This window comes from Lactuca virosa, chromosome 2 (assembly GCF_052849685.1).
Source record: "Lactuca virosa cultivar CGN04683 chromosome 2, Lactuca_virosa_CGN04683_v6, whole genome shotgun sequence".
NCBI classification, from domain to species: Eukaryota; Viridiplantae; Streptophyta; class Magnoliopsida; order Asterales; family Asteraceae; genus Lactuca; species Lactuca virosa.
In genome coordinates, this window is record NC_136427.1 from 193,788,870 (window position 1) to 193,860,958 (window position 72,089).

The 72,089-nt window shown below is 35.2% G+C and overlaps 1 pseudogene; it reads right to left on the minus strand.

The window, feature by feature from the left end:
• Positions 1-784: 784 nt before the first annotated feature.
• On the minus strand, positions 785-54,878 carry LOC145158094 (potassium channel SKOR-like; annotated as a pseudogene).
• Between the last annotated feature and the right edge of the window lie 17,211 nt (positions 54,879-72,089).

Below are 72,089 nucleotides of genomic sequence, written 5' to 3' on the forward strand. Positions count from 1 at the left end.
CCTAATCTATTATGCTATAACATAGAATTATCAAGATTAGATGCAGAAGTCATAAAGTAGATTGGACATGTGATGCAAAACAACTTATAACATTTAACTTAAAAACACGGTCACAATAATAACCAAATCCCACAAATATTCCACATTTAGACAACACATACTTGTTCGACTCGATAACTTGTTTATAACCCATACAATTCAACAAACTACTAGACACAAGGTTCTTTCGAACCTTTGGAACATATAAAACATCAAACAAACTAATTGTTTTTCCAGAAGTAAACGTAATACTAACAACACCAGTTCCTAAAATTGGCTTTGATCCTTCATCCGCCATGTGTAAAACAGAACCTTTATTTATTATGTTCAACTTCATGAACCATCGTTCATCATTACACACGTGATGTGTAGAACAGGTATTAAGCCACCATGAATCTGTATCAGCCCCCTGTACAAAAGAAACTTATGGAGTTAGTAGCATAACATTGAATACTGAACTTACAAGATCAATAGTTAATTGACCTTTGGTTGCAGATTGATCATGAGACCCACTGCCACCACCAACACCCTCTTTTCCACTACCACTAGCACCTTTATTTCCAAGTTTCACCCGACAGTCACGTTTCATATGCCCTTTCAGATGGCATCTCCAACACACAAGTTCCTTGGAATCCTTGTATTTTTTGTTGGACTTTTTGTTGTTACCCTCATACTTACGTTTTTTACCCTTGCCCTTGTGATTAGAATTGTCTTCTTTATCACATTCAACCATATGAACTTGGGGCTATCCAAATTCAGATTTTCCCTTTCCAGTTCCTTTGTCATTCTCTTGATCACGAAGTCCTTCTTCGATTTTCAAATGACTCCCAAGTTGAATCAAACTTATATCTTCCTTTCTATGTTTCAGATGATGTTTGAAATCTTTCCATGAGGGTGAAAGTTTATCAATCACACTTGAAACAGCAAAGGATTCGTCCATGGACATGTTGTGTTGTTTGAATTGACCATAAATTCGTAGGATTTCATTATATTGTTCCATTACAGATCGAGAATCAACCATTTTATAATAGTTGAAATCAGAAACAATGAACTTTTTACTTGAAGCATCTTCTGCAATATATTTTGCTTCAAGTGTGTTCCATAATTCACTTGCAGTTTCAATATTTTGATGAGTGTCAAAGAGGGAATCACACATACCATTCAGAATGTGACCAAGACAGATGTAGTTGTCATTCTCCCATTTGCTCCTCCTTCTGATCTGTTCCAAACTTGCATCTTCAACCTCTTTTGGTTTTGGAGTAGAAAAAACATAGACAACCTTCAAAGTGGTCAACTAGAAGTGCATCTTCTTTTGCCAACGTCTGAAATCCTGGCCCTGAAATTTCTCCATTTTGCCAAAGGAAGTATTCATATCTTTCAGTGAATTGCCAGCCATCTTTTTCTCCAGAAACGAAAATATCAAACAAGATTGTTGGGGAAAATCGAAATAGGGTTATTGGAAATCTGGATCACAAACAGGAATCGTGTAAACACTTTCCTTGTTTGATATTTCGACCCTATATGCCTTGGGTATCACGAAATCCAAACTTGGGATAATTCCTGATGCAGCAATTCCGATTTTAGACACAAAATCAGAATCAATTGAAGAAGATGAAGTGAAAGAACGTTTTGTGTTTTCGTATGTGTTTCAATAGCCGTTTATCACAGACTTATCCAATCAACAGATAAGTCACACAGTAGATTAGGGTTCGGTACTAATAATATTTAGTAAATACAAGTGTGCACTCCCGCACCTCCTAACTTGTATTATAACTAAAACATTATTCTTGAAACACTTGTTAAGTCCATTACACTAAAATATATTTGGTGATAAAATCACCAACATTACCTACATCTTCTGTTATGATACAAGAATTGAGAGAAAGGTCAAACTTCAAACGATCAGCTGATATTTTCATGAGTTCATCAATTAATGGTCTCCGGGGCCCACAATACAACTCCATACTTGTTTTCATCCTTTAATTCCCTTGACTGAAATGCATATACTGTACATTTCTTTCGTGACATTTTATTTGTTCATTCGTGAGAGCATGAAGGAAATTCTGACAAATGATGATCAAAAGATTTGGCTTCTTCTAAAATTTTTGTCAATACCTTGTTTCCAGATAATCTTGCTACATCAAAGTATTACCCCATCTACACATGTGACATGTACATAATTACATTAATCATAAATGTTATAAATATGTTAAATTTTAACAAATTCACAACATTTTCCCCTGCTACAACTAGCAACTTTGCTATTAATACGCAAGATCCTTGTGATGTGGCTACATGAAGTGGAGTTAAGAAGTCATAGTCTTTTGAATTCAGGTCAATATATATACCATTTGACAGAATCCTTCTGATAAAATCTACGTCTCCTCTTGATACATATAAACACAAAGAAACTACCAGCATCTTTATCTTTAGTGAGGTACACGTTTCACTAATAATGAAATAATGTTATCATGCACACTCTTGATCGCTTCAAATAAAGGTGTGTTCCCAAAATTATCTGCCATTTAGCTAAAATAAGGACTAGAATGTAAATTCAAAAAAGTAAAGGACTAAAATGTAAATTCAAAAAGGGAAGTTTATTTACTGAAAACGTTGACTTCTAAGACTTGTTGAATAAGGAAAAGAGTAATGTGTTCTTGTCCTGCAAGATGCTGTACATGCCAAAAAAACTTGTTACCAAGCTTCTTTCTTGTGTATTTTCTAATATATATAGTATATGTTTATTAAATGAACAAACATACCAGTGATGACCTTTCCTTACAATTTTTTCTTTTTAGTTCAGCTCCAGCTCGAATTAAACTTTTTAAGTGACAAAAACTCCACTTCAAAGTTCTGCATCTTGTATTTCAATATGAACTCTGATATCTGTTACCATATTATCCTTCATGTCACTACTAGAGAATCTGATTATACCTATGGCACAATCCGTAGGTATTCCGTAGGTATAGGGCAATACCTACAGAATTGCGACGGAAAATGGGCCGTAGCATAAATGCTCGTGGGTAAATATTTCTGACGGAATAGCTACAGAATATCGACGGAATGAATCTTCGTATAGTGATAAGTGGTGGTGGTGGGTGGTGTTGGTTGGGTGGTGAGTGGTGTTAGTGGGTTTTTTAATTGTTTGTAACTATTTTTTGATTTATATGAATATTATTTTATAATTTTAATTAAAAAAATTGTGTGGTCCAAATTTGTTCTCAAATGTTCTCGCGATAAGAAATGTTCTCGATTGAACGCTCCCTATATATATATATATATATATATATATATATATATATATATATATATATATATATATATATATATATATATATATATATATATATATATATATATATATATATATATATATATATCCTACGTAATGCAACAAATATGTTTATATATCACACGTAAATGTTCTAAAGCGTATTCTTTGATATGTCCGTGAGACCCGAGATTTTAGCCTCCAACATCACCATTCTACCACCACCAGTCTCATTGCCTACTCAGATGCCGATAAGGGGATGTCCTTCCCCACCCCGCTCCACAATGGGTACTACGTATTTCTCGGGAAAACTTAACATATTGGTCTTCTAAACGACAACCCATAGTTTCCTTGGTCAAACATCGAACCCGAGTATAGAGTTGTCGTAAATACAGTTGCTGAAACATGTTGGTTATGTAATATCCTTCGTGAACTCCATTCCCCTCTTGGGAAAGTTGTCATAGTTTATTGTGATAACGTCAATAACATGATGACAGGATCAATTCAACACTAAAAGATGAAAGGATCAATTAAATGAAAGATCATTTGACATGGTTCTTGGTGCTTATTTGATCGATAACATGACAACTTTAATGATGAAATGATCAATTAAACACTAAATTAAAAGATGCATGGATAGAATGACGAGCAAGGGCGGAGCAACCCTAGGACCAGGGTAGGCCCAGGTCCACCCTCAATATATTTTTTTTTAAGAAGTTATTTCAGAAATTATGTTGCCTTACCTCTTTCCCAAACCACTGCAAATTCCATTTCATCACGTTTTTTTTAAGGAATTCATTTCTAAAGTTACATGTTGGCCCCCTCATATTTAGAAGTTAAATTTTTTTAGTAAGTAAAAACTAAATTACTAAAAAAATTTAACTTCTAAATATGAGGGGGCCAACATGTAACTTTAGAAATGAATTCCTTAAAAAAAACGTGATGAAATGGAATTTGCAGTGGTTTGGGAAAGAGGTAAGGCAACATAATTTCTGAAATAACTTCTTAAAAAAAAAATTGAGGGGGGGGCCTGGGCCTACCCTGGTCCTAGGGTTGCTCCGCCCTTGCCCGTCATTCTATCCATGCATCTTTTAATTTAGTGTTTAATTGATCATTGCATCATTAAAGTTGTCATGTTATCGATCAAATAAGCACCAAGAACCATGTCAAATGATCTTTCATTTAATTGATCCTTTCATCTTTTAGTGTTGAATTGATCCTGTCATCATGTTATTGACGTTATCACAATAAACTATGACAACTTTCCCAAGAGGGGAATGGAGTTCACGAAGGATATTACATAACCAACATGTTTCAGCAACTGTATTTACGACAACTCTATACTCGGGTTCGATGTTTGACCAAGGAAACTGTGGGTTGTCGTTTAGAAGACCAAGATGTTAAGTTTTCCCGAGAAATACGTAGTACCCATTGTGGAGCGGGGTGGGGAAGGACATCCCCTTATCGGCATCTGAGTAGGCAATGAGACTGGTGGTGGTAGAATGGTGATGTTGGAGGCTAAAATCTCGGGTCTCACGGACATATCAAAGAATACGCTTTAGAACATTTACGTGTGATATATAAACATATTTGTTGCATTACGTAGGATATATATATATATATATATATATATATATATATATATATATATATATATATATATATATGGAGCGTTCAATCGAGAACATTTCTTATCGCGAGAACATTTGAGAACAAATTTGGACCACACAATTTTTTTAATTAAAATTATAAAATAATATTCATATAAATCAAAAAATAGTTACAAACAATTAAAAAACCCACTAACACCACTCACCACCCAACCAACACCACCCGCCACCACCACCTATCACTAACTATCACCACCAACCACCACCCACCACCCACCACCCATCACTACCCACTACCACCACCACCACCAACCGCCACCATCACCACCCACCACCATCATCGCCCAACCACCACCACCAGCCACCACCACCCACCTCCACCACCCATCACCACCGCCTGCCACCACCACCCACAACCACTACCTACCACCCATCACCACCAACCGCCACCACCACCCACCCATCACTACCCACCACCACCACCACCACCCGCCACCACCACCCATCACTAACCACCCACCACCCACCACCCATCATTACCCACCACTACCATCACCACCAACAACAACCACCACCACCACCCACCACCATCACCACCCAACCACCACCACCCGCCGCCATGACGAACGGTCGTTGTCGCGTCAAAAATAAAACCTTATTTCCACTAATCTAGCGAGTGGTAAGTAAGGGTCGGATCCAAAGGAGCTTATGGTTAATAGTTTAGTTACTATTTTGATTTAACGATAAAGAAATGATGATTAATTTGAGATTTATAAATATGATGACAAACAAAAAAAATATTATTTTAATTCAATTAAAAAAAATGATCGCTTCCGGTTTCAGAATTAATAATTATATGAATTAGAAATGAGTGTTATTAATTTTTCATAGCCGATTCAATTAAAGTCTAAGTCAAAAATAGAAAATAAGTGTAACCGCACCCTCCGTCCTACACACCGCTATTGGATGATTTTGCACGGTGAGGAGATCACTTAAAATTGTTTTAAACTTGGGACAATTAATTGATAAATGAATAAAATAAGTGTAACGATTTTATAATGTTAAAAACATAAAAAAAAATCCACAAATAATATTCAACAAATTCAAATGTTCACACCCAAAAATAATACAATAAGTAAGAATTAAAACCTACTCCCGGTTGCGATCACGAGAGGATTTAGCCGCACATTGTAGACTTATACAAACTCATATTTGTATTCTTGAATTCTTGATATCTTGATCTTGAATCTTGAAAAGTCTTGAATCTTTGATGGCTTGAATTCTTTGGAAAAAGAAAAGAATTTGGGACTAAAATTCTTCCAAAAAAATATAGAAATTTCCTAAAGAAAGTGGTGGTATGAAAATAGGTTGGTATAAGAGGTATATGAAGTATGTAAGAGTGTATGAGTGTGTAAGAGGGTGTGTAAGAATGTAAGAGGTGTGTAAGAATGTAAGAGGTGTGTTTGAAATGGTGATTTTGAGGTGGTATTTATAGTGAATTTTTGGAAAATTAAATACCAAAAAGAATGAAATAAAGCTAGGAATATTAAGCTTTTAGATTGGATCTAAGATCCAATCTAAATCTTATGAAAAAGAATTCAAAAGAATTAAAAGATGGAATTATTTGGATCTAGGAATATTAAGCTTTTAGATTGGCTCGGCTGGCTCCGGCTGAGCTCGGCTTCGGCTTGGCTTGGCTTGGCTGGGGCCTTTTCTTTTCTTTTTCATTTTTTTTAAATTAATTTAAATTAAATAAATTCAATTTAATTACTATAAATTAATTAGAAAATAATTAATTATTTCCCACTAATTTATTTTAATTAAACCTCATTAATTAATTTAAATTCTTTTTATTTTTATTTTTAAAAACATGATTTTTATATATTATTTTTATTTTGATTTTATTAAAAATACATTTAATTAAATTAAGTTATTTAGAAAATAATAAAATTATTATTTCCTAAATAAATCATTTTAATTAAATTATAATTATTTTAAAAATACAATTTTTCATTTTTTTATTTTGTTTTCTCGTCTTTCCAAACCCGAACATCTTCAATTCTTTTGTTTTCAATCTTGATTTCTCTTCGTGTAATTCCTTGAACTTCTTTTTGCATCTTTTTGTACCATTTTCATCATATTTACCACCTACAAACATAATTCAAATACATGTCAAAGTAGCACCATTCTTAGATAAAATCGGTTATTTTACATAAATTATAGTATATTAAGCGTGATGTAAAATATACCGATCAAACCTCCCCAACTTATCTCTTTCTCGTCCCGAGAAAGATCCAAATGTAATTGATTAGCATGCTAGAAAACTTCTTTGATGTTTTTGAAAACTAAAGATATGAATTATAAACTAGTTTTCACATGGAACCATAACAGAATTAAATAACACCAATCAATACCACCTGATCAAGATATAGCAACAAGTGTTAGGATGAGGTCATATTTCTTTCTTTGAAGTGGGGACGTGTTTACACTCAAGGTCGATTTAAAGATATCGCTTTACCATAGGCTTGATCTACCTCTACTTAGTGACTACTTAAATATCAATCAAAAGGACTTTCAGGTTGTAATGTTCGGCTAAGGTAGGGTAGGGATGTTTTTGGATTGGTGACTTGGGTCTTTTAGACTTTAAGAGCACAACAAAGATAATTATTACAACTCGATAAATACAATACAACTATATACAAACATTAATAACATCTACAACTTATCTAACATGACTCAAAACGTTTAGATAAGACAAAAATCTTTTTGGATTATGTTCAACTTAAAAATCATGACATTATTTGAATATGTCATTTCAAATTAAAATTGTATTATTAACAAAAACACAAAAGTTATTCAAACTAAAATGCTTGGTTCTGGTTTTCTTTTCTTTCTTTCTTTTTTTTTTTTCAATCTTTTTTTTTCAATCTTTTTTTGCACAGCAAAACCCCAAAGTATATATATATGGACTCAACTTGAAACAAAAATTGCAAACGTTTACAAACATATAAAATATTTCTAACTAACCTTCACTAACGCTATACTTTTATTTTTAACATTTTTTTTTTAACACAACAGATATATATCAAAATATGGAAGCTCAAACTTTATATTTGTTTCTAAACTTTGATTTTCTAAAAATAACAAATAACACATAAAAAATCTCATATCATACAACTTTAAACTTAGGCTTAGATTTTCTAAAAATGTCGAAAATTTGTGTAAAATGTTTCGAACAACGTTAATTTCTTGATATCTAACCTTAAGTTTATAAAACTATAAATACTTACATAAACAAAAAGAGAACATTCAAATAAAGGGGTAGCTGTCTTCTTTTTCAATATATATATATATATATATATATATATATATATATATATATATATATATATATATATATATATATATATATATAAACCAATTTTTTAGAACCAAGCAAGAGAAATTTTCTGAAATTTCACAATTTATTTGACTCGCTAAAATATGAACAATATATATAACAAATACATACACGGAAATGATAAAACTTTGCTTATAAAGTCGAAAGACATGGTAGGAAAGTGTTTGGGATATGGCTTAAATCTGCTTAAGAAACGAACAGGCTAAGGCTCAAAGTGGTTAACAACAGGGATTTTAAATACAAATGGGTAGGCTTAAGGCTTAATTGGCTAAAAATAAAAATAAATGAATTGCCTTTATCATTTTGATATTCAGTATTCTTAAAATAGAGTTAAAACAAGTTCTAGAAAGCTGATCTACTGCATGAAATGTATCAGTCTGTTACGGTCCACTTTCTCACTGTTATGCATCCTATTGTTTGTTTCTATATCCATACAAGTAATACTAATTGGTGCTTCAAAATGTTTTTTTTTTATGTTTCCTGCTATAATTTGGTAAAAGCACACTAACATACTAACACAATTACATTCTTTCCTTTTTGGGATAATTTCTTATTTATATTAAAAAAAATCACACAAAACAAACAAAAAATCGAGATCACCTGATAGTTCTTGGTAGAGGAGGCTTTTATATCTTCAAAAATAGGAGAAAAATGTTGAATTTTTTTTTTTGGGCTCGATCAAAACCAAAAATTGCAGCATATTTGGTTTGTCGCCTTTTTCTCATTTAAGTATACCTCCCCAACTTTAAACTTTGCATCGTCCTCGATGTAAAACACAAAAGAAAACCATAAAACAATAAAATGAAATAAACCACAAACACACCAAATAAAATAAATCCATCATTTTCGCTGAGGATCGCGATTGCACTTGGCATGTGCAACAAGCCTTTTAAACCCCTAGGTTACCCTAGTGGACGAGTGAAGTCTCGTGAGGGTTTGCAGTGAACATACCCACAAAGTTCTCGGGTTGCCTCCCGAAGTAGCGCTAAGTTTAACGTCTTCAGCCAGACGTGTTACCTCGAAGCAAAAACTAGATGACGTAAGTGGGTTGTTCTTGTAAAAAGTCAACCCGTTCTACTTGTACCTCATGTCGTGTGGCGGATGAAATATAGGGCTTGAGACGATGCCCGTTTACTTTGAATGACTCACCGCCTTTTTCATCTTTGATCTCAATCGCTCCGTGAGGTGTGACATCAACTACTTCATATGGTCCTGACCATTTGCTTTTCAATTTCCCGGGAAAAAACTTTAATCGTGAATTAAATAGCCACACTTTTTGTCCTTTTTCAAAAGTTTTGATCTTTAATTTTGCATCGTGGAATGCTTTCATCTTGGACTTATATGTGACAGCATTATTGTATGCCTCATCCCGGAGTTCTTCCAGTTCACTCAATTGTAGTTTTCGTTCCTTTCCTGCTTGATCATACTCCAAATTTACTTCTTTGATGGCCCACAATGCTCGATGTGCTAACTCAACCGGTAAGTGACATCCTTTTCCATAAACAAGTCTATAAGGGGTTGTGCCAATCGGTGTTTTGAAAGCAGTCCGATAGGCCCAAATCGCATCGTCTAGTCGAAGTGACCAGTCTTTGCGGTCAGGTCTAACGGTTTTTTGTAAAATTTCTTTGATCTGTCGATTAGACACTTCCACTTGACCACTTGTTTGAGGGTGGTAAGGTGTGGCAATTCTATGATTCACACCATATTGTTTGAGTAGTTTTCCAAATTTAAAGTTTTTAAAATATGACCCCCCATCACTGATGATCACACGAGGGATACCATGTCTCACAAAAATATTTTTCTTGACAAACTTACAAACAACATGGTGATCATTTGTTTTGGTGGCCTCGGCTTCAATCCACTTTGAGACATAATCGACAGCCACCAAAATATAAATATTGCCGAAAGAAGTTGGAAAAGGACCCATAAAGTCAATTCCCCACACATCAAATATTTCAACAACCAAGATGGGGTTCAATGGCATTTGGTCTCTTTTTGAGATCCCCCCAACTTGTTGGCATTTCAAACAGGATTTAACAAACACATGCGCATCACGAAAAATTGTTGGCCAGAAGAAACCCGTGTCTAGAACTCTGTGACCTGTCTTTTGAGCACTGAAATGTCCTCCACATGCGTATGAGTGACAATGAGCCAATAAAGCTTGAATTTCATGGTCAGGGACACATCTCCGAATTATTTGATCTGGTCCAATCTTGAATAAGTCTGGATTGTCCCAAATAAACCGTTTTGCTTGTGCCATGAAATGTTTCATCTTTTGCTTTGTCCAATACTCTGGTATTTTTCATGTAGCCAAATAATTCACAATATTAGCAAACCAAGGTAATCCATTGATGTTCAATAATTGTTCATCGGGAAAGGTATCCCGAATTTCTTCCTTGAAAGTGCTTGATACATCAATGGGGAGTCTGGACAAGTGATCAGCTACTACATTATCACTTCCTTTCTTATCCTGAATTTCTAAGTCAAATTCTTGTAGTAGCAATATCCATCTAATAAGCGTCGGTTTTGCATCTTTCTTTTGCATGAGATGACGCAAAGCACTATGGTCCGTAAAAACAACGACTTTTGACCCCCAAACATATGAGCGAAATTTGTCTAAAGCAAAGACAACTGCTAACAACTCTTTTTCCGTTGTTGTGTAATTCAATTGTATATCGGAAAAAGTTTTGCTAGCATAAGAGATTACAACGGGCTTTTTATTCACCCGTTGCCCCAATACAGCACCAACCGCATAATCACTTGCGTCACACATGATTTCAAAAGGTTGTGACCAATCAGGTGATCGCAATATTGGTGCTTGGGAAATTTGTCCCTTTAGATTTTGAAAGGATTTCATACACGATTCATCAAAAGAAAATGGTGCGTCTTTAGAGAGCAAATTGCATAAAGGTTTTGAAATCGCACTAAATTTTTTTGATGAATCGTCTATAAAAACCTGCATGTCCAAGAAAAGATCTCACGCCTTTGACATTTGTGGGAGGTGGTAGTAAGGAAATGAGTTGTACTTTGGCATGGTCAACTTCAAATCCTCTTTCAGAAACAACATGCCCAAGTACAACTCCTTCTTTAACCATGAAATGACTTTTCTCCCAACTTAAAACCAAGTTTGTCTCCGTGCAACGTTTCAAAACTTTTACCAATTGTTGGAGACATGTGTCAAATGTTGATCCAAAAATAGAGAAATCATCCATAAAAAATTCCAAGGACTCCCGACCATGTCTGAAAAAATACTAGTCATTAATCTTTGAAAAGTGGCAGGGGCATTACATAATCCGAATGGCATTCGTCGGAATGCGAAAGTACCATAGGGACATGTAAAAGTAGTCTTGGCTTGGTCTTCAGGATGTATAGGTATTTGATTGTATCCAGAATACCCATCCAGAAAACAATAAAACTTTTGACCTGATAATTTCTCTATTATTTGGTCAATGAATGGTAAAGGAAAATGGTCTTTTAAAGTGGCAGTATTTAATTTGCGATAATCAATACAAACCCGCCACCCGGTTACCGGCCGAATGGTTATCTTTTCACCACTTGAAGTTTCTACGATCGTGACGCCAGCTTTCTTTGGAACGGTTTGCGTTGGGCTAACCCATACACTGTCAGAGATTGGGTAGATGATTCCGGCATCTAACCACTTTAACACTTCTTTCTTCACGACTTCCCTCATATTAGGGTTCAATCTTCTTTGCGTCTCTCTTGATGGTTTTGTCGACGGTTCGGTAATGATTCTATGCATGCAAACTGCTGGGCTTATTCCCTTAAGATCGGCAATTGTCCATCCAACTGCGGCTTTGTATGTGTTAAGCACCTTCAGTAATGCTTGTTCTTGTTCCTCTGTCAAATCTGATGCAATGATCACCGGAAGCGTTTGATTTTCTCCCAAAAAGGCATATTTCAAATGCTTCGGTAACAACTTCAATTCCAATGCTGGTGGTTCTTCCAATGATGGCTTTATCTTTGAATCAATTGAATCTGGGAGATCATCAAAATTATTTGACCAAGTTGACGTGCGACCATGGATAGCATTCAGAAACTCTTTTTGATCTTCAATTGATTGAGATCTGTCACTGTCACAAAAAACATCCTCCAAATCATTGGTTATGTCCAGGAGCATATTTGTGGTATGCTCGTGAACACAATCCCCGATGGTATCTATCATAAAGCAATCATTATGATCTGGAGAGTTAGCGTTGGGTCCAAAGGCTTGTAGTCTCAACTTGCGGTTGCCAAAAGTCACGTCAATTGCACCATCTCGACAACTAATTTGAGCATTTATAGTTGCTAAAAAGGGACGACCGAGAATGACATTTTGTTGTTTGTCCTTGAAGTGTTTTTCAGAGTCCATAACTATGAAGTCAACTGGGTAATAAAAATCTTCCACCTTGACTATGACATCAGGCAACATCCCCCGTGGTAATTTAAGTGACAAATCGGCCATGGACACAGTAATGTTAGTTGGTTGCAATGGGCCAAGGTCATATTTATCATATAAACTACCAGGAAGGACATTGATACTTGCTCCAAGATCAAGAAGTGCCTTTTTGATTTTTATGTTTCCAATTTCAATTGTAATTAAGGGTGCTCCAGGATCTTTTAATTTGGGTGGAAGTATTCCTGTCAAAGCGGCACTAACATGTGTTGTACCGTTTGATTTTGTTGGAATTCGGTGACGTCTCTTTTGAGTACATAAATCTTTGAGGAATTTAGCATAAGCCAGAATTTGCTTAATGGCATCGATAAGTGGGATGTTAATTTTGACTTGTCGAAAAGTTTCCCAAATATCATCATTTTTTTTAAAAACTTGTTTTTCTGGGTTTTTCAAAGCTGTTGGGTAAGGGGTGGTATTTGTCTCCACATGTCCTTCCCCAACTTTAGACAGTTCCGACTCATGCAATTTTCCTTTCAATTTATGTTCTGGTTCAATTGGTGTTTTAAGAGTCTTTTCACTTTCATTATCAGAAGATACATAATCCTCCACTAAAACCTCATCAGGATTTTTTAACGAGTTTGGTGTAGGCTTATGCACTTGATTATCATATGATTTACCACTACGCAGAATAGTTACCTCATTTAGATGTGCGTTGTTGTTGGTGTTGGTGGTGGTGGTGTTGCTAGTTGAAGCTCTTGAGTATTGAGGATTTACTTGCGTGGTGCCCGGAAGGTTGCCAGGTGGTCGCCGATTTATTTGCTCTGCTATTTGTCCCAATCGCTTCTCAAGTATTGAAATTGATTTGGAGTTAATTTCATTTTGCTTGAGACTTTCCTTCATCATGTTCATCAATTGTTCCATTTGCTTATCATGGTATGGTTCACTTGTCTTTCCATGATTTGCTTGAGAAGAAACTGGCCCATGATGTTGATTTTGACTGGATTGGCCCGAATTGTTGTTGCTGACCTTGTTGCCTTGCCAGTTTGGGTTGAAGTTGTTGTTGTTGTTCCGCCAATTTGAACTTGAATTGTTGTTGTTCCTCCATCGGTCATTGTTGCTTTGGTTGTTGAATTGATTGTGTTGTTGTTGTGGTCTATAGAAATTTCGCCTTTCTTCATTCAAGTCAGCCTGATCACCGGAAGAATAAAAGACTTCTTCAACTTTATCATTGTCTTGAGCGAACATGTTCCCTTTTCTGCAGTCTTTAGTCTTGTGTGGTCCTTCACATAAAGTGCATACAGTTTGAACATTAGATTGAGGGTTTTGTTTAAGTTGACTGATTTCAGTTATCAGTTTCTGCATTTGGGAAAGGACTTCAGTCAGCACTTCATCGGTTTGATGTACACTCTCAAATCAAAGTTGTTTGTTTTTGTTGCCACGATATTGGACCGAATGAGCGGGATTGCCATTCATTGCCATTTCATCTATGAGTTCATAAGTCTCTTCTGGTGTTTTGTTCCTTATGGAACCTCCGGCAGCTGCATGGAGTGATTGTTGTGTATGAATGTCCAAACTATTGAAGAATGTTTGGACCTGCCTCCACATAGGTAGCTCATGATGTGGGCATCTTTGGAGTAGCTCTCAGTATCTTTCCCATGCTTCGTATAGCGATTCTCCATCTTCAGCTTGAAATGAAAGGATTTCATTGATCATCATGTTTGTCTTTGATGGTGGAAAGTACTTGGTTAGGAATTTGTCAGCCAAGTCTTCCCAAGTGGTGATGGATTCAGTGGGTAATGTTGAGAACCACCTCTTGGCACGACCTCGTAGAGAGAAAGGAAAGAGGCGTAGTCGGATTGCATCTTCAGTTACTCCATCCATCTTGAACATGTCACAAATGTCCAAGAAACTAGTGATGTGTGTATTGGGGTCACTATCGGGTGAGCCATCGAATTGCGCACTATTTTGCACCATTTGGATCATATGCATCTTGATCTCAAAAGTTGTAGCTCCTACTTCAGGTCGTTTAATGCATGATTTGGTCCCGTCAAGTGAGGGTCGTGCAAAATCTCCCATGGTTTTTCGGTCTGTCATCTTGTCGTCGGTTTTGTTGGCTTCTTCAAAAATTAAGGCGCGGTGAGTAACACGATTTCTTCTTGCCGCTCTTTCGATTTCTGAATTAAAAAGCAATGGAGAGGATCGTCTCGAATAACGAGTATGCATGCACAACAAAAACATACAAACGCGTAAAAGGAATTTAACAATTATAAATAAAGACTATAAGAATCAAATAATTTTTTTTTTAATTTTTAAGAAAGACCAAAGAGAAAAAATTCTTAAACTAAAAAAAAAAAAAATAAACCCCTTTTTAAAATGAACAATTTTTTTTTCTATAAATTTTTTTTATAATTTTTTATATATGTGTTTTTTATTTATTTTCGAAAATTAAAAACAAATAAAAAAACTGTGAATTAATTTTTTTATATGTATTTTTTTATATTTTTTTATATATTTTCGAAGTTATAAAAAAAATCAAATAAACAATTTTTTTATTATATTTTTTTATATATATTTTCGAAATTATACTTAAAAATCAAAAAAAAATGTGATTTTTTTTTAATTGTATATATATATTCGAAAATTATACTAAAAATGAAAAAAAAATATCAAATAAACAACTAGAAAGAAAATGTGAAATTTTTATCAATTTTTTTTTAATTTTTTTTTAATTTATTTTAAAATAAAAATCAAAATAAATAACTAAATATTAAGCGCAATAACTCCCCGGCAACGGCGCCAAAATTTGACGAACGGTCGTTGTAGCGTCAAAAATAAAACCTTATTTCCACTAATCTAGCGAGTGGTAAGTAAGGGTCGGATCCAAAGGAGCTTATGGTTAATAGTTTAGTTTACTATTTTGATTTAACGATAAAGAAATGATGATTAATTTGAGATTTATAAATATGATGACAAACAAAAAAAATATTATTTTAATTCAATTAAAAAAAATGATCGCTTCCGGTTTCAGAATTAATAATTATATGAATTAGAAATTAGTGTTATTAATTTTTCATAGCCGATTCAATTAAAGTCTAAGTCAAAAATAGAAAATAAGTGTAACCGCACCCTCCTCCTACACACCGCTATTGGATGATTTGGCACGGTGGGGAGATCACTTAAAATTGTTTTAAACTTGGGACAATTAATTGATAAATGAATAAAATAAGTGTAACGATTTTATAATGTTAAAAACATAAAAAAAAATCCACAAATAATATTCAACGAATTCAAATGTTCACACCCAAAAATAATACAATAAGTAAGAATTAAAACCTACTCCCGGTTGCGATCACGAGAGGATTTTAGCCGCACATTGTAGACTTATACAAACTCATATTTGTATTCTTGAATTCTTGATGTCTTGATCTTGAATCTTGAAAAGTCTTGAATCTTTGATGGCTTGAATTCTTTGGAAAAAGAAAAGAATTTGGAAGACTAAAATTCTTCCAAAAAAATATAGAAATTTCCTAAAGAAAGTGGTGGTATGAAAATAGGTTGGTATAAGAGGTATATGAAGTATGTAAGAGTGTATGAGTGTATAAGAGGGTGTGTAAGAATGTAAGAGGTGTGTTTGAAATGGTGATTTTGAGGTGGTATTTATAGTGAATTTTTGGAAAATTAAATACCAAAAAGAATGAAATAAAGCTAGGAATATTAAGCTTTTAGATTGGATCTAAGATCCAATCTAAATCTTATGAAAAAGAATTCAAAAGAATTAAAAAGATGGAATTATTTGAATCTAGGAATATTAAGCTTTTAGATTGGCTCGGCTGTCTCCGGCTGAGCTCGGCTTCGGCTTGGCTTGGCTTGGCTGGGGCCTTTTCTTTTCTTTTTCATTTTTTTAAATTAATTTAAATTAAATAAATTCAATTTAATTACTATAAATTAATTAGAAAATAATTAATTATTTCCCACTAATTTATTTTAATTAAACCTCATTAATTAATTTAAATTCTTTTTATTTTTATTTTTAAAAACATGATTTTTATATATTATTTTTATTTTTATTTTATTAAAAATACATTTAATTAAATTAAATTATTTAGAAAATAATAAAATTATTATTTCCTAAATAAATCATTTTAATTAAATTATAATTATTTTAAAAATACAATTTTTCATTTTTTTATTTTGTTTTCTCGTCTTTCCAAACCCGAACATCTTCAATTCTTTTGTTTTCAATCTTGATTTCTCTTCGTGTAATTCCTTGAACTTCTTTTTGCATCTTTTTGTACCATTTTCATCATATTTACCACCTACAAACATAATTCAAATACATGTCAAAGTAGCACCATTCTTAGATAAAATCGGTTATTTTACATAAATTATAGTATATTAAGCGTGATGTAAAATATACCGATCACGCCACCACCCACCTCCACCACCCATCGCCACCGCCCGCCACCACCACCAACAACCGTTACCTACCACCCATCACCACCACCCATAACTACCCACCACCCATCATTACCCACCACCCACTCACCACAACCACCACCCATCACCAACCACCACCCACCACCCATCACTGCCCACCACCACCAACCACCACCCACCATCCATCACTACCCACCACCCATCACCACCACCACCCATCACCACCACCACCCACCACAACTACCACCATCATCCGCCACCACCATCACCACCCACCCAGCACCACCCAGCACCACCATCACCACCCACCATCATCACCACCCACCCATCACCACCAGCCACCACCACCCACAGCTACCCACCACCCACCAAAACCACCACTCATCACTATCACCACCACTTGCAACCACCCACCTACCCACCACCACCCATCACCACACACCACCACCACCCCGCCTCCATCACCCGCCGCCACCACCCTCACCCCCACCTACAAATATTTGTTATTGTGTTTTTGATTCATTAGTTTTTCTCGTGTATATAATCACATGTGATTATATGTATCGAGTCACATGTGATTATATGTATCGAATCATATATGATTTATATGTTATAAAATATATCTAATCACATGTGATTAAATACACGTGAAAAACTAGTGAATCGAGAATGCAAAAATGAATATTGTCCACGTAAATCATATGTGATTAGATACATATAATTACACGTGATTTTATGTATATAATAAAATATTATTTACGTGGGCCGTATTTATTTTCGTGTTTTCGATTTAATAATTGGCATCGTGTATTAAATCACATGTGATTATATGTATTTAATCACATATGATTTACATGGACAATATTTGTTTTCACGTGTTGATTCAATAGTTGTTCTTGTGTATTTAATCACATGTGATTATATTTATTTAATCACATATGATTCGTATGGAAAATATTTATTCTTGCGTCGATTCAATAATTGTTCTAATATATTTAATCAATGTGATTATATGTATTTTATCACATATGATTTATGTGGACAATATTCATTATTTCTTTCTCAATTCAATAGTTGTACTCATGTACTTAATCACATGTGATTATATGTATCAAATCACATATGATTTATATTGATAATATTCATGATTCAATATTTTTTCTTATGTATTTAATCATATGTGATTTTATGTATTAATCACATATGATTAATGTGGAAAAAGAAAAACTATTTAATCAAAAAAGCGAAAATGAATCTTGTGTACAAAAATCATATGTGACTAAATGTACAAGAACAACTATTGAACAAGGATGTCAAAATGAATATTGTTCATATAAATCATATCTAATTAGATACATATAATCTCATGTAATTAAGTACACAAGAACAACTACTGAATCGAGAACGCGAAAATAAATATTTTCCACATAAATTCTATGTGATTAGATACATATAATCACATGTGATTATATGCATTTAATCACATATGACATATGTGGACAATATTTATATTTGTGTTCTCGATTCAATAGTTGTTCTTGTATATATAATCATATGTGATTATATGTATCTAATCACATATGATTTATATAGACATCATTATTTTTTGTTCGTATAAATCATATGTGACTAGATACATATAATCACATATGATTATATGTATTTAATCACATATGATTACAGTGGACAAAGAACAATTATTGAATCGAGAATGTGACAATGAATCTCATCCACATAAATCATATATGATTGGATACATATAATCACAAGTGATTATATGTATTTAATCAGATATGATTTATGTAGACAATATTTATTTTTACGGATTCGACTGAATAATTGCTTTTGTGTAATTAATCACATGTGATTATATGTATATAATCACATATGATTTGAGGTGGACAAGATTTTTTTTTCTTTCTCGATTCAATAGTTGTGGTCATGTACTTAATCACATACGATTATACATATAATCACATTTGATAAAGTACATGAGAACAATTATTGAATCGACAAAGCAAAAATGAATTATGTCCACATAAATCATATGTGATTAGATTCATATAATCACATGTGATTATATGTATTTAATCACATATGATTAATTTGGATAAAGATTTGTTTTCGCGTTCTTGGTTCAATATTTGTTATCGTGTATATAATTACATGTGATTGTATTTATCTAATCACATATGATTTAAATAGACAAGATTTGTTCATATAAATTATATATGAGTAGATAAATATAATCACTTATGATTGAATACACGAGACCAACTATTAAATCGAAAATGAATATATATATATATATATATATATATATATATATATATATATATATATATATATCCACATAAGTCATATGTGATTAGACTTATATAATCACATATGATTTATTTTGACAATATTCATTTTTGCTTTTTCGATTCAATAGTTGGTCTTATGTATTTAATCAAATATGATTATATGTATCTAATCGCGTATGATTTATGTGGAAAAATTGTTTTCATGTTTTTGATTCAATAGATGTACTCGTGTATTTAATAACATGCAATTACATTTATTTAATCACATATGATTAATGTGAACTAAGAACAGCTTTTGAATTAAAAACGCAAAAACAAATATTGCATACATAAATTATATGTGGTTAGATATATATAATCATATGTGATTAAATACATAAAAATAACTATTGAATAAAAAAACACAAAACGAATAATGTTCGTATAAATCACATGTGATTAATCTAATTAATATATAGTTATCTTAAACTCAATAGACTATTTTAATTTATGTTAACCAAATATAAATAAAAAAAACATAAAAAAAAACAAATAGTATCATCCCCGTATATAAATGGATATATTTTAAAATTTTATATCTAACATGAGAAAAGAAACCATACGCTCCATTTCTTTTTAATAACCAAAAATATACTATATGACAAAAAATAATAAAGTGGAATCTGACTTAATTCTTGAAAGCAAAAGTTACTTTTTTTTAAAATTATTATTATAATGGTGGTATCCTATTACAATAGTCATTGTTCATTGGATTAGAGAGGTTATGAACGGTCATATCAAACTTTTTCAATTTAATATATTTTATTGCAATTAAAGAGGAATGGAGTGTATGTGTTTTTTAATTGTTTAATTTATGTAATCCAGTTATTATTTTGAACGAATATGTACTATCACCAAAAGCATAGAGAATCTAAGTGCTTAACCTCCTCATCACAATTCACAAGCACTTTCAACGCACACATCTTATTTTTCTTCCGGCGACACCTTCTTCTCCGGTCGCTCACTGCTCCGAAGAATCTTTCCTTTCCGCGCGAAGATGAAGATCCAATCCATGTTGCAGAGCAGCCTGATGTTAGGAAACAACAAATAACAAAGCTGGAGACTCAAACTCTCCACGAACTTCTTTAGCTCGCCAATCTAGTGCATCTGCTTGACCTCCTTCGCACCTCCTCCATACCTACTGTGACACCCCCATTTTCACGGCCAGAAAAGACCGATTTTGTTTATGCTTTGTTTAAAAATCAGAGTAACATTTTAAATAATAGTGTTGCGGAATTTGTTCCCAGAAAAAACATGATAAATGTGTTATCAAAGCATTTCCGAAGAAATGTATTTTTATTCCTTTTAAAACCTTGGGATGTCATTGTCAATACAGAAACATAAGCATAAACAGAACTTACATTCATTTACACTAGTGATCTACATCTCTTTTAAATCTCTCAGTGTAAAGTGGCTTCATATTGACACCTGTGATACAAATAAGCTTGAGTGGGTCAGGTTGGGAAACCTGGTGAGTACATAGGGTTTTCAACCCACAATAATATAATTATTATGTTTAAACATCAAACAATCAGCCCAATTACCCATCCCCATTATATTCCTTACTCTTAAGAATCTACCCTAAGAGTCATCTATCCTGCATTCGTTTATTCCGAAGTCCCTTGCTTCCAGGGTTATAAGACAGGCATTAAGTCCATAGCTGTCAATGCTCATTCGTAAAGCACTAAATCCATAGCTGCTAAAGTTCATTCATCGGGTACTAAATCCATAGCTACCAGTGTTCATCTAATAGGTACTAAGTCCATAGCTACCCACGTTTATCTATCAGGTACTAAGTCCATAGCTACCAACGTTTATCTATCAGGTACTAAATCCATAGCTACCAACATTTATCTAACATGTACTAAGTCCATAGCTACCCACGTTTATTCAATAGGCACTAAGTCCATAGCTGCCGATGTTATTTGTTAGACACTAAGTCTATAGCTGCCAATGTTCACTCATATCATCTTTCATCTCTCATCATTCATCTACCCATGTTTCACCCAACATATTTGTAGATATAAAATACGTATACAGTTTAAATCATTTAAAACATGTATAAAATCATTCATCCAACATAGATAACAAGTATACAGACAATATGCACACATAACACGTAATTTATATAAAATACTTCATATCTATGTGTAAGATAAAAGTAACTATGCACTCACTTGATAATGTGGTGACTCAGTACTCGGACAGCGCTTCGTTTACTTTAAAATAATTTCCTTCGACGATACCTAGTATTATTACCACTAGATTTTAGTCTAATATTTACCGTGACTAATTATTAGTCTTATTATTATTATATATGCGTTTAAACAATATTTTCCAACCACTATGTACAGACAGGGGCCAGACATAAAACACCGGAGGGCAGGATCATTTTGGCATATAACACTTTTGAAATCCAACAACCCAGACGACCCTTCAAACCGGATTCCCCATACCGCGAGTGGTTAAAAAGATATTATAACGACACTTATATAACCCATAATAATAGCTCAAATAATTATTATAAAGTCCTAATAATGTTACTATATTTAAATAAAAGCTATATTAAAAATTAGGTAGGCGTATCTTACCTACGAGGGGGTTTGGCTAGAAGCTGTGCTATGCAGGGGCAGAACTTCCGAGCCGAAAGCTCTTTTTCTCGGAGCCGTCGAGCGCTCCGGGGCTTTCTTCTAGCGTTAGGGGAGTTTTGGGATGTTTAGAGAGAGAGTAGAGAGAGAAGGGTGGAGGTGTGAAGAAATGAGGGTGGAAGGGGTTGTATTTATAAGGTGAAGTATGGCTGAAGTTGGTGTCACATGTCACCATCTAGTGCCAAGCCTTGGGGAGAAAGTAATAGCCAAGATTGTGCCACGTCACCCCTTTTGCAGCAGCACCCTGCCGACTTCTAAACCCCATAACTTTCGCATACGAGCTCCCTTTTCGACGTTCTTTATATCCACGCATAGGTAAAAATAAGATCTACAACTTTCATTTTGACTCTGTCGGCTAATTCTCGGCCGATCTTAAATTTAATAGTACGAGGAGATTATACTATTAAATGTCCGCGTAAAATTCATAGCTTCTACATACGGACTCCGTTTTCGTCTGTCTTTTTACCGTTGAGTTCCTATTAATGAGATCTTCAACTCTCATTTAGGTCGCGTAGGCCAAAAACCGCTCGATCTAAAATTCGAGTTTCGGGTCGTGCACTGTTATGCCAAATCTTAGAAAATTCATAACTTCCTCATACGAAGTCAGATTTGGGCGTTCTTTTTTTGTACGTTCTTGGTTTAACGTATACTATAAATTTTGTTTAGATTTCTAAGGCTAAAAAGTCTTCTGCCGTAAATTCACTATTTACGTCTCCGGGTGCCGTGTCGGTTTTGCCGTAAAACTTCGACGGACCATAACTTCTTCGTCATAACTCGGATTTCAGCGTTCTTTATATGTACGGAACCCTTGTAACATATACTAAAACTTGGTTAAGATTAATCATTCTAAATAATCTTCCATCAAAAACCCATTTTTGATGTTCATCGTCTCTAAATTGACTAGCCCGGATCTGCGGGCGTTACAATTATCTCGCCCTTAGGATGATTACGTCCCGGAATCATCAACGAAACAAGGCTGTATAATGACTCCGTACATTATCTCTTTATCCTAGGTAATAATCGTAACTTCTATGTTCCTTCGAATGCGTATTTAACTCCTGATCTTCTTGACTGCAAGCAGTGCTTGATCTTGCACCCGTTCTCTATGTCTTGTTAGACTTTCAATCACGAACTTCATGTCACAACCTCTCTCTTTATCAGAGACTCCTTCTTCTTCTTAACAAACTTAAGTTAAGTTTATTTGATTTCCACGATAGACTGATGGGTCGTGTTGTAATGACCTCTCATCGTATGATGCAACGCTTAGACTCAGGTCTCTTAGAGTCAAATTCCAGAATGGAATATACCTACCTTCATGTTCTAATGTGATATGATCACATTTTAGTATGTAACATTTCTAGCTACAAGCTTCTTACTCCAACAACGATTGCAATACTTCTATTGATTGCTTCGCTTATCTTTTACTTCAATCTTTTGGATTAAGTTGGATGCTACATCGATCTTGTTCCTCTGAACCACGTAACATACTCATCCTAGTCGGACTCAATTTGATATGACCACTAGGGTCAAAATAATCATATGTCTTAGTCATTACCGAAACAATGGTAACGACATACACAAACAAAACGGAATCAATTACTAGCTTCTTGGTAACCTTGTGACTTTCCTTGATCCAAGTGTGAGTCCTGTGCTTCCGGTAGTATAGGCCTCTACTACCTTTCACACCTACTCATACTCGTCCCAAGTATTGTCTCGCAGTTCTTGTGACATTCCCAAAACCTCGGCCAGAAAAGACCGGTTTCATTTATGCTTTTAAAATAGTTTCAGAGTAAATCCATTGATTTAAAAGAGTTGCGGAATTTGTTCCCAAAACAAAATATGATAAAATAAAGTTTATCAAAGCATTTCATCAAGAGATGCATTTTCATTATATAACAATATTTGGGATGTCATGTTCCGATAAACAGACCAAAAGCATAAACAACAAAAGATAGACCATACAACAGTTACCTATAACAACTGGTCTAATATCAAAAGATCTTGATAAGTCATCCAACTTATGCTCTCGCGCCACTACCTGTAATACAACAAAACTGAGTGGGTCAGGCTTGGGAGCCTGGTGAGCATATAGGGTTTTCAACCCACAATAAATAATTATATTTAATTTCACCAACCAACAATAACCCAATTACTCATTCCCGTTATCCTCACTTTACGTCCCTAAAACAACATCTATCTCAAGGGACCTAATCTAGGATTTTTCATCGGGACGGACATTACTGCAAGGGGTTTCCTCAACAATAGATGTCCTAAAGGCAACCATGAGGGGGATAGAGTACACCGGTGAACACATCGTTCACAACACCTACAGGTTATGAGCCTGCTAGTGTTCCACTGGACTGTCTATAAAGAGTCTGTGGTCGTCATCCATACTCCGCTAGATGACTAGATCAACAACAACATCGAGGCCTCTCATCTGTTTATCACACATCAATTATCTACCCATGTTCTACCCAACATATTAGTAGATAAAAATATATATTTTTATACATAGTTTAAAACCTGTATAGCATTCTCATTCAATACATATTTCAAACAACAGATGAGACACATACACATAACACGTATTTCATAGATAATAAATCATATCTATGAGATAGAAGAAAGTGAATATACATTCACACATATAACAACAAAATATACACATAACACGTATTTCGTATAAAATACTTCATAATTATGCGTTAGAAGAAAGTAACTACACACTCACACATATAAACAACAATATACTTAATACATTCAAACAATACTTGTATTATTATCGTGTTTATGAAAGGGACTATACACTCACTTGATCAGAAGATGATCGGACAGCACTACGGCTTGTAGAAGTAGTATTCTTCGGTGAAACCGGGAGATCGTCACAAAAACCGAGCTTCTCGCGGGTAGAGCTTCGGCTCGAAACTCCACTTCTCGGGATCTTCGGGGCTTCGGGACTCGCTTCGGGTCTCGGGATGATACCGGGGCTTCGGGGGGTTAAAATAGGGCTTAGAGAGAGTATCGGGAGTAGGAGAGATGAGAAGGAGCAACCAAAATCGGCTGACCCTCGATTTCTATTTATAGGGTGAATTTTCTGAGTTCACCTCATGAGTTTCTAATATTCACCTCGTGAACTGGCTCACCTCGTGAGTTTCTAATATTCACCTCGTGAGCTCGATACGTCATTGCGTTCGTCATGGCCACTTGCCCTGGAAGACGTCCGTCATCTGTTCACCTCGTGAGTCACTAATGCTCACCTCGTGAACTGACTCACCTCGTGAGCTCTGACACAACCTTGGGGTTCACGCCCCGAACTTCAGAAATTCATAACTTTCGTATACGAGCTCTGTTTTCGACGTTCTTTATATCCACGCGTAGGTGAGATTATGCTCTACAACTCACGTTTAGACTCCGTTGGCTAATTTTGACTTTATTTTTATTATATTATTTTTAGTAGGCCGGGACAGGAAAACTCCGTTATAAATTCATAACTCCGTCATCTGACGTCCGTTTTCGTCTGTCTTTTTACCGTTGGACTACTATCAACGAGATCTTCAATTCTCGTTTAGATTGTTTCGGCTAAATCTCGCTCGATCTCATATTCGAACTTCGGGCTGTACACTGCTAAGCTGAAACTTCGAAAAATCATAACTTCCTCATACGAAGTCAGATTTGGGTGTTCTTTCCACGCACGCTCTCGGTTTAATGTATTCTATGACTTTCATTTAGATCGCTAAATCCAAATATCGCTCTATCATAAATTCACTATTTACGTCGCGCTGTGTCGTGCCGGTTCTGTCGCGAAACTCCGACATGTCATAACTTCTTCGTTATAACTCGGATTTCGGCGTTCTTTATATTTTTGGAAACCTTGAGACATATACTACAACTTGGTTAAGATTAATCCTTCTAAATAATCTTCAATCAAAAAGTCATTTTTGATGCTTATCGTCTTTAAATTGACTAGCCCGGATCTACGGGCGTTACAATTATCTCGCCCTTAGGATGATTACGTCCCGGAATTATCAACGAAATAGGACTTGTATAATGATTCCATACGTTATCTCTTCATCCTAGGTAATAACTGTAAGTTCTATGTTTCCTCGAAAGAGTATCTAACTCTTGGACTTCTCGATAGCAGGTAGTGATCAATCCTACATTTGCTCTTCGTACTATGTTGTACTTTCAATCGTAACCTTCGAGTTACAAAATAAATCCTTATTGAAGACTCCTTCTTCTTCTTAGGATAAGTACTTTCCTTTATCTATTGTAACAGATTCTAATGACCTCTCATCGTATGATGCAACGCTTAGACTCAAGTCGCATAGAGTCAAATTCCAGAATGGAATATACCTTCCTTCATATTCTAATGTGATATAATCACATTGTTTTTACATGTAGCATTTCTAGCTACAAGCTTCCTTAACAACGAGCGCGATGCTATCGATCGCATTGATTTCAATCTTCTGACTTGAGTCAGATGCTACCTCGAACTTGGTTCTATGAACCACGTACGTAACAAACTCATCGTAGTCGGACTCAATTTGATATGACCGCTAGGGTCAGAATATCAATCATCTTCTTAGTCGCTACCGAAACAATGGTAACGACATACTTGAATAAAACGAGATCAATCACTAGCTTCTTGGTAACCTTGTGACTTTTCCTGATCCAAGTGTGAGTCCTGTGCTTCCGGTAGTATATGCATCTACTACCTTTCACACCTACTCATACTCGTACCAAGTATTGTCTCGCAGTCCCCAAGTCCTAAAATCATAAAACAATTTAACACATACGAATGTGTCCAAATAATCAAAAAAATTCCCTAGACTCTACTAGGACTTCTTCATTGCGCATCTTCAATCATCAATTCTACTTCAACTCGGCTGGTGATGGAAATTCCAGACGACGGGACAACTTCAAGAATTACACCAATCATTCCATCATCCTGCCAATCGAAGGTGTACTCCAGACGTACCGTACTCCCCTAAACGTACTGTTATTTTATCAGACATATTCTAAAGGCTAGATACCACTCTTACGATATCTTCCAATAGGTGTCATTCACTATCATAAGCCTTTTCATTTCCTCCATTTACTCAATTCTTTACGAGTCTTCACCATGACCTTTTGTACACTCAAGCAGACGTTCGGTGTACTGGGCGAGAATTTAAGATAGGAAAGCTTCGTTTACGATAAACGTATAAATCTCCTTATCACTCCGAAACGTTTACATGCTAGTTCTAATATCGTAGTCATACACTTAGAATCCTACACACATAAGGTTTCCAGATCCGGTCGGCAACAGACCATGGATCCGAACAAATAATAGCATCGATATAGCTATCACACAAAACATTTAGCACATAAAAGCATTTTAGGCATCATTCCTAAAATAAACTAGTGCTTGTGTCAATTTAGGTGTACTACCTAACATATTTTAGACACACTCCTCACGATCATTACTTAGCATTCTAAGTTTAAGTCTAGAAATTTCCTACAAATTCCTACTTCGCTTAAACTAATGCTCTGATACCAACTGTGACATCCCCAAAATCTCGGCCAGAAAAGACCGGTTTCATTTATGCTTTTAAAATAGTTTCAGAGTAAATCCATTGATTAAAAGAGTTGCGGAATTTGTTCCCAAAACAAAATATAATAAAATAAAGTTTATCAAAGCATTTCATCAAGAGATGCATTTTCATTATATAACAATATTCGGGATGTCATGTTCCGATAAACAGACCAAAAGCATAAACTACAAAAGATAGACCATACAACAGTTACATATAACAACTGGTCTAATATCAAAAGATCTTGATAAGTCATCCAACTTATGCTCTCGCGCCACTACCTGTAATACAACAAAACTGAGTGGGTCAGGCTTGGGAGCCTGGTGAGCATATAGGGTTTTCAACCCACAATAAATAATTATATTTAATTTCACCAACCAACAATAACCCGATTACCCATTCCCGTTATCCTCACTTTACGTCCCTAAAACAACATCTATCTCAAGGGACCTAATCTAGGATTTTTCATATGGACGGACATTACTGCAAGGGGTTTCCTCAACAATAGATGTCCTAAAGGCAACCATGAGGGGGATAGAGTACACCGGTGAACACATCGTTCACAACACCTACAGGTTATGCGAATGCTAGTATTCCACTGGACTGTCTAGAAAGAGTCTGTGGTCGTCATCCATACTCCGCTAGATGACTAGATCAACAACAACATCGAGGCCTCTCATCTGTTTATCACACATCAATTATCTACCCATGTTCTACCCAACATATTAGTAGATAAAAATATATATTTTTATACATAGTTTAAAACATGTATAGCATTCTCATTCAATACATATTTCAAACAACAGATGAGACACATACACATAACACGTATTTCATAGATAATAAATCATATCTATGAGATAGAAGAAAGTGAATATACATTCACACATATAACAACAAAATATACACATAACACGTATTTCGTATAAAATACTTCATAATTATGCGTTAGAAGAAAGTAACTACACACTCACACATATAAACAACAATATACTTAATACATTCAAACAATACTTGTATTATTATCGTGTTTATGAAAGGGACTATACACTCACTTGATCAGAAGATGATCGGACAGCACTACGGCTTGTAGAAGTAGTATTCTTTGGTGAAACCGGGAGATCGTCACAAAAACCGAGCTTCTCGCGGGCAGAGCTTCGGCTCGAAACTCCACTTCTCGGGATCTTTGGGGCTTCGGGACTCGCTTCGGGTCTCGGGATGATACCGGGGCTTCGGGGGGTTAAAATAGGGCTTAGAGAGAGTATCAGGAGTGGGAGAGATGAGAAGGAGCAACCAAAATCGGCTGACCCTCGATTTCTATTTATAGGGTGAATTTTCTGAGTTCACCTCATGAGTTTCTAATATTCACCTCGTGAACTGGCTCACCTTGTGAGTTTCTAATATTCACCTCGTGAGCTCGATACGTCATTGCGTTCGTCATGGCCACTTGCCCTGGAAGACGTCCGTCATCTGTTCACCTCGTGAGTCACTAATGCTCACCTCGTGAACTGACTCACCTCGTGAGCTCTGACACAACCTTGGGGTTCACGCCCCGAACTTCAGAAATTCATAACTTTCGTATACGAGCTCTGTTTTCGACGTTCTTTATATCCACGCGTAGGTGAGATTATGCTCTACAACTCACGTTTAGACTCCGTTGGCTTATTTTGACTTTATTTTTATTATATTATTTTTAGTAGGCCGGGACAGGAAAACTCCGTTATAAATTCATAACTCCGTCATCTGACGTCCGTTTTCGTCTGTCTTTTTACCGTTGGACTACTATCAACGAGATCTTCAATTCTCGTTTAGATTGTTTCGGCTAAATCTCGCTCGATCTCATATTCGAACTTCGGGTTGTACACTGTTAAGCTGAAACTTCGAAAAATCATAACTTCCTCATACGAAGTCAGATTTGGGCGTTCTTTCCACGCACGCTCTCGGTTTAATGTATTCTATGACTTTCATTTAGATCGCTAAATCCAAATATCGCTCTATCATAAATTCACTATTTACGTCGCGCTGTGTCGTGCCGGTTCTGTCGCGAAACTCCGACATGTCATAACTTCTTCGTTATAACTCGGATTTCGGCGCTCTTTATATTTTTGGAAACCTTGAGACATATACTATAACTTGGTTAAGATTAATCCTTCTAAATAATCTTCAATCAAAATGTCATTTTTGATGCTTATCGTCTCTAAATTGACTAGCCCGGATCTACGGGCGTTACAATTATCTCGCCCTTAGGATGATTACGTCCCGGAATCATCAACGAAATAGGACTTGTATAATGATTCCATACGTTATCTCTTCATTCTAGGTAATAACTGTAAGTTCTATGTTTCCTCGAAAGAGTATCTAACTCTTGGACTTCTCGATAGCAGGTAGTGATCAATCCTACATTTGCTCTTCGTACTATGTTGTACTTTCAATCGTAACCTTCGAGTTACAAAATAAATCCTTATTGAAGACTCCTTCTTCTTCTTAGGATAAGTACTTTCCTTTATCTATTGTAACAGATTCTAATGACCTCTCATCGTATGATGCAACGCTTAGACTCAAGTCGCATAGAGTCAAATTCCATAATGGAATATACCTTCCTTCATATTCTAATGTGATATAATCACATTTTTTTTACATGTAGCATTTCTAGCTACAAGCTTCCTTAACAACGAGCGCGATGCTATCGATCGCATTGATTTCAATCTTCTGACTTGAGTCAGATGCTACCTCGAACTTGGTTCTATGAACCACGTAACAAACTCATCGTAGTCGGACTCAATTTGATATGACCGCTAGGGTCAGAATATCAATCATCTTCTTAGTCGCTACCGAAACAATGGTAACGACATACTTGAATAAAACGAGATCAATCACTAGCTTCTTGGTAACCTTGTGACTTTTCCTGATCCAAGTGTGAGTCCTGTGCTTCCGGTAGTATATGCATCTACTACCTTTCACACCTACTCATACTCGTACCAAGTATTGTCTCGCAGTCCCCAAGTCCTAAAATCATAAAACAATTTAACACATACGAATGTGTCCAAATAATCATAAAAATTTCCCTAGACTCTACTAGGACTTCTTCATTGCGCATCTTCAATCATCAATTCTACTTCAACTCGGCTGGTGATGGAAATTCCAGACGACGGGACAACTTCAAGAATTACACCAATCATTCCATCATCCTGCCAATCGAAGGTGTACTCCAGACGTACCGTACTCCCCTAAACGTACTGTTATTTTATCAGACATATTCTAAAGGCTAGATACCACTCTTACGATATCTTCCAATAGGTGTCATTCACTATCATAAGCCTTTTCATTTCCTCCATTTACTCAATTCTCTACGAGTCTTCACCATGACCTTTTGTACACTCAAGCAGACGTTCAGTGTATTGGGCGAGAATTTAAGATAGGAAAGCTTCGTTTACGATAAACGTATAAATCTCCTTATCACTCCGAAACGTTTACATGCTAGTTCTAATATCGTAGTCATACGCTTAGAATCCTACACACATAAGGTTTCCAGATCCGGTCGGCAACAGACCTCGTGAGCTCGATACGTCATTGTGTTCGTCATGACCACTTGCCCTGGAAGACGTCCATCATCTGTTCACCTCGTGAGTCACTAATGCTCACCTCGTGAGCCACATATGCTCACCTCGTGAGCTCTGACACAGCCTTGGGGTTCACGCCCCGAACTTTAGAAATTCATAACTTTCGCATACGAACTCCGTTTTCGACGTTCCTTATATCCACGCGTAGGTGAGATTATGCTCTACAACTCTTGTTTAGACTCCGTTGGCTAATTTTGACTTTATTTTTATTATATTATTTTTAGTAGGCCGGGACAGGAAAACTTCGTTATAAATTCATAACTCTTTCATCTGACGTCCGTTTTCGTCTGTCTTTTTACCGTTGGACTACTATGAACGAGATCTTCAATTCTTGTTTAGATTGTTTCGGCTAAATCTCGCTCGATCTCATATTCGAACTTCGGGTTGTACACTGCTAAGCCGAAACTTCGAAAAATCATAACTTCCTCATACGAAGTCAGATTTGGGAGTTCTTTCCACGCACGCTCTCGGTTTAATGTATTCTACGACTTTCATTTAGATCGTTAAATCCAAATATCACTCTATCGTAAATTCACTATTTACGTCGCGCTGTGTCGTGCCGGTTCTGTCGCGAAACTTCGACATGTCATAACTTCTTCGTTATAACTCGGATTTCGGCGTTCTTTATATGTACGAAACCCTTGTAACATATACTAAAACTTGGTGAAGATTAATCCTTATAAATAATCTTCCATCAAAAACCCATTTTTGATGTTCATCGTCTCTAAATTGACTAGCCCGGATCTGCAGGCATTACACCTACGGCCGATGAAAACTCTAGGTAAGGTTGGTTTTGTCTTTTCGATCTCAATCACCGCCATCAGTGATGATGTTCTGTAACTCGTGTAGGAACCGAACCTCCTGCCTTACCTCCTCCACACCTCCGACAATATTTGATTCTGATGGCCATTTCTTTGAATTCGAGATCTATTTTGTGAAGATCGGAAACCAGATTTGGTGACCTTAAAATTAATGTAACACCCCGTTTATTTAATAAATTAATTAATTAATGAATGAATGTATAGTAGCCCTAAAATCAATAATTATATAGCAAGGTATTGGTTTTAAGGAGTTAATTGTCACAATTTTAGAGACTGGGGGTTAAAAGTGTAAAAATTCGGGTTCAGGCTGTAAATATTTATGAAGACCGGGGCTCCGTGGTAATTATTGGAACTTAAGTTGAAAAGAATGAGAGGAGGAGGGACTAAAAGTGTTAACATGGCTGAAGTTCGATTTTTAGACTTAAATTGAAATGAAACTAGAATGTTGAGGGCTAAAGAGTAAATTCTGAACTTAATTTGTAAAGGATTTTAGAAGGTGGGGTTTAAAGGGTAAATTATGGATTGAGTTTGAAAGAAAGAGGGAAGGGAGGGACCAAACGTAACATTATGGCGAAAGCTTGGGAAGGCGTCGGGTATATATCCCTCCCGAAAGCCTAACCCTAAGGGTGACATCCAGCCGTCACCTTACACTCCTTTGTCTTCGGCGCCGTTGCCACCCTTATGCCTCCACCACCGGCGTTGCCCTGCTGTCGTTGAAGACGTGAACCACCACCCCTTCACACTCGTGTTCCGACCGGCAAGACCACCGACGACCTCTTGAGGCTCCAACGATGAATGAGATCGATACCGCGGTTGTTGCTGCTATTCTAAGTCGCATTCTTCTCCTACTTATTCTGCCACCCTTCTTAGCCGCGTAAGGCAGCTGCCGGTGCTGTTCCGGTTGCCTTTTTCTCCTGTTTCCTCTCCGCAACAAGAAACCGGCATCCGCCGCCATCATCGCCCAATGACGCTGATGTTGCTATCTCCGTTGAAGACAAATCGTTGCCGGTCCGTGGGTTGAATGCTCGTGTGTGTGTGGTTGCCATCGTAAAATCCTCACTGTTGTCGCCATACGCCACCAGGCGGGTGGTTGGCTTCCCTTTCCGAGCAAAGACGTGAAGATGTGTGTGTTTCAGTTGGTGAGTGTGTGTGTGTATGGCTGGAGTTCTCTGAAAAGGCATCACCACCACCATAGGGTGGTGGCTGCCGCCATACGCCACCGTCGGCCACCATTAGGTGGCTGTGTGTGTTTGTTTTTAGTGTGTGTATATATTATTTGAGATGTTGCATTGTACGATGTAAAAAAAGGAATAATGGAAATGAAACTCAAGACCACCACCATAGGGTGGTGGCTGCCGCCACTGGCCGCCGCGTTGGGTGGCGGTGTGCTTATTTGTGTTTGGATGACGTTTGGGATGCTTGGACTCGATTGGACTAGAAACCCTAACCACCACCATGAAGCGATGGTCGCCGCCGTGTGTCACCGTTGACCACCACTACCCGAGGTGGTAGTGGGTGGTGCCCGATTAGTGAAACCCTAATGGGGCTAGCAAAACCCTAATTGACCTAAGGAAACCCTAATGGGCTTAAAAACTTGATTTTGGGCCTATTGGGCTATGATGGGTTGAAAACCCTAATTAAGGTTTAGAAAACCTTAATTTTGGAATTATGGGCTTGGACTTATCGGGACCCACATTTGGGCCATTGGAATGGAATTGTGTATTAAGCCCAATCACACCGTATGACTTATCTAGTAGAGTGATGGACTTAATGGATTAAGTCCTTAATGGGTTAAGTGAGAAACACTTAACCCTAATTGTCATTTTATGTGAAACCCTAATTTCACTTGGGCTTTGTGTTGGGCCTTTCCATTAGGCTTGGTAATTGGGTTATTAATGGGTCATCCAGGAATGATCATATGGACTATAATATGTTGATGGGCTTTAGGGTAAGACCCATATGAGGGGTTGGGCCCAATTTGGAAAATTGGGCCATAGGTGGGCCATAATTGGGCCTTCATGATTATGAGATATTGGGCCATTAGAACGTTGAATGTTGGATGGACTTTTGGTTGGGCCTTTGAATAAGACATGTAAAGGTTTGGGCCCACTTTGGAAAAATTGGGCCATATGTTAGGCTTTGATTCCTAGTTTGACTTTCGGGCCTTTGGATTGGGCCTTGTGCTTGAATCAAGCCTAGATGGGGGTAATGTAGCATGTTACTCCAAGAAGTTATGGTTATGTGTTGGGACCCAATTATTAATTGGGTGATGTTTGGATATTGACAGATCGAGAATCTGTCATCCAGCAGTTGGGGTTGTGTCTACGGGACTTCAGCAGTATGAGGTGAGTTCCCTTCCAATAGAAGTGGGTCTAAGGCACCAATGTCGGCCCACTAGTAGGTGACTATATGAGATGATTGTCTTTGTGATAATTGTCTGGTTTGCAACTATCTTACATGCTTTATTTGCTAGGATGCTCTGTATATGTGTTAGTAGTAGCAGGGGTGACATAATCCCCGGATACCAGTTTAAAGATACCGAAGGGGTCGTCAGAACCCATGCATGCCTAACAGTACGTTATGTTATGATATTATGTGGTAGTGGTAGGGGTGAAATAGTCCCCGGTTACCGGTTGAAAGATACCGAAGGGGAGGTTAGCTCTCGGTTACGAGTTGAAAGATACCGAAGGGGAGGTTAGCTCCCGGTTACCGGTTGAAAGATACCGAAGGGGTAGGTCGGGCACCCAGATATACCTGACAGTATTTTTATGTATGTTATGCTATGTTATTATATGGTAGTGATAGGGGGTGCACCAGTCCCCGAATACCGGTTGAAAGAAACCGAAGGGGTAGGCCAACACCCGGATATACTTGGTAGTATGTGTGTTGTATGCTATGTGGTATGATGGGGGAACTCACTAAGCTTCGTGCTTACGGTTTCAGTTTTGTTTTCAGGTACTTCGTTTTCAAAAGAAAGGAGTCGGCTCGATCGCAGCGCATCACACTATGTTTTCCGCACATGAGATCCTTGGGATTACACTCCGATATTATTTTATGATAACATGATTTACTATTGACACTTTGGTTTTGACATGAGATGCTATTATGGATGTTTTTATACTGATTGTTTTATGTAATAACTTAATTAAAACGAAAATTTTTGGCCTTGAATTTTGAGATGTTACAAGTTGGTATCAGAGCCTTGGTTTGAGGGATTCGGGCACAATCTCGGGTATGTCTGAACTCAAACTAAGGACTTGGTGTGAAAATTTTCAAAGGAAAATCATTATATAAAAAGAATGGGAAAAAGAATTTGAAAAGAGAAAAGAACTTTGAAAAGAACTAGGTGTGTGATGCGTGCAATCAGTCGAGCTCGAGTAAGTTTTCCCCAAGATACCCATTCATGTTATGAGATGATATAATTTTGAGAACTGCAGGCTAGATTAGGGCTAAGGATCTAGGAAGGATGCCTTATATGCCTATTGTATGTGAAGGAGGATTGCATGCTAGACTAGGGCTAAGGATCTAGGAAGATGCCTTATGTGCTTGCTGTATGTGCCTGCTGAATTGCATGATAGTACTGATCAGTTAGTGATAGGATAGCCTGTTTAGGTTATGACTGATTATATGAGCCTTTAATTGCATGTTCAGATTCCTGAGTAGAGGATAGAATGATTTGATTGGAATATGATGGTTAGATTTTCCATTGTCAGAATGCTGCTTGCTTTGTGCTTTGTGGGACTTTTAGTGATGTGAGTTAGCTATTAAGTGAATATGCTAAGTCACATGTAGCACAGGCTGGATAATCGCAGAGTGATAGATTTAACCTATTACGCAGCTCTTGTTTGAGTCCAACCATTCTAGGGATGGGTCTTTTACTCGAAGGATTATCTGGTCTCTGTTGCATGTGGCTGTATTCATGAGGTAGCTACTTAACGTTACTGGGAATCTTTCAGCAGCTGAGGACTGGGTGGGTACGGGAACCTAGGAAAGCCTAGGATATGTTTCAGTGGGTTAGTAGTGAGGCTCAGTGAGACTTGGGTGTACCAGTTTCAGGAAGTGACTTGGAGGATTCGGGAGGATCGCTGAGGAAAGTATGGATAGGTGTGGAAGGTAGTATTGGGCCCGTACTACTGAAAGCACATGATCCATACTCGAATCGGTGAGAGTCTTGGAGAATCTGAGAAGCTTCAGGGAAGAGTTTGTGACCCGGTTTGGGGACAGAGGATATTCCAGTTGTTGCAGCTTGGCCATTGGCAAGTGAGCTAGTGAGTGTGACAGGGTGTCAAACCCTGAAGGATATGACTTCCAAGAGTTTGTAGATGCGAGATTGGTTTGGAGCGCCCTGGGAAGAGAGGGTCGTGCCAGGTGCGTATAGTAGATGGTCCCGGGAAGAGACCCATGACTTCTGAACATCGGGTGAAAGGCCAGCGAGGCCGGAGTCAGTGCATCACATACGGGAAAGTGTACAAGGGAGTTTGTCGCTCCAAGGGTTTAGGTTGCTACAAGGTAGCGGGGTTGGTCATGTCAGCAAAAGGTGATAAGGATTCCTGGGTATATTCGGATCCTTGGAATGTCAGTTCAATATGGTGTTAGACACCCAGGAACGGGACTTAGATTCTGGTTTCGGCTCTGGAACAGGGCCTGGGCCAGTCGATGCGTGATCGTAAAAGTTCATCTCATCGGAGATTACTTGCAGAATTATGGGAATGGACCTCGGTGGTCTTTCGTTCAGCCAAGGAAGGAATTTAGAAGCTCTCGGTAGTCGTCTCGGGGCCTTTTGGTCCAGGCTTGTCATTGGGAAGTTAGGGGTTCATCTGAAACCCAAGGGTTGTGGATCCTTAGAATCCTTTGGGAAGGAAGATCCTATAGTTAGTTCCTGTCATCAGGATCAAGATTTCGTTGGGATATTCGCAGGTGTGTTACCTTTATGCTACCCGAAGTGGTTATTGGGAATCTGTATCGCTTTAGAATTGTGAGAGAGTTGGATAATTCAGAACTCGGGTCGGTTCTTTGCTATTGGTTTGGTTATCAAGGATTGCTATATGACATTCTGCATGCCAAAAAGTCCTTGATGAACCTACAGAGGAATGTATCTTGCGAAGTGGGGTCCGCGTGTACCGTTATCATTCCGAATCTTCGTCAGGATCTGTGTAGGAGTAGTGTTTAGAGGATATTATGTCAGGATGAGAGCGATAGTTCTCTAGGGGAGCCTGGGCTCAGTGGTTCTATCATTGTTCGGATATGGTCATCAGCTGTCTATGGAAGAACTTTGGAGTTCAAGGCACCACCGCTACTATGAAGGGATTGGTAACAGGAAGATGATAGTGTCAGATGCAGGCATCAGATGCACAAGTGGTTGGTCATAGGATGTTCAAGAGAATTGTATTTTCACATGGGCTGTGTTCGGTTAGAGTTCAGTGGTGCTGCAAGATTGAAGGGGGCGAGGATTCGTTAGCTGGGGTGAAGATTAAGGCGTCCAGTTGTTTGCATGGGAGGTGGATTGAGGTGTCAAACCGGACCAAATTTCAAGAGTACTCTTCAAGATTTCATAGGATAGGAGATCTCAGGGTCTAACTAGTGATTTATCGCTAGCATGGGTAAGCACGGGTTGTCATCAGTGGGTTACTAGAAGCAAGAAGGATTGGGAATCCTTCAATTCTCACATGCTGTGAAGACTTAGTCAAATCTAAGTGGGGGAGAATCGACCTAGTATCCAGGAGCAGAATAGGTGTGAATTAGGATGAGTTTCGCATCCCTGTCAGGAAGGATGGCGGTCGAGTGACCGTCTAGGTTGAGGATTTGGAGAGTTGAAAGTTCAGAAGACGTTCCAACATTTGGTTCATGCTTTTCCTTGGCATCAGATAGCAGGTTTTGGGAACCATGTTAGAGCTCCAGTTAAGACTTAAGTTTAGTTGAGTGTTAGGTCGAGTGCATGGTCGACTCGGTATGTAAGGTGTTGTAAGACTGCGGGGGTAGCCGTAGCATTCACTAGCGATCATGTAGTATGGAAAGTGTTGTAAGACTACGGGGGGTAGTCGTAGCATTCACTAGCGATCAGGTAGCATGGAAAGTGTTGTAAGACTACGGGGGTAGCCGTAGCATTCACTAGCAGTAGATAGTGTGAGGAGTGTTGTAAGTCTACGGCCGTAGCGTTCACAAGGTTAGCAGATAGTGATAGAGTGTTGTAAGTCTGCGGGTGTAGCCGTAGCATTCACTAGGCTGATAGATGGCATGAGCGCGTTGTTAGGACGCGGAAGGAACCGTAGTACCCACCGGTTCGGGTGTAGTAGTGAAGATATGGAAATCCACGAACTGGATTTCGAAATTACCCGGATGGATTAGATCCAGTTGCGCCAGTGATAAGACTGTGGGAGCGCCACTATAGTTATGAGATCAAGGAAGCAAGGGATTTCCTAAGGTCATTTGTGATATAAGTCTACTGTTGGTCATGTAGCAATCACTTTTAGCCTTGGATTTGGTGACGTCAGGATTCGATGCAGGGACCCGATCGGTTGGATCGGGAGGTTGTTAGAACCACAGTGGCATGATAACTAGTCGTATCTAGTTCCAGAGAAAGATTTCGTTCAAAAGTTGTGTGAGACAACTAAGTGGGAGTCCTTTGGCTCCGCAGCCGGGCGGAAACCCGGTATTTCAGAGCATTGGCGAGCGAATTGAGACCCAGGAGGTCTCGGTAGCTTTTGGTAAGCGGCCATGTGGCAACATACTGCTTCAGGCAGTTCAGTGTTCAGGCAGTTTCAGCATTTGGGCAGTGTTAGTATTTGTGTTCTAGGTTGCAAGTACTAACGGAATAATTGGTTGATTGGGGAGTGACAAGTCACTCACAGCGGGATTAGCTGAGCCTTGACCAAGAATAAGTGATCTGCATGGATAGATAGGTCTGTGAACCTGTTATATAGTGGTAACCTCGAGATACTAAAAGTTGAGTAGTCAGTTGAGGGATAAGCAGGCTAGTTTCATCAATACTGATTCAGTATGAGTGGTCTGTCAGGGAATCAGACCATCTCAAGACAGCAGATTTCAGACAGAGTAGATGTGAACTTGTTGCGAGAAATTCGTTAACTTGTGGATTTTAGGGCTTGCGAAGATTGGTCACGACTACCCTGGGAAGGCTCGGGTGTGCCCAAGATGGTGACGATGTTACTTGGGTGTTTGGGCGTGTAAGGAATGGTAAGGAATGATTTCGAGGACGAAATCTAATTTAAGTGAGGGAGAGTTGTAACACCCCGTTCATTTAATAAATAAATAAATAAATTAATTAATGTATAGTAGCCCTAAAATCAATAATTATATAGCAAGGTGTTGGTTTCAAGGAGTTAATTGTCACAATTTTAGAGATTGGGGGTTAAAAGTGTAAAAATCTGGGTTTAGGCTGTAAATATTTATGAAGACAGGGAGCTTCGTGGTAATTATTGGAACTTAAGTTGAAAAGAATGAGAGTAGGAGGGACTAAAAGTGTTAACATGGCTGAAGTTCGATTTTTAGACTTAAATTGAAATGAAATTAGAATGCTGAGGGCTAAAGAGTAAATTCTGAACTTAATTTGTAAAGGATTTTAGAAGGTGGGGTTTAAAGGGTAAATTATGGATTGAGTTTGAAAGAAAAAGGGATGGGAGGGACCAAACGTGACATTATGGAGAAAGCTTGGGAAGGCGTCGGGTATATATCCCTCCCGAAACCCTAACCTTAAGGTTGACATCCAGCCGCCACCTTATACTCCTTTGTCTCCGGCGCCGCTGCCACCCTTATGCCTCCACCACCGGCGTTGCCCTGCTGGCTGCTGCCGTTGAAGACGTGAACCACCACCCCTTCACACTCGTGTTCCGACCGACAAGACCACCGACGACCTCTTGAGGCTCCGACGACGAACGGGATCGATACCGCGGCTGTTGCTGCTGTTCTAAGTCGCCATTCTTCTCCTACTTATTCTGCCACCGTTCTTAGCTGCGTAAGGCAGCTGTCGGCGCTGTTCCGGTTGCCTTTTTCTCCTGTTTCCTCTCCACATCAAGAAACCGGCATCCGCCACCATCATCGCCCGATGACGCTACTGCTGCTATCTCCGTTGAAGACAAATTGTTGTTGGTTCATGGGTTGAATGCTCGCGTGTGTGTGTGGCTGCCATCGTAAAATCCTCACTGCCGCCGCCATACGCCACCAGGCGGGTGGATGGCTTCCCTTTCCGAGAAAAGACGTGAAGATGTATGCGTTTCAGTTGGTGAGTGTGTGTGTGTATGGTTGGAGTTCTCGGAAAAGGCATCACCACCACCATAGGGTGGTGGTTGCCGCCATTTGCCACCGTCGGCCACCATTAGGTGGCTGTGTGCGTTTGTTTTTAGTGTGTGTGTGTATATTATTTGATATGTTGCATTGTATGATGTAAAAAAAAGGAATAATGGAAATGAAACTCAAGACCACCACCGTAGGGTGGTGGCTGCCGCCTCCTGCCACCACCGGCCGTCGTGTTGGGTGGCAGTGTGCTTATTTGTGTTTGGATGTCGTTTGGGATTCTTGGACTCGATTGGACTAGAAACCCTAACCACCACCATGAGGCGATGGTCGCCGCCGTGTGTCACCGTTGACCACCACTAGCCGAGGTGGTAGTGGGTGGTGCCCGATTAGTGAAACCCTAATGGGGCTAGCAAAACCCTAATTGACCTAAGGAAACCCTAATGGGCTTAAGGCCTTGATTTTGGGCCTATTGGGCTATGATGGTTTGAAAACCCTAATTAGGGTTTAGAAAACCCTACTTTTGGAATTATGGGCTTGGACTTATCGGGACCCACATTTGGGCCATTGGAATGGAATTGTGTAGTAAGCCCAATCACACCATATGACTTATCTAGTAGAGTGATGGACTTAATGGATTAAGTCCTTAATGGGTTAAGTGAGAAACACTTAACCCTAATTGTCATTTTATGTGAAACCCTAATTTCACTTGGGCTTTGTGTTAGGCATTTCCATTAGGCTTGGTAATTGGGTTATTAATGGGTCATCCAGGAATGATCATATGGACTATAATATGTTGATGGGCTTTAGGGTAAGGCCCATATGAGGGGTTGGGCCCAATTTGGAAAATTGGGCCATAGGTGGGCCATAATTGGGCCTTCATGATTATGAGATATTGGGCCATTAGAACGTTGAATGTTGGACTGGACTTTTGGTTGGGCCTTTGAATAACACATGTAAAGGTTTGGGCCCAATGTGGAAAAATTGGGCCATATGTTGGGCTTTGATTCCTAGTTTGACTTTCGGGCCTTTGGATTGGGCCTTGTGCTTGAATCAAGCCTAGATGGGGGTAATGTAGCCTGTTACTCCAAGAACTTATGGTTATGTGTTGGGACCCAATTATTAATTGGGTGATGTTTTGATATTGACAAATCGAGAATCTGTCATCCAGCAGCTGGGGTTGTGTCTGCGGGACTTCAGCAGTATGAGGTTAGTTCCCTTCCAGTAGAAGTGGGTCTAAGGCACCAATGTCGTCCCACTAGTATGTGACTATATGAGATGATTGTCTTTGTGATAATTGTCTGGTTTGCATCTATCTGATATGCTTTATGTGCTAGGATGCTCTGTATATGTGTTAGTAGTAGCAGGGGTGACATAATCCCCGGATACCGGTTTAAAGATACCGAAGGGGTCGTCAGAACCCATGCATGCCTAACAGTACGTTATGTTATGATATTATGTGGTAGTGGTAGGGGTGAAATAGTCCCCGGTTACCGGTTGAAAGATACCAAAGGGGAGGTTAGCTCCCGGTTACCGGTTGAAAGATACCGAAGGGGTAGGTCGGGCACCCAGATATGCCTGACAATATTTTATGTATGTTATTCTATGTTATTATGTGGTAGTGATAGGGGGTGCACCAATCCCCGGATACTGGTTGAAAGAAACCGAAGGGGTAGGCCAACACCCGGATATACTTGGCAGTATGTGTGTTGTATGGTATGTGGTATGATGGGGGAACTCACTAAGCTTCGTGCTTACGGTTTTCAGTTTTGGTTTCAGGTACTTCGTTTTCAAAAGAAAGGAGCCGGCTCAATCGCAGCGCATCACACTATGTTTTCCGCACATAAGATCCTTGGGATTACACTCTGATATTATTTTATGATAACATGATTGACTATTAACACTTTGGTTTTGACATGAGATGCTATTATGGATGTTTTTATACTGATGGTTTTATGTAATAACTTAATTAAAACGAAAATTTTTGGCCTTGAATTTTGGGATGTTACAATTAAAATCCAGATCCGGTGACTCATGGAGGTGGATGAAACTAGAACTGATGATGAAAACGAGATCGGAAATGAGATGAGAACGAGGTGATTTCCGACAAGTTAGTATCTAGCGAGGTACCTTTCTGGTGGAGGAAGATGAGCCGCAAAAGGAGCTGGTTTAGGAAGAGAAGAGACGATTGGAAGTGGTTTGCAGCGGCATTTAATGAAGATTTGATGCAGCGGCACTCCGACGACATCGATTGGCGGTCTGACGACGGTAGGTGGCGGTCCGGCAGTCTTGGTGGTGCAGTTTCAACTGAGATGTAATATATTATGATAAATGAAAATATGACGCATGGTGTGGTGTGGGGGTAGGATGGGTGGGTATTTTAATGTGATACGCAAAAAATATTCTCAAATGTTCTCAATCCAAAAATGTTCTCATTTGAACATATATATATATATATATATATATATATATATATATATATATATATATATATATATATAGGGAAATAATCAAATTAGAACACCTAAAAGGTTGAGAACGCAAGAACAGTTCTGAACCAATCAATATATAAAGGCATATAGGTAAACTTGTCTTTTAATTAAATTATAAAAAATAAAATAAAATGATATTTTCCTAAATTTTTTGGATTCCAACTGACTGTTACCAAAAAAAAGGATTTTTTTTGTCCATTTTCTTTATATCATTAATGAAAGAGAAAAAAAAATATCAATTTCAAATGATTTTATTTTGCTTTACGTGATTCTTTTCCTTAAATGAATAAATATTAAACTAATTTATTGAGTATACAATTGACTAAAAATATATAACAATTTACTAATTTTATGATTTAATTTTATCAAATAGTGTCATATTCATAAATGAAAATGTCGTGACTGGATTTGTCTTTTGTTTTTTGTTCATGAATTGATATCAAAAAATGTTTAAGAATTCATCATTTCATTACAAATAAATACGCCTCTAATTACAATCATAAATGAATACAACTCTAATCATACATGAATACATTTACCATAATACAAAATACATCTAAATTCCTATCTTTTCAGTAGTTATATTCATAAATGAATATAAAGTGAATCATAAATAAATTCTTATAACATTGTTTTTTTTCTTCCAATTTTCTTGTTGCTATCATACATATAGAAACGAAGAGCGCTGCATTTCCATGCTTTACGGTTATCCTTCTTCGAAACATCAAGCTCTAAATTACATTTGTTCAAAACATAAATCATTAATGTATAAAATCATGCAGTTACAATATACTTATATTCATTGATGATTAACTACAAAATAAGACATTTGACATCGTATTCATATAAGATTACAACTAAATTTATATTGATAAATTAACAGTCACATTCATAATATATGAACAAGAGTTAGAACAATAAGAAGGGATGAAAATGAAATCATACGAAATTCTGAATCATTTCTCTAAGATTAATGCATCAGGGGAGACGAACAGAGAAGCAGACAGAAGATCAGAATTCTAGTGCTAAAACGGGAACCGCAGTAAACAAAGTATCATAGAGCAATAGATCAAGAATGCTTCGAACCTCATAGATTCTCAGAACATATATAAATTAAATATGGTTTTTAACTAGCGAAAAAAAAAGAACACAGGTAAGAGTATGAACGTGAACTGCCAAGACCTAATAAACATCTATTAATCAAAACTGAACTTAAAAATTATCTCAAATGAGTCAAAGATTCCGATTATATCGCATTCCTCATAGACGCGTCAATTATGAGAAAATTTAAGATGAAGTCAGGGTACTACAAGTGAATAATACCTCATTCGATCCTCCATATTGAATTCGGTCATCCTTTCATTAACCGCTAATTTTTTAAATCCCTCCTGCTCCACTGTTCTCTTCGTCCCCTTTGTATTTCTTGCTGTTTCTCCGTTCTTCTTCAATGCGGTCATCTTCAACATCTCCGCCATCATCTTCTCTTCCCTTCCGCTTCTGTTTCATCGAATTCAAGGATGCAGGTCTAGAATCTCCAATGAATATCGATGAACTAAAATCGAGTTGTATGAGAACGATTGGAGATCGAGTTGCAGGGGGCCGATTTGGCGTTGAAGCCTTGGAGGGTTTTGGTGATGGCGAGGTCTGATGGTGGCGTAGGGATAAGGCGGTGATATGTTGAAGATGTCGATTTAATGCTCTATGAGATTAGGTCGAGAAATAGAGAGGCAGAGAGTAATTATAGGAGTTTACAAAATTAGGGTAATGCTTATTTACCTTAATAGCCTTTATAATTTTCTTTAATTTAAAAATTAAAATTTAAATGTATTAATAATTAGAAAAATAACAATTAATTATAGCCACACATCTTAAAAATTAGATGGTCCAGATCTGTTCTCGCGTTCTCAACATCTTAGGTGTTCTCATTTGATCCTACTCATATATATATATATATATATATATATATATATATATATATATATATATATATATATATATATATATATATATGGTCTCATAAATGTCAAATATTGAAGACCGCCAACAAGGTTATAGTATAAAGTAGGGTCGTTGATAGGCATGCACATATGATCCAGTTTTGATTAAGGCTGTGTTTGGCGCGCCACAGCTAGCTGATAAGCTAGCTTATTTTTCGAGCTTTTTTATGTTGTCGTGTTTGGTAAGCCAAAAAGTAGCTTATAAGCTAGCTTTTTGAAAAGCTACTTAGACTAGCTTTTTAGGAGCTTTTTTAAAATTTTCCAAATACACCCCTTAATTAATTATGGAAACGCATACTCCTACATGTCCTTTTATGTAATTTTATATATTTCAGCTAGCTTTTCAGCTAGTTTTACCAAACTTTATTTTTTATCAGCTAGCTTTTTAGCTATCAGTTAGCTTTTTATTTAACAGCTAGCTTTTCAGCTCACAACTAGCTTTTCAGCTAGTACGCCAAACATAGCCTAAGTATCATCACGGGTACGACTGGGGTTGCAATTTTGTAGTTTTTCCTTCTCGAGAATTCCAAGGGCTATTTACGTTAAAAGAGGAATAGTCTGGATTTATTATGTGTAGCCAAAATACCGAATATTGGTGGTTCCAAATATGTGAACGAAATTTTTTAACTAAACATGAAACTAGTTTAAAAGCGTGTTCAAAATTTCAATTCGGTTATTTTTATAGTCTAAGTCCTAAAACGTGCTCAGAAATACTTAACGAGATGTGTAGCTAACATAACGAATCAATTCAACGTTCGTTTACGGAAAACTCAGTTATATAACTGATTTGTTTGCTTAAAATGGTGTAACTTTCGCGTACGATCTCCGTTTTCGATGTTCTTTACATCTACATAATCATGTTAACATGTGCTATCTGTTTAGAGTTTTATTTTTTCATGAAAACACTTAATACATAAATCTTACTTTTAATGTATTAAGTCGTTACTTACGCATTGCAATTAGTGTTTCGTTAACGATCAATGTTTATTGGAAATAAAAAGGGTATCCCGTATACAATTCTAAGTATGAAAAGTTTATTTGCCTGAAAAGGATGGAACACCATACATTAGGTCTTTTAACAAGGGTGTTCACGGTGACGGAGACGGTGAACGATGACCTAATTTTCTCGGTTGTTACACATAAAATCTGGTAATTCACCAAATGGATGTGAAAACTATATTCTTGAATGGTGAATTAGATGAGAAGATTTACATGAAACAACCGAAAGGGTTTGTGATTCTTGGAAATGAAAACAAGGTGAGAAAGTTGAAGAAATTATTGTATGGTCTGAAACAAGCACCAAAACAATGGCATAAAAAGTTTGATGAAGTTGGCTTGTCTAATGGTTTTGCATTAAACCATGCTGACAAGTGTGTGTGTGTGTATAAAAAATTGATACTTCTAATAGAGGAGTTATAATTTGTCTATATGTAGATGATATTTTGATTTTTGGTACTGATCTAGATCAAGTTGATAAAACAAGGAAATTACTATCATCTAGTTTTGATATGAAAGACTTGAGGGAGGTTGGGATGATTCTTGGTATAAGAATAAAACAAGGAAACAATGGAGTTTAAATTTCTTAATCTCATTACATTGAGAAGATATTGGAAAAAGTTTAATTTTGAAGATTGTTCTTTTGTTAGCACTCCTATAAATCCAAATCAGCTTCTACCTAATAACGGAGCTCCAATGTCTCGGCTTGAATACTCAAGAGCTATTAGATGTCGTATGTATTCCATGATTAGCACTAGGCCTTGTATTTCATACGATGTAGGAATGTGTAGTATGTATACTAGCAATCCTAGTTCACATCATTGGCAAGCTTTAAATCAAGTGTTCAAGTATTTGAAATGAACCATGGATTATGGTTTGACATACAATGGATTCCCTTATGTTTTCAAAGGATATTTAGATGTCAGGTGGATTACCAATTGAGAGGATACTCCTCTATAAGTGGTTGGTTATTCCTTTTTGGAGGAGGTGTCATTTCTTGGGCATCCAAGAAACAAACTTGTATTAAAAGCTCAACCATGGAGTCTAAATTTATAGCATTGTCTGTTGCTGGTAAAGAAGGTGGGTGCTAAGGAATTTGATATTTGAAATTCCATTATGGCCCAAACTGATATCTACCATTTCTATGAGGTGTGATAGTGTTGCTAGATTAGCTAAGGCTGATAGTCAAGTGTATAACAGAAAGTCTACACATTTAGGTGTTAGACATAGCATGATTCGTGATCTCATCATGCATGGTGTGATATCTATTGAGTTTGTGAGAACTCAATTGAATTTAGCCGATCATATAACAAATGGGTTAACTAAAGAACTTGTGCACACAGCGGCTTTAGGGATGGGCTCAAAGTCTATCTGAAATCTTTCATATTAAGATAACCAATTCTCATCTAATGTAATGTTAGAGGTTGAATGCAATGTGGAAAGCTTGATATTTGAAAATTGTAACACATTATTAAAATTATCCCAATGTATGTGTTTAGTACTGCAAGTAAATAAGTTTGAAATTTTATATTTGAATAGTTCTTTTGAAAAATTGTGTTTGCAGGTTTAAGAATAAAAGGACTACCTATATAAGCATGAAGTTTAGCCGCTTCAAGAAGTTTGGGACTTTGCTTTGATATGTTTATTGAAGGATACGACACAAGCTAGTAAAAATATATTTTCAAGGGGTGGCAACCTGTAGCAGGGCCCAAGGGGTAAAGCCTCTGGCCGGTTTTGACATTTATCTTGACCCTTATCTAGAACCTGTTTTAGTGGCAGTTTTATGACAGTTTGGAAACTGCCTTGTGATAGTTTAGGCAGTTTTCATACATAGAAGTGATTAATCCGTTTTTTGTCATAATTTTGGTACACACAAGAACATAACATTTTGCATACTCTCTATTCACAAACCACTAAGTTTTATCCAATTAAATTTTCGAATTGTACCATCAAAATATTTCAATTTGAAAGTGTTTCACTACTTTCAGTGGATTCCAAGCAATTGATTTACTCCGGATAATGTAGATGTCTAACACTGTACATTTCTTTTGTTTAGTTTTATTTGTCATTGAATGTCGATAAACTCATTATTAGCTAGATCTCCAGATTAAAAAAAAAAAAAAAAAAAAAAAAAAAAAAAAAAACTTGAAGCAAGAAAGGCAAAGACAACGTCTATACCATGATTAATCAAAGAGAGGTTTTGACTTTTATATTAGACTAGAACAAGTTAAAATGGGCAAAATGCTAACTATAGCATGCACAACTTTATTGTTATACGATATGGGTGACTAATTTATCGAACCATCATAATTGATTTTTTGTGGCATATATATCATATTTCTTGCAAAAACAATTGAACTCTAAAGAGCTTTCAAAAAATGGGTGATTTTAGACAAACTGTCAAGTGTGATGCCTTTTGTTTCTTTTGTATTTACATTTCCACAATTTGTCCAAACTTATGCATTCTTGAAACTATGATTTTGTTTGACAATACTTTTTCTCTCATATTGTACTTACATGTTTGAAATACATGAATATTGGATAGGTAACAATCTTTAGCACAAATTGATGTTTTGAAAAAGTCTATCACTCAAGGAAGTCAATGATTTCAAATACTGTTGGTTCCTGAGAGCTTGAAGGGGATTATGACAATTGAAAAGATTTGGATTCTTTTAATAATTTCATCAATACCTTGTTTCCGGTTAATCTAGCTTCATCAAGTGGAGTGTTACCCCATTTGCACATTTACATAGATCATAATGTATGTTATAGTGTATTTATCTTTGTCTCTATCTTTAATTAATTAATTAACAATTTTAAAACATGGTGGATCACAAAATTATACCTATCCTTTGATAAAACATTGGCCTTACTACGAGTAGAAACTTTGTTATTATGTAAGATCCTTGTGAGGTGGCTACATGAAGTGGAATTCTAAAGTCATAGTGTTTTGAGTTTGGATCAATACCAATTGACAGCATCCGTCTGATCCAATCTATGTCCCCTCTTACCACAGATAAACATAGGAAACTACCAATATCATCTACCTTCAATACTAGTAAGGAAGCAATCTTATCATGTCCTCTCTTGATGGCTTCTTGACACAGAACAAAAGCAAACAATAGAGAGAAACTTAAAGCATTTTTATTACTGAAAATCAAGTTGCCTCTAAAGGCTTACAATAACCCTTTATATAGGATGATGCTAAATTTGGAAAACTGAAATTGACAATAAATTCTAATAAATAACTTTCTAAATAGGAAACGGAATTTCAGATAATAAGAAAAACAGATATTCTGCCATTAAAACAAAATAAAATAAAAACGGAAATTGTTCGAAAATTATGGAAAACTAAGATTTGGGGGCCTAAACAATGGAATTTGAGGTCAATCGTGTGGCAGGTTTGACTTTGTCACCTGAGAGGAGCTCCAGCCCGTCGATACCTTTCCATCGATATATCGCTCGCCTCAAAATTCCTTACGGATCAGAAGTTATGTCCATTTTAAGTTGGGCCTCTTTTGGCCCGTTTGTCTTTCTCCCACTTGTCCATAAACGGTTCTGATCATCTATGTACTCCGCAACACTTCTAATAAGGGCGTGTTTCCATAATTATCTGTATGTAAGATGAAATGAAGTAGAGTAGTTCAAATTAGTGGAAAACCTCAAACACTAGAATAAAAAATCAAAAGGCAAGGGAGTTAAATTTACCTGAAATGTTAACTTCCACTTCTTGTTGAATTTGGAAATTAGTGATATTTTCATGTCTTATTGATGCAACAAGATGCTATTCATGCCAAAAACTTGTTAGAAAGTGTTTTACATGTCCTTTTAATTTCTACTACATATGAGGGCTGTTATATGAAAAAACATACCAGTCGTGACCTCCCATCATAATTTTTCTTATTTGGTTCAGCTTCAGCTCGAATTAAATGATTTAGATGAGTGTAAGTTCTGCCTCTTGCATTCGAATATGAGATTTAATATCTTCCACCAAATGCTTCATTTGAGCATCAACTTTCTTTTCCCTGGCAGCATATACTAGTTTAGATGGCACTCAACATAAATGTAAAGAAATAATGTAGATGTTCGCTAAAAAGGACACATATGAGCATGTAATACACTAAGTTAGCAACTCTCGTAGGTTGATCAAAATCTTTTGTGCATCATGAAAATATGTCAATGATATTTAAGAAAGACTGTTTTCCGTAAAATTCAACTAAGGTCACGAACTCGCACCGTGTATGATTGGGAAACATTGCATAGAATTGAAACATCCCAAAAGAGTCATGAGGTTTCAGAATTGATACTATTTCTTCATATCCATCTTCACATATAACCACCTCTTCCTGTAGTAATTAAAAAAAAATTGATTTATCAATCTAATGGAGTATGAAATATCACGGTATAACAAACTAGCTAGTTTAGAAATAGTTAAATGATGTAGTGAAGCAGATACATACTTTAATTTGATAAATAACACGATATATGGTAGGAAGTGATACCAGATTGCCATGACGAACGTAATAAAGTTGATCAACAACAATCCTAGGTTCCATTATGACTTCTCCTGGAAGAAAAAATTCTTCTTGCACTCTAGTTACCTGTAAGAGAGGATCAGAGGAGCGGCCCATTAAGATGCATATGTTATCGACATATAAAGAAGTTGGACATATCTAACTGTGATACTAGTATTTCAGATGTTAAAATGGATCCAAGTAAGGACTCCTAAGTTTCCAAAATGGTATAGAAAAGAACTTACAATTTGATTGATAAAAATTCCAAAGAGAATCCACTAAAAAGAGAAACCTTCTCAATGTATGACTTATATAGAGTTTCTAATATCTACAACAAATGATGACATTGTTTAATATAGATGATAACATGATAATAAACATGTATGAATTCTGTAGAATTCTCTTTTCCAAATCTTGGCATGAATAGGCACGAATAGTGTAGCCGCAAGTGAGTTTTGATTTAACTGGATATGTCTCCCTAATCTGTTTCTATCAATATACTTAACAAGATCTTTCATTCTATCTCTGTATCTTTCTGTCTTTGATCCTTTGACAATTAGAGTTGTTATGTTACCGATCAAATAAGCACCAAGAACCATATCAAATGAGACATAAAACATTACGAATACCATCTCTCTTAAATTGACTAGATGGATATCACCATATCCTGTACAAGAAAAAGCACATTCATTCAACCTTCACATTATCAGAGTTTTAAGCAAAAAGATTTCCCTGGCGTGAAGGAACTTACCCACAGTTGCCATAGTAATAAGTGAAATATATAAATATGTTAATATAGTGTTTCCAAAGATCGATGTCTCCAAAGTTTGAGTGGCTATAATTGTCATGGCTTTTTGCAGAAAAAGAAATTTTCCCGGGTTATGTTGCGGAAAGGTTAGTTTACATCTTATTAGTTCAAGCTTGATTACAGATTTAGATTTCAGTGCTCATATTTGGTATTTGGTTATATTTCATTTTTTTCAATTTACACGAGCACATAATTATATGATTGTGGTTCAGTGGGCACGACATATTAGCAATAAGATACGCTACAAAAACATGGCCTTAGAAAGATTGTGGAAAACCTTGATGCTATTGGTGTTCATGTTCTTGCTCCACATGTAATTAACCAAGGGTAATAATTATAATATATTTCTAATTTTAATTTTGAGAAACCATATTTTGATTAATCCTATACATGAATATAGGTTGGCTGCGATAGTGCATTGTGTCCTAAAGAATAGATTTTGATTGGAATGCAAGCCTTTTCGCACAAAATGTTGACTTCAGTGAAGATCAAAATGGAGATAGATTGGTTCAACCTTTGTTAAGAATTAGTTTTTAATTCTCTTGTTTGATTATATTTCGTTTTTTTCCCGTTTGCATTTCTGGTTTTTGTGTTAATTTTCAAACTTTATTGTGTAATAAATCAATTATAACTATATCACAAAATATTAGAAAGTTTAAAAAACCAATTTCCTAATTAAGTACACTATTGTGGTTGGCTTTTTTCAGAAAACCCAAAAGAATGTTAATTAAAGACCTAATTTTCATATTCTATTTTTATTTTTCAAAAATCAACTTTTGTTTGAATACTATATATATCAACCTTTTAGACATGTTTGAATACTAGTTTTGTTTTCTTCATGGGTTTATAATGACCTGGTTATGGAATAGGTTATGGAATAGAGGGCATCCGACGTGTGCCATGGGTTATTCTATAACCCACAACTTCAAAAATCTAATTTACAACATTATTGCTAAAGAGATTGCTAAAGAACCTGCAAAAGATGGTCTTGGCATATATGATGATGAGTAATAATAGTATCATATTCTTAAATTTCAATTCTGGAAAAATAGTTTTTTATAGATCCTATCAATGAATGTAGATTAGAAGCTATAGTCTCTTGTCATCTGACGGACAAGGGTTGTGAGTAGGAGACTGGGTATTATCTAATGAAGGCAAGGTTCGGAATGATGTGAAAGATAAAAAAAAAATTAGTCCAAACATAATTACTATATAATTATCTTCTCATGAATATCGTGTATGTACGTATGTACATACGTGTGTATGTGCGTACGTACATGTGTGTACGTACGTGTGTGTACGTACGTGTGTGTATGTATGTACGACGTACACTTATATGACATACAACCGACGACGTACGTACATATGTATGTATGCATGTATGTAAAGGAACTGATAACTAAATCATAATCATGTATGAACTACCGTTTCCTCATCTTTCACATCGTCATCCTGGAACATTGCCTTCATTAAACAATACCTTTCCTCCTACTCACAATCTCTGTCCATCAGATAACAAAAGACTATCGCTCCCAACCTATATTCATAGATACGATCTATAAAATAAAAATAAATAAATAAATCCAAAACTGAAATTTAAGAATATAATACTATTATTACCCATCATCATATACGAAAAGACCATCTCTTGCAGGTTCTTCAACAACCTTTTTGGCAATAATACTATAAATTATATTTTTGAGGTTGCGGATTATAGAATAACTCATGGCACATGTTGGATGCCCTTTATTCCTTAACGAGGTCAATATAAGACTAAATACTATAAAAGAAAAAAAACCAAAAATAGTATTCAAACATGTCTAAAAAGTCGATATATATATATAGTATTCAAACAAATGTTGATTTTTGAAAAATAAAATAGAATATAAAATAAAGTCTTTAACTAACATTCTTTGGGGTTTTCTGAAGAAAAAAAAAGCCAACTAAAACAGTGTTATTAATTTGGAAAAAATTAATTTTTTAAACTTCCTAATATTTTGTGATATAGTTATAATTGCTTTATTACACAACAAGTCTTAAATTAACAAAAAAAAACTTGGGGATAGAAACTGGGAAAAAAACAAAACATAATTAAACAAGAAAAATTGAGAACTAATTCCAAACAAAGGTTGAATCAACCTTTCTTTGGTTTGATCTTTCAGGAAGTCAGCGTTTTGTACGAAAAAGTTTGCATTCCAATCAAAATCTCTATTCTTTAGCTTACAATACACTATCACAACCAACTTATATTAATGTATAGAATTAATCAAAATTTGGTTTTTCAAAATTTAAATTAGAAATATATTACATCTATTACCCTTGGTCAATTACATGTGGAGCAAGAACATGAATACCAATAGCATCAAGGTTTTCCACAACCTTTCTAAGGCCATGTTTTGTAGCGTATCTCATTGATGATATGTCATAGCCACTAAACCATAATCATATATTTATGTGCTTGTTTAAACCATATAAAAAGAAAAAGAAAAAATGAAATATAACCAAAATAAAAATTAAAATCTAAATTTGCAATCAAGCTTGAATTAAGATGTAAACTAACATTTCCTCATTTTCTTCAACATAACCCAGGAAACATTCCTTTTCTGCAAAAGTCATGCTTCCAAATAGCATCCCTGGTCCGAAAGATAAGGGAAGACTATGGCGGCCACTCTACATTCATATATAGGATTTATAAGAAACTACTGGTTTTCATAATTTATTAAAACTAGGAATATGTTCCTATAATTACCCGTGTTCCATGCGGCTTGGAATATGGAAAACCTGTAACAGTAACACCCAACTAGCTTTTAATTATTAAAATCAACTAAATATATATAATTTACTTCTAACAATACTTTCATATCATTTTTTGGTTATATACATGTACAATGCACATAACGAGCAAGAAAAAGATACATGCGATGTATATTCTTATAAGAAGAAAATTAAACCAACAATCCAATCAATAAAATCAGTAAAGAACCCAAGAATTTTCATAGTAAAACATACATTTGTTGATGTCGGTTTCTGTACATAGATGGAACCATAGAATATTGAGGCATCCAAAAACACTAATCGACCAATTTTTCAGTTGTGAATAAACCTATTTGTACCCTAATCAAACAGTTCCCTCCTCCCTCTTCAAAATCGAAATTGTAACAATCGACAAAACATTTTTCCCTTTTTCTTGTTGTGTTCTCTGCTTCTGTCCACCGTCACTTACGATTGCCTTACTCTAGATTTGGACATTTTGTTAGGTTAATAAGCGCATAAAGGCGGCTTAATTCAAGGATTGTTTAGCACATGAAGGTGGGTTCCGTGTTTGACCGTTAAATCAAAGATTGTTTAATAGTCAAAGAAAATATGGATAATAAGCATCACATAAAACACGCATTGAAAACTCTAATCAACCAACAAAAAGAAAAGGAGAACAGAATACACACAAACAGAACAGATCATACATATAACAAAGAACACAAATACTTCAATATACATGCTTTCCTTCATAAATCATAGTCCACAGAATGAAGAACAGTTTACATACCTGGCTTATAGGTTTATACCATAACAGGCGCAACTGCAATAGATGAACACATTGATTACAAACCCTATAAAATGGTGTGATAACTTGCCAAAGTGATAAAAGATTCTGTGCGACGATTTTGTCAGAGAAAGGTGTCTAGAGAGAGAACCTGGTACTGCATGCTTTTGCTTTTCTTAATATGTAATTACATTGTTGCCCTAGTTTTAAAATTACTTCTACATAATGATCATGGGCTGTTTCGTCCATTCTATTTTGTAACAGGTATGCCGTATGCATGCCTACACCTAGAGAGGTGAATGAGTCATCATTTCCATTCAAATCATGAGATTTTATAAATTTCTATTTTTTTATTTTTTTATTTTTTTATTTTTGAGTAAATTAATGAATTGATCTGGTTTCGTCGAATTCATACTTTAGAGCGTGTTTGGGTTGCTTTTAAAATAACATTGGTTGCTTTTAAAATAACATTTGTGCTTTTAATTTTTCCAAAAAGTAAAAAATGTCAAAAACTGTTTGGATAATTCAAAAGATTTTTTAGAAATGACTTTTGGAAAATAAGGAGCTTTTAAAAGTTACAAAATCATGACTTTTTGTTGTTTTTACCTTTAAAAGTTAAATCAAAAGTCATTTTGTCAATCAAAACACATTTTAAAAATCTTTCTTTTTCAAAAAGTCTTCTACAAAAAGTCCTTCTACAATAAAGCATTTTGATGCTTAAAAGTAATCCCAAACACCCTACTAGTCTAACTTTTTGTGAAAATTCAATACGACACGTCCACATATTGATGAAAACATGATTTTCGGCTCTAATCTATAAAAAAAATAGGGAAAATTACTAATCTAACCAAATTCATTAATGACTTCTCACTTTTTAGCCAAAAATTAGGATTTGTCCCAAACTAGCCCACGAAACCCTAGATGGTTAAAATGGTCTACTGTTTCGACCATTTACCTACTGTTTTGATTTTAGTATATAAAGATTTTTTTTTCATTTTTCACTACGAAACCGTAGACGAAAAAATGGTCTACTGTTTCCTCTGAGAAGTCTACTGTTTCCCAAAGAGTAGATTAAAAATGATCTGCTGTTTCGTCTAAAAACCTACGGTTTTGAGTTTTTTTTTTTAAATAAAAAAAAACACTAACTTTTTAACTACTATATCGTACCTACTATATATTAAAAGAAAAATCTCTTTTACAGTAAAAGTTAGTGTTTTTTTTGGGAAAACTACAATAAAGTCCCTACATATTGGCATCATAATCGATTTATTAATTATATATTTTTTTATTCAATTAAGTCTCAAATACCGGTAATTGTATTCAATTTAACCATTTAACCCGGTCAACAGGTCATCCAACTTTTATAAATTACATTTTTGACCCATGTTTCAAAATTTATTACAAATTTGATCCAAAATTTACACTTTTGGCCCAGATTTTAATTTTTTTACAAATTTGGTCCAAAATTTACCCTTTTTGCCCAAATTTTAGAATTTTATTATGAATTCATCCTAAGTTTATTTGTTTTTACAACTTTTTTCTCAAAAAATTGTTTCTAATATGTTTTTTCTTTATAAACTCATATTTATACAAAAAAAAACATATTTTCACATAAAAATCTTATTTTTTTTATATAAAAACTTTTTTTAAAAAATAGGTTTGGATTATTTGTGTGATATCTCTTAAAATATCAATTAAGAAATTAAAAGTAACCCTAAATTATAAAAACAGGTTTGGATTATTTGTTCTTTAATCACATTTATATGAAAGTTTAAACTAGTTACATTATATATGAAAGTTTAAAATATATATAATATAATAATATTATATTTTATTTGTAAGAAATTTTTGTAAGAAAAAAGTTAAAATCATAACTTTGATATATTTTTTATAACTTTTTAATAAATATATTATCTAAATAAAACATATCCATTCATGGCACATGTCTGATCTAGGTTGTGATTTTTTATTGCCAATCAACCTCTTCTTACTTGGATTATTTATAATCTTGTATTTCCTTTATTTTTTAATGTCTGTTATATGGAATACCGGTTGCAATTTATTATCAACAAACATGTTTTTAGGGGAGTGAGAAATGACCAAAAATACAATAGCAACATAAATATATAAAATATTATAACTATCAATAACACAATAGAATACTTTAACTAAAGTTCTAAAGAATTTACACATGAGTTTGGTTAAAAAAAATTACTCAAACACCTGAAACATGCTTGAGTTGAGCTTCAAAAGGAAAGTATCACAACCTACTCAAAAACATGATGTCGAAATTTTTTAATAAAATTGTTTTTTTCTATGAACTACAATTAAGAACTGGCATTATTTGTCCTATAAATGTGATTAAAGAACAAATAAATAATATTAAAATGAGTGTAACTAGCTTTTGACAAACTATAATTTGATAGTATAATTTAGGGTTACTTTTAATTTCTTAATTGATTTTTTAAGAGAAATCACACAAATAATTCAAACCTATTTTTATAAGTAGATATTTCATATACAAAAACTTTTTAAAAAAAAGTTTTTATATAGAAAAAATAAGATTTTTATGTGAAAATATGTTTTTTTTGTATAAATATGAGTTTATAAAGAAAAAACATATTAGAAATAAATTTTTGAGAAAAAAAAGTTGTAAAAAAAACTAAAGTTAGGATGAATTCATAATAAAATTCTAAAATTTGGGCAAAAAGGGTAAATTTTGGACCAAATTTGTAAAAAGAATTAAAATCTGGGACAAAAGTATAAATTTTGGACCAAATTTGTAATAAATTTTGAAATCTGGGCCAAAAATGTAATTTTTGAAAGTTGGATGACCTGTTGATCGGGTCAAAGGGTTAAATTGAATACGATTACCGGTATTTGAGACTTAATTGAATAAAAAAAATATAAGGACTAAATCGATTATGAGGCCAATATGTAGGGACTTTATTGCAGTTTTTTTTTTCATTTAAAAAAAAAAAAAAAAAAACCAAAACCGTAGGTTTTGGACGAAACAGTAGACCATTTTTAATCTACTCTTTGGGAAACAGTAGACTTCTCAGAGGAAACAGTAAACCATTTTTTCGTCTACGGTTTCGTAGTGAAAAATGAAAAAAAAAATCTTTATATACTAAAATCAAAACAGTAGGTAAATGGGCAAAACAGTAGGTCATTTTAACCACCTACAGTTTCGTGGGCTAGTTTGGGACAAATCCTAATTTTTTGCTAAAAATTGTTAATCACTTCCTTAATTTGGCTAGATTAGTAATTGCCCCTAAAAAATATTATCTTAACTCTAATATATTTGTCTTTATTTTATTACTAACTAGGTTTAAATCCGTAAGAACACGGTTGACAAACAAAAACATCATTAATAGTTTGAAATTGAAAAAACTAATCAAAACACAAAGGCAAATAACACAAAATGATAATTTTTCTCTTTGTTTAAATGTAATATTACAATGAATAACCACCTACTTTGTAAACTTAATTTATTATAACAACCAACTTTGTAGAAATACGTCGTGATAGAAATTTGTTCCATTTTTTTTTTTTGTCTATTTTTTTACATGAAACTTCTACAATAAGTAACAACTAACCAATTCTTTAGAAATAGGTTGTGATAAGAGTAAATATGAGTAGTGAAATTAGATTATTAAAAACACTAAAAAGTGATAAATGTACTTAAAGTTATTTATTATAAAAAAGATTAACACCTAATGTTTGTAGTATGTAAAAAGTTATGAACAAATAGTAAATTTAATAAAATAAAATTAATATGTAAAAGAAAAGACAGATGAGACAGATTAAAACATTTGTAAAAAGGTCTATTTAATTTCCATATGCTTTTGAAGGTTTCTTTAGAGAAATATAAAATCAGTATGAAAAGAAAATATTCCCCTGAAACAACTAATAAAAATATTTAGGACAAATTAAATGAAATATATATATATTGTTGTAAATAATTGGTGGTGTTGTAAATAATTGGTGGATGACATAATAATTGGTGCATGGTAAATTTGTCAACATTTCTAACTAGTTACAATTATATGTTAGTAAAATTTGTAGTATAAATACCCCTCCATTGTAAAGAATGAAACACACCAAAAAGTTATAAGAGATATAACTTCCATATTCTCTCTAAATATTCTTTCTTCTCAATTAAAGTTATTATCAAAGTTTACTAGTTTGGTTTGATTTATAGTTACATTAATTACGCTTAATTCATAACACGTTATCAGCACGAAAGCTTTAATCAAGGTTATTAAACAAGTGGAAAATCACATCTATCTTAATCAAGGTATGTATTACTTATTAAAAACACTACTAATTATAAAAACCTCAATCATATTAAAATAATAATAATACTAATGAATTAATGAAACTTATACATTATGGACATTATGGACTACTAAAAATTTTTATTTCTTATACTAACATTTCTTTATGTATTCTAATTTTTATACTAACATTTACATTATGCAACTAATTTTTATTTATGCAAACTAACATTTACATTATGCAACTAACTTTTATTTATGCATACTAACATTTATATTATGCTACTAACTTTTATTTGTGCATACTAACATTTAAATTATATTTATTTATATATGTCAATGTTTATTTATATTTTAGATACTCTTCATAATTTTATTTAAACATTTACTAATATTTATTTATGTTTCTAATTAGTAAAATTATGTATTAGTTATAAGTCTTATTATATGATTTATAAAATACATATACATATATACACAACGAGAATATATATGCAACGGTTATAAACAGCAAAAACAACGGCTATATTTTTTTACCATAAATAAACATCTTTACCCTGCTTATTTTACCCACAACAAATATTTTTCTCTTCTATCAAATAAATCAATTTCAAGAAATCAAGCTTCAAGATGATTCATCCTTTTGTGATGATAATCATGACTATAATAGTCATGTTACTTTTCATCCAAATCCTTAACATCGAAGATAATATGGAATTTCATCTACTTTTAGGCTTGTATGCAATGTTAGCTTTACCGCTTCTTTTTTGTGTAATATTTATTGAAATAAATGGATTTTAATTTTTATTTTTATTTTGTTTAAAATTTATAGTTACATTATGTCCAACATTGCAAAGCTCGAGTTTGCAGCACTTGAAGTTAGTGGGAAAAACTATGTGCCATGGATGATAGATGTAAAAATGCATCTTGAATCCATGGGTATCTCAAATACTATATATGAATTTAATAATTGCTTGGCACAAGACAAAGCAAAAACACAAGTTTTCCTTCGTAAGCATATTGATGAAATGTTGAGATTTGAATATCTTGATGTTACTGATCCAAGTATTATCTGGAATCTTTTGAAAGAAAGATTTGATCATCAAAAGGAAGTTATACTTCCAAATGCTAGAGATGAATGGAGAACACTAAGGTTTCAAGACTTCAAGAAAGTAAATGAATACAACTCAACTTTGTTCAGAATATGATCACAACTCAAGTATTGTGGACAAGAGGTTACTGATGAAGATATGTTAGAGAAAACTTACTCAACATTTCATGCAACAAACATTACCTTGATGCAACAATATCGGATGCAAAAGTTCACAAGATATTCTGAACTGAATGCATGTCTGCTCGTTGCAGAGCAAAACAATGAACTCTTGATGAAAAACCATGAATCTCGTCCAACGGGATCAGTAGCACTTCCTGAAGCAAATGCTACAAATATTGATGGTCATCGAAACAATACACGTGGACGAGGGCGAGGTAGTGGTCGAGGACGAGGCCGTGGCTATTTTAATCGAAACCAAAGCCATAATCAGAACCATAATTCTGGTCGTGGACAAGGTAATAATCGTGGTCGTGGCCAGAAAAGGAATAATTACCAATATTCACAAAGAAACAATGTCCACACACAAGATAAGGCCAAAGTGACAAGGCATGACACTGGGACATCACAAAAATCTGATGGTTCATGTTATAGATGTGGTAGCATAGGCCATTGGTCAAGGACCTGTCGCACACCTGCACATCTTTGTCAACTTTATCAAGAGTCCATTAAAGGAAAAGGAAAAGAAGCAAACCTCATTGATAATGTTGAATTCACTCCGCTAAATGTTGCTGATTTCTGTAATGACATGGAAGACATAAACTAAAAAAAATCTATTATTGTTCTAGTAAAATTGTTTTTCCTTCGTTTGTTTTTCATGTAATGTCTTTCCTACAATAAATGAGCTTTCTTTTTAATAATAATTATGATTATGTTTATTCACTTATTATTCCTTTTATATGTGAAGTTTATTATGAGTCCACCTGGAGCACAACACCAAGAAAAGTTTGGAGATCTTTGTATAGCAGATAGTGGTAGTACACATACTATTCTGAAATCAAAGAAATATTTTTCAGAATTAGTACCAACAAAAACAGTCATACATACAATATCAGGTCCTGCAGACTTGATAGAGGGAACCGGGAAAGCCCATTTTATATTACCAAATGGTACAAACTTTTGTATAGAAAATGCCTTATTTTCTCCAAAGTCTAATAGAAACTTATTAAGTTTCAATGACACATATTTCAAAGGTTATGACACAAAAACTGTGACCATTGAAAATAAGAAATATATGTATATTATAGACAAAAACCATGTGCTTGAAAAACTACCAACACTTGATTATGGTCTGCATTATACATATATACATATGATTGAATCAAATATGGTAGTAGAAGGAAAACATTGTGATCCTGGGACATTCAGTTTATGGCATGGTAGGTTGGGCCACCCAGGATTAACAATGATGCGAAGGATAATTGAGAATACACATGGGCATCCATTGAAGGACCAAAAGCTTCCTCAATCCAACAGCATAAAACCATGTGCATCTTGTTCCCTTGGAAAGTTAATTATAAAACATTCTCTAATGAAAGTTGAAAGGGAGTCACCTAGATTTCTAGAAAGAATTCAAGGTGATATATGTGGACCGATTCACCCACCATCTGGACCATTTAGATGCTGTATGGTCTTAATAGATGCATCCAGCAAATGGTCTCATGTTTGCCTATTATCAACTCGTAATATGGCATTTGCAAAGTTTCTTGCCCAAATTATTAAATTAAGGGCACATTTCCCTGATTATACTATCAAAAGAGTGAGACTTGATAATGCTGGTGAATTTACTTCACAAGCATTTAATGACTATTGTATGTCTGTAGGAATTGTTGTTGAGCATCCAGTAGCTCATGTACACACACAAAATGGTTTAGCTGAATCACTGATTAAACGTCTCCAGCTAATAGCCAGACCATTGATAATGAGGACCAAACTTCCTGTTTTTGTTTGGGGCCATGCAATCTTACATGCTGGATCATTGATACGCATGAGACCAAGTTCATATCATGTATATTCTCCACTACAACTTGCTTTCGGTCAAGAGCCAAATATATCCCATTTGAGAATTTTTGGGTGTGCAGTATATGTCCCTATTGCACCACCTCAACGGACGAAAATGGGTCCTCAAAGAAGGTTGGGAATATATGTTGGTTATGAGTCAGTCTCTATTATAAGATATCTTGAACCATTAACAGGTGATGTTTTCACAGCACGCCTAGCAGATTGTCAATTTGATGAGGCAAATTTCCCATCATTAGGTGGAGAAAATAAGATTTTGGAAAAGGATGTGTCATGGCATGAGCCTACTTTATCATATCTTGACCCTCGCACAAAGCAATGTGACATGGAAGTTCAAAAGATAATGCATTTCCAAGAAATGGCAAATCAATTACCTGATGCATTTACTGACACAAAAAGGGTGACTAAATCATATATACCAGCTGTCAATGTTCCAGCTCGAATTGACATTCCACATGGACAATCTGATGATAAAGTCACTCAAGAGTATAAAACACGCCTGAAGCGTGGAAGGCCATTTGGTTCTAAGGATAAGAACCCACGAAAAAGAAGAGGAGCAGAAAATGCACTAGATCACGATGAAAGTGTTCCTGGAGAAACACTAATTATTCAAATTCCCCCAGGAAAGGAGGATGATGCATTAAATTATGGTCAGACAAATAGAATATGTGACCAAAATGAAACTGACAATATAGGTGCAATATTTTCTTATTCAGTTGCATGTGATATTATGAATGATGATCCCGAATCACAATCTGTCATTGAATGTCAAAGAAGAAATGATTGGGCTAAATGGAAGGAAGCTATGCAAGTTGAATTAAATTCTCTTAACAAGAGAAAGGTTTTTGGGAACATTATCCTCACACCTGAAGTTGTGAAAGCATTAGGATATAGATGGATCTTCGTACGAAAAAGAAATGAGAAAGACGAAATTGTAAGATACAAGGCCAGACTTGTTGCTCAAGGTTTCTCTCAAAGACCTGGAATTGATTATGAAGAAACTTATTCACCGGTAATGGATGCAACCACTTTCAGATATTTAATCAGCTTGACAGTATCTAAAAATTTAGAGATGCGTCTTATGGATGTTGTTACAGCTTACTTGTATGGATCACTTGATAGTGATATCTATATGAAAATCCCTAAAGGATTTAAAATGCCTGAAGCGTTAAGTGCAAAACCCAAAGAAATGTATTCTATAAAATTACAAAGATCTTTGTATGGGTTAAAACAATCTGGGCGCATGTGGTACAATCGTTTAAGCGATTATTTGACAAGTAAAGGTTATAAAAATAACACTATTTGTCCATGTGTATTTATTAAGAAAACAACATCTAGATATGTGATCATAGCAGTCTATGTTGATGATCTAAACATCATTGGAACGAATAAAGAAATCCTTGAAGTGATTGAACTTTTAAAGAAAGAATTTGAAATGAAAGATCTTGGAAAAACCAAATATTGTCTTGGTTTACAGATTGAGCATATGCCTAACGGAATACTTGTGCATCAATCAAATTACACAAAAAGAGTCTTGAAACGTTTCAATATGGAAAATGCAAATCCTTTAAGCACTCCAATGGTTGTTAGATCATTAAATATTGACAAGGATCCATTTCGTCCATGCGAAGAAAATGAAGAAGTCCTTGGTTCAAAAGTACCATATCTAAATGCAATTGGAGCTCTTATGTATCTTACCAATTGTACTAGACCTGACATTTCTTTCGCTGTAAACTTGCTAGCAAGATTTAGTTCAGCCCCAACAAAAAGACATTGGAATGGAATCAAACATATTTTTCGATACCTTCAAGGAACTAGTGATTTAGGGTTATTTTATCCTAACAATTCAAAAGAAAGCTTAATTGGTTATGCAGATGCAGGTTATTTGTCTGATCCTCATAAAGCTAGATCTCAAACTGGATACGTATTCATGAATGGAGGTACCGCAATTTCCTGGCGTTCTCAAAAGCAAACACTTGTTGCCACATTCTCAAATCATGCTGAAGTAATTGCACTAAATGAAGCTAGTAGAGAATGTACATGGTTGAGATCAATGACACATCTAGTTTTAACTTCATGTGGACTTGAAAAAGATATAGGCCCAACTTTAATATACGAAGATAACTCAACATGTGTTACTCAAATGAAAGAGGGATATATCAAGAGCGACAGGACAAAACATATACCTCCAAAGTTTTTTGAGTACACTCAAGAGCTTATAAAGAACCATCAAGTTGAAATCAAATATGTTCAATCCAGTAACAATGCAGCAGACCTTTTTACGAATGCACTTCCTACTGCAATCTTCAGGAAACATGTCCATGGCATCAGAATGCGACATGTGCATAGAATATAATGTGACGGATGTCTAAATAAGGGGGAGTCAACTATACACTGCACTCTTTTTCCCTTCGCTAAAGTTTTTTTTTCCCGCTGGGTTTTCTTTAGCAAGGTTTTTAATGAGGCAGTACGTCAAAGTTGAATGCTAAAATGATGTCATCCAAGGGGGAGTGTTGTAAATAATTGGTGGTGTTGTAAATAATTGGTGGATGACAAAATAATTGGTGCATGATAAATTTGTCAACATTTCTAACTAGTTACAATTATATGTTAGTAAAATTTGTAGTATAAATACTCCTCCATTGTAAAGAATGAAACACACCAAAAAGTTATAAGAGATATAACTTTCATATTCTCTCTAAATATTCTTTCTTCTCAATTAAAGTTCTTATCAAAGTTTACTAGTTTGGTTTGATTTATAGTTACATTAATTACGCTTAATTCATAACACACACACACACACACACACACACACACATATATATATATATATATATATATATATATATATATATATATATATATATGTATGTATAATGAAGCAAAAAAACACCAAAAAAATAAACAATATAAAGGCTAGGATAGGCAATGAACTTTGGGTTTGCAACCATGACTCCATACAATCTTTAAATTTTGCACTATGAAATAGAAATGAGTTTCTATCCAAAGAAAAGCATGATAGCCGCAAGTTATTATTACCAATAAGTCATTCAACTTGCACTTTAAAATAACTCGTAGCCATCTCTTAGCTACAAGTGACTTTTATTTCTTTATAATTTCTAAATATTCCAGAAATACCCTTTTCCTTATAGATATTTTAAGAGCATCATATGTAAAAGTAAAATGACATGTTAAATGATTAGAATAATCACAATTCCTCCTATAAAAACTATGTTGGAATTGTTAGCAAAGATAATTCAGCTATGGCTGCAAAAAAATAATAATAATAAAATCCAAAAAAATCAATATTTTTAAATGGAAGAAACTCAAAGCTACACAAATGAGTTTAATTGACAAAAATAGATCCAATATCTTAGTAAACAAACAAGAAGCATATGTTGTTAACATTTAATCAAAGTTTCCATATAAGGTATTGGTTCTTACAACAACATGTCATTAATACACATAATCATCCTCCAAAAGCTAATCGGATTCTAGAAGGAATAAATAAAACATTGGTTATTTGGTTAAATAAAAAAAATAAGAGAATTTTATATATCATGGAAATGAGACATAGATATCCTTAATAACTATCAAAGAAGTGTACAAATTGAAACAGAGCTAACGAAATTTAGTAACGATCCATCTCTATAACCAGGTAAGAGAACCATCTACTAAACTGTAAGTATCTAAATGACAAAGTGATTAGAACTATCATAAGCATAGAAGAGTTAAAAAATGAATAACAATCGGAGCCTGAAACACAAGTAAAATTAATATTTTAATAAATTATGACAAAAGTCCCTAAAATCTTCCTCTTTCCTAACTCTTAACTACACTTTATTATAAAAAGTTCATAATAGGAATAATACGATATTGAAACTGTAAAGAAACATATTGACGGTGAAACAAAAATTAATTACCTCGTCTCCCTTCACTTTCCATTTTCTTTTTGTTGTGCTCCCCAGTATCTTTGAGCACATGTTTCACACTGATTCTATTTAGAAGTGCCAAAAACCAAATCAATTTCAATAGACCTATAACATATACACAACAGATTAGACACCCATACCCAGTTAAATGCACAGAAACACAGTTAAACACACACATATACATACAAATATCTAGTGTTCGTACAATCATTTTGAGAGAAAGTAGATATTGTATAGTCATCTAACAAAAGGCGAAGGGGATATGTTTATCAAAGAATTAGAAGTTTACATACCATAATACACCCAAGTTGATCACGTCCTATAATAAAAAAATCAAGAAAGAGATCAGAAATCAGGGAAGACATTAATGGGGTTGATTTATGGGTTTGATCGAATCCTGAACCGGTGTAAGGCAATGTACTTTCCTAGTTTAATTAATGCACTTTAAAATAAGCCCAAAATGAGTTGTGTGTCTGGAGATCCAATCTCACTTCTAACTATCATCTGAACATGGTTTCTCATGCTTCAAATTGGATTCATAAAATTGTGAATCCCATTTTTCATTGAATAAAAACTATTCATCAACAAATTCTCCATTTGAAGTTAATGTGGAGACGCACAACTGTTGTTGTACACCAACAATTGACACCCTTGTTTGTGAACTTGCCTCCAGTGAATTATTTGACACTTTCCAAAAGTGCAAGAATACAAATTCCTATTAGGTTTCAAAGAAATAGGATTGTACTTTAGTTTATTTAAATTACAGCATCCTAAACACACATGAACAGTAACACAAGCCCACGTTGTTTAATAGTTTTGAAAGTAAATTTTGTGAGAAAAAAGTTCTCACAAGCTTTTTATCAAACACATAGAGTGCACCATCAATCCATCATATTCAAGTTTTCCATCAGCACATCCTGTACAATGGTTTCTAAATATCATTTATTATGCTAGGCTAAGAAGAAAGAATTAAGTGATGGATCAAACTAATACTCACATTCAGAATCAAGAAAAATTGAACAAACAATAAAATATAAGAAGACCATATTAAAGAACGGACCTGGATAAACAACAAATTGTATAAGAAGAGCAATATCGATGTCGCGAGGATGACACACTTGAGTCAGAAGAAAAAAGAGAATCATAAATTTGGAGGTAAATCGTAGACGGAGGTAGAAGCATACCATGAGTAACGATAAAGGAGGCAAGAAGAGAAGGACACAACATCGTTTACGGTGGGGTTCGTTGCTAGTGGGTAGAGGACTAAAGGGACGCATCCAATGGTGGTGACATCTAGAGTTTTAGATCGAGAAAATGGGAAATATAAGAAGTCAGCATATCGAATACCTATTTACAAGCGGAGTATATTGTTGATTGATTCCTGATTTTAGGAACAAAATTTGAGTGCAGGGACGAAGGAATAGGCAAATTGAATTGCGTCGATTTTGCTGAGTGGTGAGTAGAAACGAAGAAATGAGCATTTTCAAGAAATCACTTAGAAATTTGAGCGGGAAAAATCGATTTGGGGGGGGGGGGGGCTTGGAGAATGTCACGTGGCAATAATCTACTTATTTATCATATTAGGGATTAGTTAAGCGTTATTATTTCAATATATATTCAACCAACCACATCTGCCATTCCAACCCGACTCACCCTGCCCCTATCTTTTGACTTCCGTCTAATGGTGGCATTACCATCGTCAACAACCCAAACCCAAAAAAAAAAACCTATGACCCAAACTATGCAGCACCACCAGAAAGCTAATTTTTCTTATTTTATAATTTCAAAAAGATTTTATGGTTTCTCGTTGATGTTACCAAACATGATTCACAAAGTTAATAACCTTTTTGTAACAATAAACTCATATTTATCAACATGAAAAACCTACTAATATTAATAGACGAGTTCGTTCACACAACTTCTACACGCAAACATCACTACACAATACCTAATATACTCTGTTCCTAATATATTTACTCAATCAGATGATCAAGAACAAGGTACATAAAATGGAGGAAAAACCTAACACAAGTGTGAGAGACGAATATATTTTCTAAGTATATGACAAAATGACGGTAGCTTAATCTCGCAATACACCAACCATCACTTATATAGTTCAGCACAAAACAAGTCCCCCAGTTACAACAAATGTGCAACTGTACGTTTGACGATATATAACGATATGAAGTAATTCAACACCCCCTCTCAAACTAACAGTTGAACAAACACACGCTATTCTTTATGATATGGATCAAACAACAATAACATATGTGAAAGATAATCATGCTGATTTGAAACTTAGAGCCTTAGTTAGAATATTAACATTATTATATCTTATTCCACTTTTACCAACTTAAAAACACCCTTAGAAATCTTTTTTCTTATAAAATAAACATCGAACTTCAAAATGTTTGGTTTTTTCATGAAACACAAGATTTAATGCAAGTTTTATAGCCGACTCATTATCACAAAAAATATTAACAAGAGTCATACATTTAATACCCGAATCAAATAGAATTTTAAGTACCCAAATAATCTCACAACACATAACATGATATTCAGACTCAGTGGAAGAGTGAGAAACAATATCTTGTTTCTTACTCATCCAAGAAATCAAACACCTGCCAAAATAGACACAATAGCCAATTGTAACAAATTTTCGAGTATACAAACCTATAGCCCATCTGCATGTACAAACCTACTAACAAAAGCAAACACTTATTCCTTTTCATGGATTGTATTTTATATATCTCAATAATCGAAAAGCAATATCTATATGAGATTTCCTTAGATTGTGCATAAATTGACTCAAAGACTACATAGTATAAGAAATATTTGGTCTAGTTATCGTTAAGTAGATCAATTATCCTATGAGTTTTTGAAATTCAGTAATATTGTGTAATAACTCATCAACATTAGCAATTCCTTCCTTTTTAATTTTAGCATTTGTATCAAAAGGTATCTTAATTCGTTTGCATCCTAACATGCCAAATTCATGAAGCAGCTCCACACAATATTTCCTTTGAGTTGAACACACACCATCGTTTGTATTAATAACCTCAATTCCTAGAAAAAAAAATAGTTTGCCTAAGTATTTTATTAAAAACAATGATTTAAAAAAAAGTTTCACATTATCAATTTCAGTTTGATCATTTCATGTTAGAATTATATCATCAACATATATTAGTAACACAACCACATAATCATTTTTATTCCTAACAAATAACAAAAAATCAGTTTTACTTTGTATAAAACCAATTTGTGTAACACCCGTGTTTCTAGGCTAGGCATTAATGATGACGTAATAGTCTAGGTTAACCTTTGTAAACCTTTGTGAAATAATAAAAATGTATTATTTTGAGTGTTATGTGTTTTATGCTTAATTGTGTGACTTAAATGAATTAAGAACAAGAATAAGCGTAATAATAAAATATTAGATCAACCCGATATCTATACATGAAGTTGTAGTGGTCGTTACGAGGATTCCGAAAATATAAAGAATGCCGAAATCCGAGTTATAACGAAGAAGTTATGACCTGTTGAAGTTTCGCGACAAAGCCGGTGCGACACTATATGACGTAAATAGTGAGTTTACGATAGAGCGATATTTAGCCTTAGTGATCTAAACGAAAGTCGTAGAATAAGTTAAACCGAAAGCGTGCATAAAAAGAACGTCTAAATCTGACTTCGTATGAGGAAGTTATGATTTTTCGAAGTTTCGACTTAGCGGTATGCAGCCCAAAGTTCGAATATGAGATCGAGTGATTTTTAGCCGAAACAATCTAAACGAGAATCGAAGATCTCGTCGATAGTAATGCAACGGTAAAAAGACAAACGAAAACGGACGTCAGATGATGAAGTTATGAATTTCTAACGGAGTTTTCCTGTCCCGGCCTACTAAAAATAATATAATAAAAGTTAAAGTCAAAATTAGCCGACGGAGTCTAAACGAGAGTTGTAGATCATAATCTCACCTACGCGTGCATATAAAAAACGTCTAAAACGGAGCTCGTATGCGAAAGATATGAATTTATGAAGTTCGGGGCACGAACTTCAACCCCTGTGTCAGAGCTCACGATGTGAGCACAGTGTTCACGACGTGAGCAGGTGATGGACATCTTCCAGGGCAAGTGGCCTGATGACGAACACCATGACATCGAGCTCACAACGTGAGCATAGTTTTTCAGCCTCCTATAAATAGAAAGCAAGGCCAGCCGTTTAGGGTTGCCAATTTCTTTCCTCTCACTCCATATTACCTCGATTTACGTGCAAGTTATACCCCCGAAGCCCCGGTATCATCCCGAAACCCGAAGCAAGTCCCGAAGCACCGAAGATCCCGAGAAGAAAATAGTTTCTAGCCGAAGCTCTGCCCGCGAGAAGCCCGGTATGTGAAGATATCACAGTTTCATCGAAGAATACCACTTTAAGAGTCGTAGTACTGTCCGAGCATCGTCTTATCAAGTGAGTGCATAGTCCCTTTCATATACACGATTTTAATACAAGTATCGATTGAATGTATTAGGTATATGTTTTATGTGAGTGTATTATTGATATCTTCTAAACGCATAGATATGATTTATTCTCTATGAAATACGTGTTATGTGTATATGTATCATCTGTTATTTGGAATGAGTATTGAATGAACATGCAATATAGGTTTTAAACTATGTATAAAATATGTATATTTTATCTACTAATATGTTGGGTAGAACATGGGTAGATAGTTGGTGTATGATGAAATAAAAAGATATGAGGCCTCGATGTTGTTGTTGATCTAGTCATCTAGCGGAGTATGGATGACGACCACGGACTCTTTCTAGACAGTCCAGTGGAACGCTGGCAGGTTCATAACCTGTAGGTGTTGTGAACGATGTGTTCACCAGTGTACTCTATCCCCCTCATGGTTGCCTTTAGGACATCTATTGTTGAGGAAACCCCTTTGCAGTAATGTCCATCCCAATGAAAAATCCTAGACTAGATCCCTCATGATAGTTGTTGTTTTAGGGACGTAAAGTGAGGATAACGGGAATGGGTAATTGGGTTATTGTTGGTTGGTGAAATTAAATATAATTATTTATTGTGGGTTGAAAACCCAATATGCTCACCAGGCTCCCAAGCCTGACCCACTTAGTTTTATTTGTATTACAGGTAGTGGCGCGAGAGCATAAGTTGGACAACTTGTGAAGATATTTTGTTTATAGGCCAGTAGTTGTATATAACTGTTTTAAGGCTTATAATGTGCCGTTTATGCTTTTGGTCTGTATCGGAACATGACATCCCGAGTTTTGTTGTATATGAAAATACATTTCTTTAAGGAATGCTTTGATAAATTTTATTTATCATATTTTGTTTTGGGAACAAATTCCGCAACTCTTTTAATCAAATGATTACTCTGAAAATTATTTTAAAAGCATAAATTAAATCGGTCTTTTCTGGCCGTGATTTTGGGGATGTCATAATTTGAAATAAGGAGCTACACAATTTCTCATTCGTGGATCGTGTTTCAAGCAATAAGGAGGCTTTTTCAATTTACACAAGTGATGGTCCCTTTTTGTATGATAGCCTTGATGTAATGTTATATACACATCTTCATCAAGGTTGCCATACAAAATAGTGCTATTAATATCTAGTTTCGGAGATACTGTTTCATCATAATCGATGTCTTCTTTCTGATTGTAACCTTTAGCAAATAACCATGCTTTATACATTTCCACACCTCCATCAGATTTATCTTTAATCTTATATTCCAACGACATCCAATAGGTTTTCTATTTGGTAGTAAATTTGTTATTTCCCATGTGTTATTTCTATAAAGAGCCTCCATTTCTTCGTTCATGGCTTTGATCAACTTAGGATTAGAACAACCTCTAAATATGATTGTGGTTCAATGGTTTTATTCAAATTTGAAACAAAGCATTTCCTTTCTTCACTCATAATATAGTATTCTACAGCTTTCTCTATATATTTTTGCTTTCCTTAAATAATAAAATCCTTA